General features: G+C 61.1%; 4 protein-coding genes across 20 annotated transcripts in view; 2 read left to right on the top strand and 2 right to left on the bottom strand.

Annotated features, from left to right (window-relative positions):
• Positions 1-513, bottom strand: part of ARFGAP1 (ADP ribosylation factor GTPase activating protein 1) — a 12,252-nt gene extending 11,739 nt beyond the window's left edge. For all 8 annotated transcript variants that reach the window (XM_032461562.1, XM_032461563.1, XM_032461567.1 and 5 more), the window contains exon 1: positions 377-513. The gene's annotated coding sequence lies outside the window, so the exon portion shown is untranslated. The remainder of the gene's footprint in view (positions 1-376) is intronic.
• A 9,689-nt stretch (positions 514-10,202) lies between these two features.
• On the top strand, positions 10,203-24,468 carry NKAIN4 (sodium/potassium transporting ATPase interacting 4). Of its 5 annotated transcripts, none has more exons than XM_032461558.1 (9): positions 10,203-10,356; positions 15,035-15,169; positions 16,151-16,231; positions 17,215-17,409; positions 18,449-18,584; positions 18,668-18,867; positions 21,178-21,238; positions 22,449-22,533; positions 23,677-23,815. In XM_032461558.1, the coding sequence occupies exons 1-9, from the start codon at positions 10,303-10,305 to the stop codon at positions 23,684-23,686; spliced, it is 957 nt and encodes a 318-aa protein (XP_032317449.1). In that variant the 5' UTR covers positions 10,203-10,302; the 3' UTR covers positions 23,687-23,815. The 5 variants fall into 5 exon arrangements, with proteins under 5 accessions (XP_032317449.1, XP_032317448.1, XP_032317451.1 ...); XM_032461557.1 differs by having other exon boundaries at positions 15,035-15,172; XM_032461560.1 differs by lacking the exons at positions 18,449-18,584; positions 18,668-18,867 and having other exon boundaries at positions 15,035-15,172.
• A 189-nt stretch (positions 24,469-24,657) lies between these two features.
• Positions 24,658-33,418, bottom strand: BIRC7 (baculoviral IAP repeat containing 7). 4 transcript variants are annotated; one of them, XM_032461554.1, is made up of 11 exons: positions 33,265-33,343; positions 32,630-32,691; positions 31,903-31,994; positions 28,658-31,428; positions 27,754-27,853; positions 27,375-27,453; positions 27,241-27,286; positions 26,238-26,441; positions 25,882-25,953; positions 25,480-25,744; positions 24,658-24,792 (listed from the first exon to the last, which is right to left on the bottom strand). In XM_032461554.1, exons 4-10 carry the CDS (start codon positions 28,983-28,985, stop codon positions 25,485-25,487), a joined length of 1,089 nt encoding a protein of 362 aa, XP_032317445.1. In that variant the 5' UTR covers positions 28,986-31,428; positions 31,903-31,994; positions 32,630-32,691; positions 33,265-33,343; the 3' UTR covers positions 24,658-24,792; positions 25,480-25,484. The 4 variants fall into 4 exon arrangements, with proteins under 4 accessions (XP_032317445.1, XP_032317447.1, XP_032317446.1 ...); XM_032461556.1 differs by having other exon boundaries at positions 28,658-29,499; XM_032461555.1 differs by lacking the exon at positions 33,265-33,343 and adding an exon at positions 33,019-33,242.
• A 103-nt stretch (positions 33,419-33,521) lies between these two features.
• YTHDF1 (YTH N6-methyladenosine RNA binding protein 1) lies at positions 33,522-46,526 on the top strand. Of its 3 annotated transcripts, XM_032461552.1 has the most exons (6): positions 33,522-33,878; positions 34,080-34,104; positions 35,173-35,252; positions 41,004-41,043; positions 41,941-43,455; positions 45,576-46,526. In XM_032461552.1, exons 3-6 carry the CDS (start codon positions 35,179-35,181, stop codon positions 45,600-45,602), a joined length of 1,656 nt encoding a protein of 551 aa, XP_032317443.1. In that variant the 5' UTR covers positions 33,522-33,878; positions 34,080-34,104; positions 35,173-35,178; the 3' UTR covers positions 45,603-46,526. The 3 variants fall into 3 exon arrangements, with proteins under 3 accessions (XP_032317443.1, XP_032317441.1, XP_032317442.1); XM_032461550.1 differs by lacking the exon at positions 41,004-41,043 and having other exon boundaries at positions 34,077-34,104; XM_032461551.1 differs by lacking the exon at positions 41,004-41,043 and having other exon boundaries at positions 33,523-33,878.
• The last annotated feature ends 19,584 nt before the right edge of the window (positions 46,527-66,110 follow it).

Here is a 66,110-nt window from a genome sequence, read left to right as displayed (position 1 = left end):
GACCACCCGCGGCAGAGGGTGAGGAGGAATAGGGACTTAAGGCCGCGGAGGCTGTCGATTCTGCTTAGACTAGCCTCTAGGGCGCCGGCGGGCACAACCCTTCAATGGAAGCCCCCTGAGAACTCAGACCGGATCTGACTGAACCCTGTGTCCACACCAGGTCCTGGGACCGAAGGAGGGGACAGGCGTCAGGACCGGCTCTCCCCCTAGAGGAGGTGCGGGCGGGCGGGGGCCGGTAACAGCCTCAGAGGAGAGGAGGCTGGGGGCCAGGGGCGCTGCGCGGCGGGCGGGGGTCCGGGCGGGGGCGGCCGCCGGGCGGGGCGGTGGACTAGCCCCGGGGGGAGCCGGGGCCTCGGGGCCTCGGCGGCGCGCTTACCGGGCAGGTGGGCTCGCTCCTGCGCGCGGGGGTCCGGGCCGGGGTCGGCGGCGCCCCGAACTGCACCGAGGACGCGGGCCGACCGCCCACCTCGGCGCCACCCGCTTCCGGCTACGTAGCGCCTCGCAAGGCTTGACGGGAAGCCGGGGCGGGCCGGCGGGGGAGGGACTTCCGCCCGCCCGCCCGCCGGGCCGGAAGTGGGCCCCGCCCCCCCCGTTGCCACGGGGACGCGTCCTCCTCTGGGCTGCTGTGTCAGAGCTGGTTGTCTAGCGGGGACCGCGATGGTCTGGGCACCGCCAGCCATGCTCACTGGGGTGCACCGTCAGGATCCGGACGGGAGACTGACGGCCTGCTCCGATTAGGACGATTCATGGGGGGTCATTTACAAGGGCGCTGATTAGGAGGGTGTGGGCGGGTTTAGACACGTCACAGGAATTCTGCGAGAGCCCAGGGCTGGAGCAGCAGAGCTGTGACGTCAACACGCTCCAAAGAAAAGGGGGAGGCGAGGTTCCCGGACTCTGGAAGGAAAGAGTCCTCAGGGCCGCCACCCAGAGGAGCTGTCATCTTTGGTTGAGGGCATGGCCAGCCCAAGGTGACCTAGCAGAGGAAGCCACAGGGGTAAATGCCGGTCTCTGTGGCCTCTCAGACTCTCATCTCCCTATTTTTCTCCCATTGGCCAAGCCCATCGGTGCAGTCCGAGGTGGAGAAGGGTGGGGAGTGGACACGGAGGGTGGCTGGACGGGTGGAGCGAGGGCATCACGTAATGCAGACGATGCAAGCAGGCTGCAAAGCAGGGCGAGCGCCAGAATCCCTGATATATGGAATACAGCTGTAGAAAGAGAACTGCCGAGAGCAGTGACCTCTGGGGATATAATTGCAAGTGATTTGGGTTTTGTTTTTACTTCGGGCTTTTCCACGTATTTCACATGTTCTGCACTGATCTGTGTAACTTTTGGAGTGATCCAGTATAACCATGTTTCCTGAGGTATCATTTACATTCAGTAATTTTCACTCAATGAATTTTGACAAATGCCTGCCCCAAGGTAACCTCCACCATGATGGAGTATAGAATACGTCCATCAGAGGCAACTACTGTTCTGATTTTTATCCCCATATCTCAGTTTGCCTGTTCTAGAACTGCATATAAATAGATTTATGCAATAAGTAATGTTTCAAAGGACTTCTTTCACTTCTCATAATATTTTCAAGGTTCATCCATCCACATTCATCAAGCGTGTACCAGCATTTCGTTCTTTCTTATTGCTGAATAGTATTCCATTAAGTGAGTATAGGGCTTTGTTTCTACAGTCACATGCTAGACACTGGAGTCGTTTCTGAATCTCAGCCATTGTGCATAAAACTGCCCTGAAATTCACTTGCAAGTCTTTTTATGAGCATACTTTTTATTTCTCTTGCATAATTGCCTAGAAGTAATCGCTGGGTGATGGGGTATGTGTTGAACTAAGAAATTGCCAAACAATCTTCATAATGATTGTACCATTTTATATCCACCAGCAGTGTGGGAGTTCCAATTGCTCCAAGTCTTTGTCAACACTTGGCATTGTCAGTCTTTTTGTTGCAGCCAGTCTAGCAGGAACAACACAGTATCTCATTGCAGTTTCATTGGCATTTCCCTTCATTGTCGGTTGAAAGCTGCCCTGGGTGCTCATCTTAGTTTCCCAGCACTTCCAGTCTGCCCTGTGCCCAGCTCACCATGTGCACCCTCCTGCAGCCTGGGGAAACCCTCAGGAAGGAGTCAGCAGTTCTTGCAGCCAGAAGCCTCTGGCGTTCCCAGAAATGAGAGGGCACCAACAGGGTCCACCCAGGGGCAACGTGAGACAGTGTCGTTTCAGCACAAGATCCTGTGGTTGGGACTGTGTAGGCTCCACAAGTTCAGAGAGTGAGAGCCCTGTGCTGGGTTCCTTCCAGTAGGCTCCCTGGAGGAGGTGGGCTGTGAAGGATGAGATGTTGAAAGGGCAGGTCAGAGCGGTAGCCAACATTTGGCACTAGCTAGAGCAAGCAACAAGTCGAGGCTGAATTTTCAGTTTTCTGATCATAAAGCTAAAAGGTCAACCCCCACTCCACCCCTGGCTCTGGGAGGCATGGGGCTAGGTTCACCTCCAGAGTGAGGCCCAGGTCCCCAAAGACAAGAGCAGGGGGGTGGCCCTTCCAAGGACAGGGCAAGCTGCCACCTCACAGCCTCTGCAGCACCCCTGCCTCCCTCTGACATCTCAAGGCTCGTACAGTGAGCAAACAGCAGAGGATAAAATGCTCACTGACAGCAGCAGAATCTGGGCAATGAAGTGGTGGGTGAATGGCAGAACATGTAGCTGCAAATTGAAAACGTTTTATTACCCCATCTAAAATATTTACATAATTTGTTTCTCTTTTAGAACCACCAGCAGTCCATTAATTTCCAGTTACAGTAATGTGATCATCTTCGTGGTTACCTCCCTGGGGCTCCTGCAGTTCTCCATGTGAATAAAACCAAAGAGACTATGAGGACAGCAAAATGAAAACCTGAGTCAATGACTCTGAGGGGCTGGGTGGCTCCTGGTGCCGGCCCAGGCCACACGAGCTCACCTGCAGGGTAGCCATAGGCCTGTTTCCTGGACTCAGTTTCCCCATCTGTGAAAGGAGGGCTCTGATCCCCCTTTGCAGGCCAGGGACCTCGCCTCGCGGACCTCGCCTCCTGCCCCCTGGGAGAAGTCAGGCCCTGGGCCCAATCAGGAAGATCTTGTCTAAGCTGCACAACAAAGCACGGTCTTTCTGATATGAACCCATCATTCGGATGAAGAAACAAAGGCCCAGAACAGTTAAGTAATTTTCCCAAGGTCAGAAAGGCAGTGAGTATGGAGCTGAGGTTTGCACCCAGCTTCTGTACCGTCCTCTTCAGAGTAGGAGGGTGTAGGGAGCTGGGGGTGTGAAGGCCGGGGACGGGCAATGGTGTCTCTGATCTGACCCAGCCCCAGTCTCAGAGGTCAGGTTCATTCCCAACATGTGGAAGTAATGGACAAATTGGGTAAGTCTGTGAGCACCGGTCATCAGTGGTCCTGTCTGGGCCTCACAGCCCGGTCAGCTGGGTCCCAGGGTTCAGCCAGCTGCCAGCAGGGGTGGCAGAGCCTAAAGAAGCAGCTGAAGCTACACAGGGCAGGTGAGGGCCATGTGTGTGCACTTGTGTAAGTGTTCACCTCTGTGTGTGGGTTCTGGTCCGGGCTCTGCCCTGCCCCCACCCTGGCACTCAGGCCCTGCCAACCCGGTGTTCTCTGCTCTCCTTTCCTTGTGGAAATCCTGCTCATTCCTCAGGGTCTGCCTCCCTGCAGCCCACCCTGTGCTGCCCTGCCCTGTGGCCTGGGAGTTGCGGAAGGGCCTGCCCACGGCTTTGATCTCTCCAGTCACTGAGTGTGCCCCGCAGGGTCTCACACAGAGCAGCTCAGGGTAGATTCCTGTGGCCCAGCTGCCTGGTCCTGCTTTGCCACCAAGGCCTCAGCAGGCTCCAGCCAGGATGGGTGAGAACGGGCCGCGTGTGGACAGACATCCCCTGCAGGGCCTCACGCAGCCAGACGGACACAGCCTAATGCCCCAGGACATGGTGCGCGGCCCTCGGGTCCAGGGCAGGCCCCTCCAGAGGAGGCTGTGTCCAGCAGTTCGGGACGACCTGCCGAGACCAGCCTCCTCATCAGCACATTCCCTGGCCCTTGCTCGGCAGGCAGCCAGCTCCCTGGGCGCCTTCTCCTCACTTTATCGCGGACACTCTTCCCAGCTGCGGGGTCGTATAAGGGGTTCCCTGCCTGGCCGCCTGCTGTCACCGCTATCCTCATCATTGTCAGGATTTTGCTGCGCTGTCTCAGTCATACCGGACATCAGTATGTGTACAGCCAGCTCTCCGCGTTCACGTGAGCGTTTCCGTGGTGTAGACGTCTGGCAGTGGAGGTGCTGGGTAAACTCTGGCGGATTCTGTCAGGTTGTTTCCACAGCTTCTGGACCAGAGGCCCGGATGTGGGCGCCGCATTTCTCACGACCCCTCGGGGCTCAGTGTTACCAGCGGCTCCTTGGTGCCACGCTGTGAGCGTGTGTGTTGCCACTGCGACTGAGGTTTTCATTTCGTTAACGGTGGTGGAGCTGGGCATATGTGGACGTCCCCCCGTGTCGTTCCCTCCACGTTTCTGTTCTCCATTGACTACCTTCCACCACCAGTGCCTTCCTGAAGTGGCTCCATCCTGCGCCCAAGAAAAGGGCGTAGGGTTGGCTCAGGCCTGCCCAGGCTCTGGCATGTTGGGTGGGGGGATATGGCCCCATGGGGAGAAGGGCCTGGGCGGCCCTGCCCCATCTGACCCTGCTGCTGCCCCAGGTGATGCTCAGGAAGAACTGGGCCCTGGGATGAAGGAAATGGAAGAAATGTTGGAACATGGCCCCACCTTCTGTGGGCTGTGCATCGTGACAGAGCACAGCGGTTCAGGAATCCTGAGCCGTCGCTCCACCCTAAAACAACCCAGGAACTAGAAGCTGCGCTGAATGACACTTGCCCACACAGCTAGGGAGTCCCAGCCAAGAATGTGTTGAGACAGGGCCAGTTTTTCACACTGCAGGCCTGAGGGCTCAGATTCTGGGCTATGACAGTAAGACCCACACAGCCCCTGCCTTAGCCCTCCCACACCCATCTTAGTCAGGAATCTTTCCGGATTCTAGTCATTAGAGACAGAAAACCCAACCCCAACTGGCTTAAAAAAAAAAAAAGGAAATTATGGACTCTTGTGGTGAAAAGTCCAGAAGTCCAGGCTTTCAGGTGAAGCTTGATCCAGCGGCTCAGCGATGTTGCCGAGAACCAGGTTTCTCATCACGCCTTTGCTCTGCTGTTTCGTTTTCATGCTAACATCCCAACATGCAGCTCCAAGGCTGTATGCTCCCTGGTCTGCATGCAGCGGCAGGAAGTGGCTTTGCTTCAGCATCCCTGCCAAACGCCAGAAAGTCACCAGCCTGGGTCATGTGTCCACTTCTAGGCCAACAGGGGCAGGGGATGCACTGACCTGTGGCATCTCAGCCCTGGGCTCCAACCCTGGAGCTCAAGGGGGAGGTGGGTTCCCCCGGATGGGTCGCAATGGAGCCAGGATTTCAAGGGTCTGCGGTTCAGCAGGGCATGACTGCATCCACTCTGTCCACTCTGAGGGACCAGGAAACCAGAATCTCTGGTCCTGGGAAACGTGGAGGCACTGCCTCCGGGAAATCGTAGGCCAGGTGTCCTGGGCTCCCCAAGGTTCAGATGCACAAGCTCTTCCACACAAGAAAGGCGTCCTGAGGCTGTTGTTGAGGGGGACTGGCCTTTCAGGATGGAGGTGTGGGTGCTGGCTCCTCCACAAAGGGGCTCCTCCTCTTTGCTTTTCTGCTGTGCCCTGGAGACGGCCCGGTGCATTTTCTTTCAAGGGAAGAACAGAATTGGCAAGGCCTGCCGCTGGGCTGCCTCCTGGTCCGGAGGAAGGGCTCGGGCGGCCCCCTCTGTGTAGTTCCAGGGGTCAAGGCTTCTGTTTTTCCAGGAGTGTTTGTGGATAGTTGGAAACTTCTCTCAATCTCATCCGAAAGCATTTGTGCACATGGCAGTTCCTGTCGCTCCTGGTGAACAGGGATGTCAAGAGGTCTGGACGGAGCGGAGGTTCTTCCAGCCGCTGTGAGCTGACCCTGCACAGACCGGGGATCGGGGTCTTTACCTGTTGTTTTTGCCACAGGGAGGGTGGGTGGAGGTGGCGGCAGGGTGCCAGGAGCCCCCCAAAACTCAGCCTGGCCTCTCCAAGTGTAGTGTCGAGTGGTGGCCTCCAGAGGACATGTTCCTAATGCCTGGAATCTGTGAACGGGAACTTGTTTAGGACAAGGGTCTTCACAGTTGTGACTGGGTTAAGGGCCTCGAATGAGACTGTCCCGGATTACTTGGGTCAGCCCTAAAGGCCATCATCAGTGTCTTTACAAGAGACAGCAGAGGACAGATAGAGAAAAGGGCCACGTGAAGATGGAGGCAGAGATGGGCGTGATGTAGCCACAAGCCCAGGGACGCCTGGAGCCCCCAGAGCTGGAAGTCGAGGATGGGTCTGGAGCCTCTGGAAGGAGGTGACCCTGCCTGCAGACACCTTGATTTTGGACTCTGGCCTCCAGAACCTCAGAGAAAACATTTCTGTTGCTTTAAGCCCTCCCCCTGCCCCCAGTTTGTAGTGAACTGTTACGGCTGCCACAGCAAATGAATGACTGGGTGCATTAAGGAAGCACACACAGAGCCCTGCCCTGCAGCCCTGCCTGGAGGCCTTCCCTGGGAAAGACCCCTCCAACCCAGAGGGAAACAGTCCCATACTCGGAGTGCCTGTTTTTGCTGTCTGGAAACCAGGGACACTTTCCCCTGACTGCGCCGGTTCGGTCCGCAGACCCCAGAGCAGGGCTTCCTCCCTTCGTGCTGTCAGTGCTCAGACGCGGGTGGTGCGAGCACTCCTGACCTCGCCTTGCTGACTTGGCATTGTTGCCCGGTGTCAGGCTGCCATCCGTCCCCCAGCCCCTTGGGCGGTCTGCTGGGGGCCTGAAGAGAGCTCACCCCTGTTCTCTGGTCTTGACTCACAGCATTGCCGTTTCTGCTGTCCTGAATCCGGAGGCCGGTGTGGGTGCCTCTGATCAGTGACTTCCTGTCTGGGAGTCTACGTCAAATGCGGATCTGGCACCATTCAGCTCTCAGGAACCATTAACCCTCAGCAAGAAGGAATGTGAAATGAGGTGTTATGTAAAACCCCACAGCCCAGGGATGACCCAGTCATAGACTTGCTGCCCTCTGCACTCCGGGGCAGGAGTAGGGGGGAGCCCCTCGTCCCGTCCACAGCAGCTTGCCTGCCCTGGGTATATGGACACCATCGACCCCATGCAGAGCCCCACATGTGAGAGGTCAGTGTCTGAGCTGCTCTGATGGATCCCTGACCCCTCCACCAGGACGTGTACTTCTGGAACAGGTGACGCTCAGGAGGCCGCCAGGAGGTGCCAGAAGGGGAGGCTAGCAGGGCTCCCCCCTCCCCTGGCATCAGTTTTCAGGAATGGATGGCCCACGATGACTCCTTTCACTTGGCGTTTTCAATGTTCGGCCGAGGTACAGCGCATATCCGAAGCTTGATTCCTTCTTGGAGCCAAGGGACAGTCCCTCAGCGGCTGGACCACATTTTAGATGTATCCACCCAGTTAGGGACGCTTGGGTTGTTTCCGCTTGGGCTATTAGAAACGCTGGTGCTGAAACGCTGTGCACACGGTTTTATGAGGGTATTTCTGTTTCTTTCAGGAAAATACCCAGGAATAGAAATGCTGGGCCCTACAGTAACCTCACATTTAACCTCTGAGGGTCTGCCGGGCAGTTTTCCACCGCGGCTGCACTGTTTTGCGCCCTCTCTAGCAGGGTGTGAGGGTTCTGGTGTCTCTGAGTCCTGGCCAAGGCCTGCTGTGTCTGTCTGTGGGTTCCAGCCATCCCAGTGCGTGTGAAGTGGTCTCTCGCGGTTTTGAACGGCGCTCTTCTTTTCCGGCGCTTGTTGGAAACTACAACTATTTAGTCTGGCTTCGGTCTGCAGACAGCGCAGTGGCAGCCATTCCCCACGCGTCCCAGCACAGGTGGGCAAATGCGTGCAGGGGAGACGTTTACTCTGCTCCATTCCAGGACTGTCAGTTGGCGACGCGATCCCCGTCCCGCCCCCTTGATCTATGCCATTCGGAGCAGACGCAGGGCTTTCTATAAAATCGAGGCCACCTGGACAAGAGTGAGGGCGGTCCCAAGGGACGTTTGTCCTTCTCTGGATACGTCTTTGACCTTCATGACTGGCAGGAGTGTCGCTGGCGTCTGGTGGGAGGAGCCCAGGGCTGCGGCCAGACCCCCTCCCCCACAGCAGTCACAGGCCCACACCTCACGATGCTGCCGTTGAAGAGATCCCCTTGCCACCTGCTCCTTCACTGAGTCATTTCTCATGAACACCCTCCTGGGGAGTCCTGCCACTCTCACTCAGCTCACTGTGAAGGTCAAGACGTGCAAGGAAGGTCAAAGACCTTGGGCAGTGAGTCCAAGTTTTTCCCAGGAGGGGGGTCTCTTCAGGCCTGCTGAGTCATCATGCCAGGGACTGGGTGTCACTCTGGGGGGCTTCAGAGGCCCCTCCTGCTCCCCTGGCCCAGCCCCACCGTGGCTGTACTGAGTGGTGTCCGGGGCCCTCCTTGTGCCCCACGGGCGTCCTGTTCCCTCCCATTGACAAACAGCCTGAGGACCCCCTCCCAGCTCACCAGACCTTTCCTCCCACCCCTTCTGTTTGCCGGGGTCTGGGAGCTGCCCCCCCAAGTAGAGCCTGGGTTAGGCATCTGGTGCGGCTTCATCCCCAATTCGCTGAAGACCTTAGGAGGACTTGACCTTGCTCCTCCATCAAATGTACCGATGAACTTGGCCTCTCCCGCTTCCAGGGACTGCAGGACAGTCAGCCAAAAACTCGCATGGGAAAACTCTGGCTAGTCTGTGAAATCACATGAGCGAGGTCAGGAACTGAGCTTGCCATGGGAAATTAGTCTCAGGTCCCTCCTGCGTGAAGGGGGTAGCTGATAACAGGGCAGCCAGATCTCCAAAGACCCGATGTCCAGTGCCCATCATCACTGCAGGGCTGGGACCTGGCCCTGGACCCCTGGAGCCAAGAACAATGGCCCAAAGCTGAAATGCAATGTGCTGTGCCCCCTCCCCCCACCCACTGCCACTCTGTTAGGTCCTGGCCAGGACCACCTCCTGCCTCCCAGCACAAGAGTCACTTGGTCACGGCCTACCCTGATCTAGACCCCAGTGGCTCCCTATGACCAACAGAATAAAGTCCAAGCTAGTCTGTGCCCAAACTGCTGGGCCCCACCCTACCTGCCTCCCCTCTCACCATCTGCCCCACACCTTGTCAGTCCCACCTCTGCACCTTTGCACATCGGGGTCCTGGCCCAGTCCTCCCCCCACTAAATGCAGGACCATTGCCCCAGGGCTGCCTGCAACCCAAGGTCTCCCAGGTCCCTCTCTTCCCCTCAGGCCTGACCCTGGCCTGGCCCCTCAAAGAGCAGACCTGGCCTGCAGGTCCCCCCACATTGCCTGGGCAGGTGAGCTCCTGGTAGGCCAGCTCACCCCTCCTCCTACTCCTGGGTCCTCACCCCCAGGAGGGGGACTTCTGAGCTGGTCCAGGATGCCTCAGGAATGCGGTGTGCCTGAGGCCTCACCAGGAAGGAGGCTGATTGGGTAGGTCACTCAAAGACCCAGGAGATGCCTGGCAGGAGAGTATCATGGGGTTTTCCTGGACTCTGCGGAGTGGCTTTGCAGCAGCTTTGGGTCTGTCTCTGGGCCACAGGCTGACCCTCACCGCTCCACACAGCCTGAGGAGTCGTGCCATCGCCCCTTTAAGAAAGGGTTCCTCGCCCCCTCCCCAGCTGGCGAGAAGCCCCTCAGAGGCTTCCAGTCCAGTCTGGGGCTGTGGGAGAAAGACGAGGCGCAGCTGTTATTCCGAGGGGCGGAGCTGGGCCGAGGGCAGCCCGAGGAGGGGGCGCGCAGGGACTGGCCCAGGGCCAAGGGCCGGCGAGGGGAGGGCGGGAGGACGGAGGGATGTGCCTGGTGCGACCTGGCCAGAGGCGGTCTCAAGTCTGTGGGGCGGGGTCAGGGGCCGCCAGGGACTGAAGGGACCAGGGATCTAGGGCAGAGCCGGCAGGGCCGGGAATGGGGGTGGTCTGCAGGGTGGGGCGGGGCCGAGGGGCCGGGGCGGGCAGGGCGCTGCGCGGCGGGGCGGGGCCGGAGGCGGGGCGGGGGGGCAGGAATGGGGGGAGCTGCGCTGCTGGGGCTGCGGGCCGAGGCGTTGGGCATCCCGCGCGCGGGTGGCTTCTGGTTCAGACTGGCAGAGGCGACGCCCGCGAGCCGGGCAGACATCATGGGCTGCTGCTCTGGCCGCTGCGCGCTCATCTTCCTCTGCACTTTCCAGCTGGTGAGCGGCGACCCCTCCTCGGGACCCGCAGTCCCTGCACAATGGGGGATCCGGGCGCCGTCCCCCGACCCCAGCCCTGCCCGCTGGGTCCGCGCCTGCCTCTGGAGGCTCCTGACTGGGCACAGCTCAGACCCGAGAGCTTCTGCGGCCGAAGTTCCCGGCAGCTGCCAGGGGCGTGGGAAGCCAGCGCCCTGTGCGCGACCCCGACGGCCCCTCGGTGCAACCCCGCGAGCCCCACAGCGTGTGTGCTCGCGCGCGGATCTCGGGGGCAGCCGCGGGGCCCCAAGCGGCTGGGCAGGTGCTGGGGAGCTGCTGGAATTGGCTGGCGAGGAACAAAAGCCTTCAGGCCCGGGCGCCTAGCCCGCGATCTCCAAGTCCTGTGCGCGCGGCGGGGAAGGGGCACCGGCGTCCACGCGTGACAGAAAGTGTGTGTGGCCCCAAGTGTGCACGCAAGGAGCGTGTACAGGGGTGTGTGTGTGTCTGTCTTGGGGTGTGGGGGGTGTGGGGTGTGTGAGGCCCACCCTGCCGGCCCCTGGCCCCTCCCAAGCCGGTGGAGGAGGTGGCCCCTCCCCTTTTGCCCTGGCCAGGGGAGATGGGGAGTGGAGAAGAGGCGGGTGCCTGGGGCTGCGTTTCTGTCTCTTGTGTCCAGGATTAGCTGGGCCCCCTGGGTACAAAGCTTTGTCAAAGAACTTGGACATCCCTTGGCCAAGTTTTCGCCTGCCCTTAGAGCTCCAGGGACTCCGAGTAGTTCTCACTCCTAGAGCCCTGGAGTAGAGGCCCAGGGCTGGGGAGAAGATGCTGATAGGTTCCTGGAACTCTGGTCTTAAAAGGGAAATGCTGCTTTGTGGAAGGGTGCTGGGTGTGCTCCTGGCTCAGCTGGCAGGGTGCTTCCTCCTGAGCTAGAGGGGGCTGATGGGGAGGAGGAAGGGCTTGCTTCAAAGATGTTGTGAGTAGGAAGTCCTCCTGCACCCATGGCTGTGCCAGGATTGGGGTCCTGTCCTTTGCCTGGGGGCAGGGCTGGCAGGGGGCTGAGATGCACAGGCTGGTATGTCCTGTTTGGAGGAAGGAAGGAGTACTGGAGCTGCCCTGTGAGCTGAGTGCTGCAGAAGCATGGGGGGCAGGCTGATGGGGAGCATGGAGGAAGGTGGGTGGTCTGCAGGGTTTTGCTGGACAGATAAGGTGGAGGGAGAGCCTGGGCTCTGCAGCAGGCTGTGAGGCCTGAGGACTGTTGCGCTGGCAATAGGGAGCTATTGCAAGCCTTGGAGCAGAGGTGTCACTCACTGTCTTTGGGTGGGAGGGCTCCTTCTGTGGCCAGAATCCGTCCTGGGGATGGGGCTAGGGGGCAGGGAAGGGAAGAAGGGATCATGGGTAGGAGGACAGGAGGAGCCCCGGCTGACGGGGAACTTTGCAGTCTGGAGGCTGGCAGCTGGCTGGCCGTGTCCGGGCATCAGGAAGCAGAGTTGCTTCGGCGGTGGCATGACTTTGGCTTCTGTGGGTTGAGTTTGGTGTGAGGGATGCACCTGAGGGCGACTGTGGGCTGAGATTCAGAGCAGCAGGAACAGCTGCAGTGGGTGAGGGAGGAGGCCCCAGGGCTCTGGGGATCAGGCTGGGCCATGTTGCCTGTCTGGCCAGCAGAGGACAGGGGATGGTGCACAGGTGGGCCTGGCACAGGCCGCTGGGACTCTGACTACAGCTGATGCGGGGTGGTTCTCTAGGCTGGAGGGCAGCAGGGTTTCCCTGGATGGGGCTTCTCGCAGACTCTTTGGTCTCAGCCAGGTGAGCCTGAGGGCAGAACAGAGCTGTGTCCCCGTGCTGCCAGTGGCCAGAGCTGAAAGGCAGCAGGGACTACGAAAAAGCCTTTTGTCCTGGCTGTCCACCCACCCCTGCTCTGCCCAGTGGAGGGGCCAGCGTAGTGGGAAGAGGTTTGACACCCTCTCCGCTCTGGTCACCGTGTGTGGGGCTGGGGAGCCGAGGGGGAGGCTGTGGGCGGGGTGGTCCTTGGCTTGCTTTTCTGTTTTTGACAAGTGTGCGAGTTTTCTCGTTACCCAGCTATGGGACAAAGGCCCGACCATCCCGGGGCCTTCTCCCTGAAGAATAGCTTGACCTTTGCCCACTCTTTCCCGGGCTGTGCCCCAGGCGTTGACAGGAGCCAGGGCTCAGCGAGGGGCTTGGGGTGGGCAGGCGGCCACTGAGGCATCTCAGGGTGCTGAGCCTTCCAGTGCTTTGGCTTCAGAATGAAAAGATGTCCCACAGGCCGCCACCTGTGCTGGCCAGCCTGCCAGCGCAGGGTCTGTCTTCTGTGAGCAGACCCTGGGAACCCCCTCAGACTTAGAGAGTGGTTAGCAGGGATGCACACCCTGTCCGGCCAGGAGCTTCGGTCATCCCAAAAGAATGCAGCCCCCTACCCAGGTCAGGAGGCTCAGGACAGACCCTGCTCAGTCCCTGCTGGCCCCTTGATTTACACCCTGGTGACACCCTGAGCTGAGAAGACAGCTAAGATGTGCCTGGACCCCTACACACGGACATCGTGAGGTAACACTGGGTGTGGCTTAGAGCCCTGAGTGTGGCAGCCTGTTCGCAGCCACAGCCAGCTCACACACACCCCCTCCCGGCCCTGGGCCCAGCCAGCTCACAGCCCCCAGCCCTGGGGCGCAGCCAGCTCCCAGCCCCTGGCCCTGGAGCCCAGACCAGACAGTGGCTGGAGCCCTTGCCTTGGCCCAGAGCTTGACTTGTCAAGGTCCTCCCTGCCGTGTGAATGTCTGGCCTGGTCTGTCCAGGGGCATGGAGGTTGTTGGGCAGCCCTCTGTCCTGTGCCTGCTGACTGGGGGGGAGCTCTGAGAATCAGCGCCAAGGACCCCTCTGAGGAGCCCCCAATCCTCCCCCTGCTTCCTGGCACATAATTACCACTCTCTTCTGTGCCATGTGTGGGGACTTTGTTGGGGCTGCAGTTAGGGATCGAGCTTAGCGGTGGGAACTTGGGCACGTGGGGGCCTGTAACCCACAGCTACGTCTCTGCTGTCACCCCCGGGTGTGTCTGCGGCCCTGAACTGGCCCCTCTTCGCCATCCCCAGCCTGTTAGCACCCTCCAACCTTTGTCCCTTTCCTAGAAAGCCACCGAGCAGGACTGTCGCTGAGGTTCGCAACCTTGGGGGTGAAGGACACAGGGCTGTGATCAGGGAGGCTGCAGCCTGACGGCGTCCACCTCAGCCATGGAGGGGAGGCGCTCTGCCCCGTGGCTGGGAGCCTCCTCCTCGTGACTCGCAGGGGGACGCTGTCCTGGTGGGAACACCAGGGCCATTTCCTGATGTGATGCACTGCTGTGCACTTGCTCCTGCCTCTCCACCCCAGCTGTCTCCTAGGACGGACCCCAGCCCTCCAAGGGGCATGCCTGGAATGTCCCCCTCCCTGAAACCTCTTGGAAATATATGCCCCCAGCTCGGGGCCGTCCATGGCAGCTGGGCAGTGCCCAGGACGCTCCCACAGCAGCTGCTTCTTGGGGGCTGGTCGGGGTCCGGAGAGGGCTCCAAGACACAGGCCAGGGTGGGGGATAGGGGTGCGGAGCTCCCTGGCTGTGGCCAGCAGGCCATGTGGGAGGGAGGCTGGCCCCTGCCACCCCGTCCTGCCCTCTCCCCTCTGCTCTTGGTCTCAGCCCAGCTAGTCCTGAGGAGGGGCATGCAGTGACCTAGCCTGCCTGGCTGTGGGAAGACTGGCGTCTCCCTCCCATGCCTGAGGCTACCTGCTGGGAGGGGCTCCCCACCCCACCCCCGGCCCTTCAGAGTCCTCCCCGCCCCAGGGCTCAGCTGACACCCTGTCTCCGCCTCTGCTGGCGCTGTGCTTCGGGATGGCTCTCGCCTGCCTCCGTAGTCTGTCCAGTGGCAATGAGTGCTGGGCGCGCAGTGGGCCTGTGGGGAAACCGTGGGAAGCAGCCATGGGCCCTGCTGGGTTGCTGTCCCTTCTCTGCCACCATCCTTCCAGGACGTGCTGGTCCTTTCTGCCCTTGCTGCGCCAGCTTTCCTTGTCCTCAACACGGGTGGGATGGTGTCTGGGGTGCAGCGGATTCAGCTGTACTTTCTCCTAGTGTGTCGTCGGCCCACAAACGTGATGAATGAGTGAATGAAGGAATGAATGACTGCTTCCTGAAGTCAACTGAGCTCAGAGCCAGTCTGTCTCCCTACGTATGAAACAGCAGTTTCCTTAGGTGTCTCTGATTCCCTCGAGTTGGTCCTCTGTTGGCCATGCCTGCAGGGCTGGCGTCCACAGAGCTGGGGTAAAGAAAGTCCTCGGAGGGGAGGAGTACCCCAAAATGGTGAGAGAGCCCCACAGACGAGGAGGGTGCTGATCTGGGGGGCCTAGGAGCCCAGCATCTGCTCACGGCCGAGAGCACCCTGGGACCCGTGTCCCAGGCCTTCACCTTCCACTGTTTGCTGTTGGCCCTACAGCCCCCTTAGGGCAGCCCCCTGTGAGCCCATTCTGCAGATGAGGAAACTGAGGACGGGGGCTCACTGGAGGAGGAACACCCCAGCAGTGATGCTCCCAGGCCCATCCAACTCATTTGGAGATTTTTGTTGGAAGAGCCAGGACCGCAGTGGGTGTTGGATGGTGATGATCAGGCAGGAGAGGGGGGCTGAGGCCTCCCCCAGGGGGTCCGCCGCCCCTCACAGGCCCGCTCTGCTCCTAGGTCACCGCCCTGGAGAGGCAGGTGTTTGACTTCCTGGGCTACCAGTGGGTGCCCATCCTGGCCACCTTCGTCCACATTGTAGTGGTCATCCTGGGGCTCTTCGGCACCATCCAGTACAGGCCTCGTTATATTGTGGTGGTGAGTCCGCTGTGCTCCGGCCCTTCCCCTGCAGGAAGGTGGGTGGGAGGTCTGGCAGGGGGGCTCCAGTGACAGTTCTGTCAGGAAACCCGGAAAGGCCAGGATTTCAGCCATACACCATCTTTCCAGAACCCCGGGCTCAAACCTTCCCAAAGCCTGGATAAGTTCCAGAGTTCAGACCTGGAAATTGTGGCTTTGGGGATGGTTCTGGGAAACTGGGGTGCAGAGCACCTGCTGGGGGTTCAAGGCAGGATTGGAACCCAGTGTACACCAGCCCCGCCCCTCCCCCCACTGCCATCCCGTCTCTGGAGATGCTCAAACAATGTCCAGAAAGTTCTGCTCCAAGCGGAGCAGCATTCTCGTTCAGTGCAGATCAAAATAATTGGTCTCGACCAGGGCTTGGAGCAGACACTTCTCTGTAAAAGCCCAGATGTGGGTCTCCCAAGCTTTGTGGGCCATGGTCTCCGTGGAGGGTACCTGGCTCTGCACTGGCACAGCCCGGGCGTGGCTGCATCTCAGTAAAACTTGACAAAAGCAGGTGCCAGCTGGCAGCCCTCCTTTCCCTGCAGCAGATCTCAGGGGCTCTTTGGGTGGATTTTGGGGGTTCAGACTGCTCATACCCTTGCTTATCATTGGTCCACCTGGGACGGGCCATGGGCACCTCTGGGCCAGGAGATTGGGTCCTTCCAGCTGGCTGTCCCGGCAGCCCCATCTCCTGGGCGCCCCTCTTCCCATGGGAGCAGGAGCCCAGCCACCCTCTTGGCACAGTGTATGAGGCTCCATGGCTGAGACCTGTCCCTAGGGGGCTCGGGATGGTCATCCTCCAAACAGAACACCCTGGCCTCCAGACTCAGGGAGCAGAGACCCCTCTACTGCTGCAGAGGCCTCGTCCTCCAAAGGCACTGTGCCAAAGCAAGTTGGGCTCCCTCCCCTCCAAGGTCTGGGCTCACCTCCCCCTACCCTCTCTTGTCTCCCTAGTACGCTGTGTGGGCAGCCGCCTGGATCACCTGGAACATCTTCATTATCTGCTTCTACTTGGAAGTGGGAGGCCTCTCCAAGGTGAGTAAAATGGGGGGAACTCACGAAAACGGAGGGGGTCTTGGCCAGGCCCCGTGGGCACTGGATGTGTTTGTCTGTCTGTCGCCTGCTTCCCCCGGCCAAGGCAGAGAACGTTCATGCCTCTGTCTCCAGCACTCAGAGCACTCCTGGCCCACAGCAGTGACTCAGTGAATGTCTGGGGAAAGTGATGTGATGGATGGATGAGGGGCTGTGGGCATTGCTGGGCAAGTGGTCACCAGCTGGAAGGAGATGCACCAAAAAAGGCTTCCTGGAAGAGGGGGCCTTGGAGCCTGGGCAGTGCCTGGAAGGAGAGTCAGGACTGGGGAAGGGGAGCAGAGGGCCCAGCCTTGGCAGAGGCATGCAGATGGAAACAGCACCGGTGTGGCCAGAGGGGACACTGTCCTCCTGCGGCTCTTTCAAATGCTGATAAAGCCCAGGGTCCCTCCTGTGGGGAGGGGGCACCACATCCAAGCCATGTGCTGCGGAAGCGCCCGTGTGAGTGAATCCTGCCTGAGCTGCTGATCTGGGCCCTTCACACAAAGCATTTCAGTTCATCCTTGCACAATGCTCAGGAGTGGGATGGCAGGTGTGCGGTGGGGCAGACGGCCCCTGCTCCCTGGGACCATACCTGGGGCGGCACTGAGAGAGACAGACCTTAGTTCAAATACACCTGAAACGGCAGCATTCGCTGGAGAGGTGAGGGAGGGGCCCAGGGCACTGTGAGAGCATGTCCTGGGGGTCCGACCTGGGCAGGGAGGCCTTCCTGGAGGAGGGGCTGTGAGCCGGGGGCTGTTGGCAAGAACAGCAAGGCCTTCCCTGCAGGAGAATGGCCGAGAGGGCCTTGGTGCCCCTGCCCCCCTCTGCAGGCAGGGGAAGTGGGAGGTCTGGGCACCCACGCTGGGCTGGGGGGCCCACGCTGGGCTGGGGTGGGTGGAGGCTGACCATGTCCCTGGCACTAACCTAGCTCCACCCCCTCACCCCAGGACAGCAAGCTCCTGACCTTCAACCTCTCCCGGCACCGCTCCTGGTGGCGTGAGCATGGTCCAGGTTGTCTGCGAGAGGAGCCAGCAGCTGGCCTGGGCCCTCTAGACAGCCAGGCCCCAGTGCCGGCCATCGGCTGCACCCTGGAGCATGGCTACGTGGAGGCCCTGCACAGCACCCTGCAGATCCTGGTGGCGGTGAGCTTGGGGGAGGGGAGGAAAGGAGGGGAAGGGTGGAGGGGGCTCATCCTGCTATGGGACCAGGTCCCAGGCCTTTCCTGCACAAGGCAGGACCACCGTCCTCTGCCAGGGCTGGGAGCCCCTTCCCACCCATCCCTGCCCAAGGGTTAAGGAACCACACCCCCTCTCCCATCTGTGTGGCCTGGGCCACCTCAGCCTCAGTGCCCCGCTCTGTAAAGTGGGCTCGGAACTGACTCCAACCCCAGGGTCGGAGTGAGGATGAAACGAGGGGACAGAACCGGAGGCTCTGGTGATGCTGTGGGGTGGGGGGGGCCAGGTGAGGGGGGGCCCTCTGTGGGAGGGATCAGGATGGAGGCTCCTGCAGCCCTCTCCCCACCCTGGAGGCAGCATGGGCAGGTGAGGAGCCCCGAGAGCTTCTCCACAGCCTCCTCCAAGTCAGAAGGACTGTTTCCATGTCCGCCCGACAGTGGGTCGTGGAAAGGGGGGCGGAGACCTAGCCAGCTGGCACACTGGCCGCTTTCAGCTCCTGCTACGTTGAGAGTTAGGGGTGTAGATTCAGTGAATAAAAATGCATGAAGCCCAGTTAAATTTAAATTTTAGATAAACAGCAAGTAAGTTTTACTGTAAGCGTGTTCCATGCCACTTTTTGGCTGTACTTACTAAAAATAGTTTCATCGTGTATCTGAAGTTCAAACTTCAGTAGACATCAGGCATTTTGTCTGCAGAGAAACGATTTGATGTGGAGGGAGGGCGGAGAGTGGGCTGAGCAAGTAAGTGCCTGGCAGCTGGCCGACTCCAGGGCTCTGGCACGCGCGGTGGGCCACCGCAGGGCACTGGTCAGATCTGGGGGCTCCTGACCCCCTGGGTCGATGCCAACATGTCCCAGTGGGTGTCGGGTTTACAGGACAAAGGTTCTGCGCTGGCAGCTGACATCGGAAACTGAATCCCAAGTTGAGGGCCTCCCCTGGCACGAGGCTCGAGACCGTGGGGGCAGCCGTGAGAGCTTGCTGGGCTGCCCGCTCCCCCACTCTTGCAGGTCCAACAGAAGCCAGACTTCGGGGCGCCTGGGCGCTGCCCCTCCTTCAGGTGCTGGGACCTCCTCTCTCCCACCACGGTTTACTCGCTGAGGCAAAAAGAGGGCTCCGGTTACCCCAAAACACGTGGGAACCAGGGTACGTTGCTCGAAAAGAGAAAGAACCACTTGCCAAGGATACAAGTCAGAACTTCTGAAGTCACTGACAGGGTTTGTGAACAGGCAACAGAAAGGAAACTGGAAAAGGACAAGTGACGATTCTCGCAGGGCGTTTCCATCGTGCTGTTGGTGCGCAAGCGCTGTGCACTGTTGGGGGAGACACCGCTGGGGATTTCTGCAGTGAAGTGCGAGTTTCTGAATACCTGTCAGCCTCTGCTGTTTGTCCTCGGGGGTCCAGGAGCAGCAGGCCCTTGGCTGCACAGGTGGGCTGGGGGAGCAGGTCCTGCGGGCCGTCTGAGAGCCTCACGGAAGAGCTGGGCCGAATCCGGAGGAGGAGGGGGAGGAGGAGGAGGAGGAGGAGGAGAGGAGGAGGGACTGGAGGGCACAGGAGAGGCAGTTGGGACGTCCTTCCCCGGCGCCCCGCCCCGCCGAGGAGGAGCAGGGCGGCTGTGGAGGTTTCAGCACCGCGGCCAGCGCCCAGGGCTGCGCCCCCCCCCCCCCCCCCCCCCCCCGTTCTCCCAAGAGGAGCTCCAGGCTCCTGTGGGCGGCCTCCCCCTGGGCCCACGGTGCCAGGAAAGGCTGCTTGGGAAGGTGTCTCAAGTTTGCTGTGCAACGGCAAAGAGACAGGCACAGAGGAGCCGTTGACCTGCCGCCTGGACAGACAGGCTTCCACCTCCTCCTTGGAGGCACACTGGGCCTGTTCTGTGGTGAAGAAACCAAGACACAAAGGTTAAGTGCACCCCCTGAGGTCTCGCTGACGGAGGGCCAGTCTCTCGCTCCCTCAGCCCTTTGCTCCTGTGCCAGTGGCTGCCTTCCTGTTCCCCTTCCTCCACCAGCCTCTTGTCCCCTCCCAGGCTGCAGTTTCCCCACCACCTCTCTCAGAAGACTGCTTAGCTTCTCCATGGCAGGAATCCCCATGAAACATCTTTTCTGTTTATTCCCCTGATCAGGCGAGGTCCCACCAAGACAAATGATGCATTCAGATTAGGTGAATTCCTGGGGGCTAGTGAAGGGTGGGTGCCCTGTTGGAGACCACATGGGATACCAGACTCCCTCGGGGCTGTGGCTGAGCCGTTGCCACGCTGGCCTGAAGGGACGCAGGGAGGAGTTATGGTACACCACAGAGATCTGCAGAGCTGTGGCCCCGGGGCTGGGAGGCAGTCCTGCGGACAAGGCATTGGGAGATATACGTCCTGCTTCTCCCCCAACCCCCTCCCTCCCCCTAGTCTCCTGCTGGGCTCCCCATTGGCCACCCCAAGCTGGAGGGAGCGGGAGCCCATGGGTGGACCATCCACACCATGCAGGGTGGGGAATGTTGGGGGAACGTCTGCCCGGGGCAGCTGGGGCACCTATGACCCACCACCATTGGGACCATCCTCTGTGCTATGTCCTGGAGGTCGAGATCACCACCTGGTGTGGGGGTGATCAGACAGTTGGTGATGCCCCAGAGCGTGGAGGTCTGACCTACTGGGCTTGGAGGTCAGAGGGCATGAGCTCACTGTCCTGGGCCACCTCTCAGGTTTCCAGCTTCTGTGGAAGAGGCTTCCCTCTGCAGAGCCTCCGGGATGAGCTGGGGTGGGGCAGCCCCTCCAAGGATCCTGGGAGCACAGGGAGCTGTGGGCCCCTCCTTAGCTGCCCCTGCAGTGTCGAGATGCACTTTGCTGTCTGCTCCAGGCCGCTGTGTGCTGAGGGCTGGAGCCGGGCCCCCTCGTTCTCATCAGAGAGGATGCAGTTCCATGAGGCCAGTAAACTCCACACTTGGGAGTAACTCACCCCATGGTTACTGTTGCCTGGGCTGTGCGAGATCGGAGGGGCCAGCCGTGGGCAGTGCCGGTCTTGCCCGTCTCAGTGGAAGCCCTTTCTCCTAGCAGCCCTGGGGCCCGGGCGTTCACCTGTCCTCTTTCCCCTGCAGTCTGAGCATCCTCTGAGGAGCCTGGCTGAAGAATCTCTGCCAGGTCAAGCCCTCGACTCCCGCAGGGCAGCAGCCAGCCCCATCCACTCTGCCCGCAGTCGCCTGCTGGGCAAAGGCCTCCGTCTCTCTCTCCGGCACTCTCTTCCAAACCATGCAGCTTGGTGGGCTCAAAACTTGTCCTCTGTGGCTGCCGCTAGATGCCCTCTCCCCCAGGAGGAGAAACCCAGTGGTTGTCTGCTTAAGGCCAGAGACCCCAGGGAGGACAGCCCGTCTGTAATGGGGGTGTCACGCTGGGGGCACAGTCGGCCTGGGGCCCATCCAGGCCGTGGCTACGGGTCTCCCAGGGCTTCTCTCTGCATCTCACCCCCTGTTCAAGCAGGGGCTTGGTCATCTTCCTGACTTGCTTGTCCACTGGCCCCCTCACCCTCATGTGTCCCCCTCACCTGCAGAGGTGCTCCCCCCACAGTGGGGACTCGACGCCGTTAGAACTCCAGAGCTTAGGAGGCCAAGGGATCTCTTTCCTTGTTGTGTTTTACAGGCGAGGACACAGAGGCCGAGAGGGCAGTGGCCTCATAGTTAGGATGCCCTGGGGCCCACTTCCCGTAATGATGCTTCTCCGGCTCCCGGGTCCTCGCCCTGAGAATCCTCTCATGTCTTTCAGCTCCTGGGCTTCATCTGTGCCTGTTATGTGGTCAGTGTTTTCACCGAGGAGGAGGACAGCTGTAAGTGTGCGGCCACCAGCCTCCTGCCAAAGCCCCTTAGTGAGCCGTCTGGCCCCACCAGGCAGTGGGGGAGGGAAAGGGAAGCTGAACATCGACTACAGAGGCCTGTCATGGCCCAGGCCTGAGACCTGGCCTCTTAAATGGATCCCTGTGCCACAGAGGTCCTGGCCTGTCCTGGCCCCCCTGGCCTGGGGGACGGTCCAGCCACCTGAGAAGAGATGAGGAGGGTCCCGGGCTGCGGCACCAGGGCGCAGTGCACCCCCGCTCCCCCGGGCTGGGGGCTCCTGTGCTGCGGGCTGGCCCCCAGTGATCCCCACAGCTGTTGCAGGCGGAAGGCTGAGTTCTGACCTACAGAGGAAAGTGCCCTGACTGCCCCGCTGCCCCGCCGAGTGCCTCCTTGCACCTGGGGCCGCTTCAGGCCCCAGCTCTGGCTGGGCCCGTCTGAGACCATTCGTACATCCCCCCACCCATGAGCCCCCTGGACTGTGCTTTAATTTGCAGCGTCAACGCTGGGGTGCTCTCGCTGGCCCTGACTGCCTCAGGCTCCAATAGGGTCTCCTGGGAAGAGGAAGACCTTGCAGAGGAGGACGAAGTCAGGGTGGGCGGGGCTGGGAGCACCCGGGGAGAGCGCCGTGGCTCCACAGGCAGCAGCTTCTCTGGGGTTGGGATCTGAATTCAGAGCCTGTTTCCAGAGGTCAGGCGGCCGTTGGGTAGGTGGTCCATACATCCTTCAGAGAGCAGGCTGACTCCTGGACCAGCCCCCAGATACCTTCAGTCCTTGTGTGGTGAGACCCCCAAACCGTCACTCAGCCCACAGCTGGCTGGGAAGAAACGGAAGGGGCTTCCTGTGTCGGTCGCACTAAAACGTTTTCGCATGGGAGCCAGCCCTGGGGTTCAGAATGTGTTAGCTTTGCTCAGCAAGCCCTGGCCAGGAATGCACTGTGCAGCCACCACCTCAAGGTGCTGTGACTGGGAGAGCCGGGCAGCCCCCGCAGCCTCCTGAGAGCGCCAGCATCCTCTGAAGCTTTTCCCCCAGCGGGAGTCCGCCCTTCATCCTCCGGGTGTGAGCCCGCCCGCCAGGGGCGCCACCTCAGGCCGCTGCCTCTCTGCCTCTGCATCCCTGCAGGGGTGTTTGTGCTTGGGGACGACCTCACTCTGCCATCTTGTCCATTGTTTGGGTTTGTTTTATTTGGGTCTTGGTTTCTTTCAGTTGATTTCATTGGTGGATTTGACCCATTTCCTCTCTACCATGTCAATGAAAAGTCTTCCAGCCTCTTGTTCCAGCAGGCGTACCTGTAAGTACGGCCGCAGAGCCTGCCCCGGCTGGCCTGGCCAGTGCGGTTAGCACAGCCACCTTGGGAAGCCTCACCAGGCAGCTGTCTTTCTGTCTGTCCATCCATCACCCATCCGTCCATCCATCTCCCACCTTCCCAAGGTCTCTTCACGCCGGCAGCAGGCCTGGACTGGGGGTGCAGAGCGCCGCACCCAGCAGGGTCTGTGGGAGTGGGAGCTGAGCTGGCTTTGTGCCGGGGACCCAGGAGGCGCTGAGAGGCCTCCTCCCGGGAGGTGACGTGGCGATTTTCCCAGTTCTCACCGTGGCAGGAAGTGTGAGGTGTTCCCTGCCATTGGAGGGTCACACTTCCCTCCTGAAAAGCAGTGTCCACGGCCCTGCACTCCCCAGGCCTCAGGTCGGGGCACCTGGGCTGCTGGCCCACCTCCTCTGAAGGGACCTTTGCCGCGGGCCCTGTCCCACGTGGAATCCTGAAAGCTGGGGTCAGAAGAGGCAGCTGGTGGTCCTTCTCCTGGGAGGGCTGTGCTTCCTCTGTCCCACCCTGGCCCTCAGGGACAAGCCTGCCCTTGGGGCCACACTGCAGCTACCCTCTGGGGACTCTGGCCCTCTTGGCAGCCTCCCAGCCTTTCTATCCTCTAAGTAACCCACGTCAGCCAAGGGCCGTCAGAGGTAGCAGGTGTCCAGCTCCCACAGTAGGGGACCTCGCTCGGGCGCCCAAGCCAGGGCAAGGTGTGTGGGAGTTGATGGCCTGGACACACAGGCTCTGGAAGAGCTTGCCAGGCTGGACAAGCTTCTGGGATTTCCCTCCAGCCATGGATCTGGGTGGCCAGAGGGACCCAAGGTGAGCCCCTCATTCTGCTCCCAGTCTCCTGGCCCAAACCCCACTGAGGTGCCTGCGGCCAAAGTCAGCTGTGTAGGGACAAGGCCCTGAGATTTCCGTGGCAAGCCGCAGTCCTGGCCAGGCCTGGCAGAAGTTCAGCCTCTTGCCCCTGGCCCTTTCCCAAAGGCCAGGAAGCCTTCCTTTTCTTGGATTTTGTCCCATTTGTTCTGGAAGGGAACAGGGTACAGCCGCCCTTGCTGACCGCTGACCCCTTGCACTTTCCTTCCGGGTTCTCTGACCCTGCTCACCCCCACCTCGCCCCCACAGGCCTGCGTAAGTGAAGGAGCGTCCACCCCCTCCTGTGACCCCACCAGCCTCAGTGACCCACTGCAGATGGTGAGCAGACGCCAGGCAGCGGGACGCACTGGGCCTTCCTGCCCCAGGGACCCTGCAGGGGCTGAGCACCTGCCCCAGGGTCGAGTGACTGGACCTGAGCTGGTGGAAGATGGATGCAACATCAAAAAGTTTGCTGTTTCCTTTTTCTTAAAAAAAAAAAAAGAAAGAAAAAGACACAGAAGGAAATGTCATACCTGGCCTCTGGCAGCACTAGGGTTGCTCTCTGTCCACAGCAGGCCTGGGGCTGCTGTCCAATGAGCCCCCTTCCCTGGGAGCCCTGTCCTGGGGCAGCCAGGCACCCAGACGCTGCACACACCCGTGCTGGGGAGAGGGGCTGGCCCCAGGACTGCGAGATGGGGAAGTGTGACCCCACCATGAAGGTCAGCATGAGTCCCTAGAGACCCCCACCCGAGTGCAGGTTCCTGACTCAACACTGTGCCCACCAGGCCCCACCTGCCCCAGGTGCTGTGGCTGGTGGAACCCTGGGGTGGGGGCTGGGCTTGCCCAGGAGCCACAGGACAAGAGCTGCCTGGAAATGTGCTGATGGGGGGCGGGTCCTGTTCAAGTCCCCCCCCCCCCCATGAAATAGTCCTAGGGCATCCCCCAAGGTGCCCACAAGTGGATTAAAAGGAACCTGCCCTCCAGACCATGTTTCTGAGATGCAGGGGCTTGTGGGGTATTCACAAGTTTAGTTTCAGGAGTGGCCCAAGGCCAAAGAGAAGAACCAGGGAAAGTGGGGAGCGAACGGGAGGGGCAAATAGCCTGGAATGGGACAGACCGTTTGGGGCAGGGTAGTGGGGAGGGGCTGGAGGTTCTGGAACAGAGGCTGCAGAGCACTGTCCAAGGAAAACCCACACTTTATTTCGACTCTTCCAAAGCTTCCACAGGTAGGCTCCCACCCCCTCCACCAAGCCGTCCACAGCTCCCTCTTCCTCGCTGGGCTGGTCAGTGCTGGACACCAGCTCAGCCATCCCCAACGGGCCGCCGAGTGGGCCAAGGGACAGGCTGAGCGAGTGGGGTGCCCTCCTGGAGCGGTACTCACAGCTCCTGGAGGGGAGGAGGTGGGAGCAGCAGCTCCAGTTGGCTTGTCCACCCGGCTGGGACCCCTCAGCCCTGAGAGGTTCCTTCCCTGCTACTTCCACCCCGGAAGATTCTTGGGGAGATCCTGGAGCACAGAGACCCTGAGAAGGCCGTGGCTCCTGCCCCCACCTCCGTGACGCCGAAGGGCCCCCCCCCCCACACCATGCATTTCCATCAGGACTCTGCTCCCAGGTTGGGATCCCTGTGGGGTCCACGCTCAGGCAGACCCCAGCCCCCTCCCCTTGACAAGGGCGGCATGTGCTCTCCATACACCCCCGAAGCTGAGCAACCCTCGGCCAGGGTGCCGCCCTCTATGCCCGGCTGGACGGGTGGCACCATCCCTCTGAGCACTAAGAAACCCGGGCAGAGATGTGCCCAGTGGGTGTGGCTTAACACGCCCAAGCAGGGTGGCAGTGGCCGCCTGGGATGCTGCGTTGAGAAGAATTCAGTGCAGGTACCCAAGCACCAGGGGGAGTGGACGGGCAACGTCTGTGGGGCCAGGGAGGTGGCGGGAGTAAGTAGTGCCATCTCCTGCCCCCCCCCCGGTCCCTGCGACGCTGGGCCACCATCAGGACCACAGGAGACGGCATGCTTGTGGTCACTGTCCAGGCCTGTTCCAAAATCTCAGGGGCAGCCTGGTGTCCAAACACTCACCTGGCCTAGGACAGGAAGGTGCGCACGCAGCTGCCAATGGGGGCCCTGCAGATGGGGCACAGCTGCAGGCTGGGTGCGCACTCGGCACAGGCCAGGTGGCCACAGGGCACGAAAACAACGGCCACGGTGCGGTCCAGGCACACGCGGCAGGTCCGCTCCTCCCGCAGGCGCTGCAGCTGTTCCTCTGCATCCCGCGCTCCTGGGGACTCTGGGGCCACCAGCACCCACTGGGCCTGGGCTCCACCCGCTTCTCCACAAGGGCGACCTGTGACACCATCCCCACACCCTGACCTCAGCCCTCTGTGTTGGCAGATGTGGGAGGCGGGCCAGACCAGGGGTGGCCGCCCCCACCGCAGGAGGCAGGAGGCCCGGCCCCACTCCCACCCTAGGCGCCCCCTCCACCTGGCTCCCTGGCTCCTTCCAACGGGGCCTCTCTTCTGGGCACGGGCAGCTCAGGCCCCAGGTGGACAGGAGCTGTGGGCAGTTAGAAGAGCCTTAAGGCCCAGGTCCCCGGGGAGGTAAGGCCTGGCCCAGAGACAGCTGGCTGCAGGCGAGGTCCAGTTCTGACTGGCAGTACAGCCCCTGCCCCCACATCTGCCCCCCGCCCCGCCCAGCGCGCCAGAATCCCAGCTCCCCCTCCACACCGGGGCGCTCTGCCTGTGCAGCACCTCACGTGGTGCCATGGACACTGTGTGCCGGGCACTGTGGGAGCAGTGAGGCAGGAAAGGTGGGGGCAGTGTCCAGAGAGGCGGAGGTACCTCTGGCCCCCACAGCCCGGCCCCTGTCCCCCTCCTGGAGCAGGTCGGCCACCAGCTGGGACGCGGATACGCTGGTCGGCACCGCCCGGCGGTACCTGCGCTGCAGCAGCTGCCACACTTGGCCCTGCCCGAAGCCCATCCCAAGCACGGCCTGCACGGCGGGGCACTGGCTCCACGCGGGCCACTCCTGGCTGTCCCCAGCATCTGCAAGGTAGTATGAGGGGTGCTGGACCCAGGGCAGGCAGGGCCCAGGGCCTCGGGGTCCTGGGAAAGAGGCAGTGGCCTGCCACTCTGATCCGTCACCAGGGCCACCTCCACGTGAGGGCCCCTGTGGCCATCATGGCTGCTCCAGCCATGCCCAAGTCAGGGCTGTGTTCCCAGTGCCTGGATCAGAGGTGCCCCCACACAGGGAAGGTGACAGGCCTGAGACCAAAGCGGCCACAGACAGTCCTGCGACACACCAGGTGCTGCTCCCGGGGCATCACTGGACCCCGTTCAATCCCAAATGAGGTTGGCTCCATCCCATTTCACAGCTCAGAGCACTGAGGCTCAGAGAGCAGAATCATGTGTTACAGGGCTGGGTGGAAGCACGGGACCTGAACCCTGGAGCCCCTCAGACCCTACCCCACTGGGTCCTGAGCACCACACGGGAAGCAGAGCTCAGCACGGCGGCTCCTCTGTGTGCTGGTGACTCTGGCCAAGTGAGCTCTTGAAGGGTGACTGGCAGACACACCGGCAAAGGCCGCCCCTCTCCACGCCCCCGTGGCCACCTTTGGGAATGGCCGTGCCCACGGTGGCCAGTTCTGTGGTCGTAGGGGATGGCTTTGGCTTCACTGGAGTCCTGGACGCACACATGGTGTCTGTGGAGCCCCCCCATGAGGCCAGCTCAGACCCCTTCACTCTCGGCTGTCCTGCGGAGGTTAGGGGGCACCCGACAGCCCCAGCCACAGTCAGGCTGGAGATGCCCAAGGGAGCAGGGCCCAGGCCGCGCACCCTGGCTCACCTGAGGGGGCAGCTGGACCCGTGTCTTCTGGTTCCTCTGATCGGTCCTGGAAGGACCAGAGAACATTTGTGGAGCAGGGTGGGAGGGACCCGTTCCGCCTGCCCCCCAAAGCCCTAAGAACAGGCAGAACTCACCCAGGAGCCTGGCGGGCAACAAGACTCCTGGACGCTGCAGACAAAGTCCCTTCCTTTTGTCCGGAGCAGGAATTCACACCTGAGGGAGCAGGTCAGGAGCCCCGTGGCCAGTGGGCCTGCCCTGTCAGAGAGCCACCCCCACCAGGTCCAGGGCAAGCCCTGCAGACCGCCTGGCAGGGATGGCGCCATCATCTACCGCTCCCCCAGACTCCCCGCAGGAGACACTTGGGGCTGCTGCGTCGGGGTCTGTTGAGCATCAAGGAAGAAACAGCACAAGTGCCATCTGGATGGGGCCCCGTCCCTGAGACCCTACACCCCGGGACACGGCAGGGGAGGCTGGTGCACGCCCAGCCCCAGGACCCCCCCACAGAGCCAGTACCTGGGGAACCACCGGGCGTGCTCCGTCCAGGGGTCATCTCCTCGTTCCCAGCTCTGCAGACCTCCGTAGCAGAAGAAGCAGCGAACCTTGTCCTGCTGGCCTGGGGCAGAGCAGAGATGCTGGCCCCTCACACGGCCAGGAGTGTCCCCCAAGGCTGGGGTTGGGGGTTCCCACTGGCCTCTGCCACCCCCTTGCCCTGCATTCTCCTTGGAATTCACTCGTGCCTGTTTTATTGCAGGGGGAACGGGGGTAACAGTGGCTGGAGCACTTGCCAGAATCGAGGCAAATGTTTGGTGAATGTTCGGGAAGGGAATGCAACTGCTGGGTGTCTGTGCTGTTCACAGAGAGGCTGAGGGACGGGCCGCCCAGCCAGAACATCCCGTGTCACTGCAGAGCTTTGGAGACAGAAGTGCCCCCAACACCTCCACCCTAGGCGTCACCTCCTCAGGATGGATTCCCAGTGACCACAAGAAGGGACTGTTTGCTGCCAGGCTTGGTTTTAGAGGCTGACACCACCCGGGGGTGGGGACCCCGCATCTCTGCCCCTGCAGCCCTCACCTCTGTCTCACCCCATGCTGTCAACAGACTCATCCTCTTAGAGCCTGTCCCTGGCCCCCAGGGGCCCTGCGGATGCCCCCCACCTCCTGCTTCTCCTTCGGCCCCCACTGTCCCACCACTGACCCCTGACACCAGGGTCCATCTGTGCTGTTCTGGCCTCTCCCCGGGTGCACTTAATCTGAAGCACGAGCCCAGGAGAGACCCTAGGGCCGGGGACAGGTGTGGAAGGGCCCTGCGGCCCTCTGCATCAGGCCAGCACCTCCCTGCCATGGGGGAGGGGCTCCGTGGAGAAGGTGGAGCCCCAGCCCGGGAGGGTCCTGGATGGCCCCAGGCCCTCAGGACTCACCCGTGTGGAAGAAGCCGGCGGCAGCCAGCAGCTCGGGCTGTACCGCGCTGGTCAGCGGCCAGTCATAGAAGGAGGCCAGCCGCAGCTCCTCGGAGCCCATCCCGGGGAAGGCGGGCCTGGCAGACAAGGCCCCAGGCCCCTCTTCCTCCTCCTCCTCTGCCAGGGGGCGCAGCTGGCTCAGGATCTGCCCATCCGTGTGGTCCTGGCGCTGGGTGTGGCCACACCGAAAGTGGGGCTCACGGTGTCCCTCATTAGGGCTGCCGCCAGCTACCCAGTGGCTCGGCTCCGGGCCACAGTACTGACTTTTGCCCCTGTTCTCCAGCCCCATAGAGAAAACAGCAGTCCTGACCAGTTCTGCAGCCGCGACGGGGCCCCTGGACGGCCAGCCCTGGAATGTGCCCAGCCAGCCCGCCTCGGGGCTCTTGGTCCCTGGGCCCTGCCCGTAAACAGCCGTGGCCTTCGCTTCCAACAGCTGGGCAACGGGGCAGGAACAGTCCTGTCCACCAGATGCCCCCAGGGGCTGGGAGGGGCCCTGGGGCCTACCACCTTCTGGAAGGGTCCAGTGTGACAGCCCGTGTCACATGCTCCCTGCAGTGGGAGGTGTCATGGGGCTCCTGGGCAGGGGCCTCAGCGGGTGGGGCCGCCGTTGGGGCTGCAGCCCTCACTCCACGCTTCAGGGGAAGGTGGTGTCTTGGTACAAGGGGAGGGGCCAGAGCACAAAGACCCCTCCCGAGGCAGCAGAGGGCTGGTCCTGGCTCTGGGACCTCCGGGGAGGGGAGGGGAGAAAGGGTGGGCTTTGCTGTCGGTTGGCTCTGAGTTCCTGGGCCAGGCGCCAGGGGGCTCTGAAAGCAGAAGGTTCCAGGTCACCTGAGCCAGGCAGGCAGTGCCGCCCAGGAGGGGAGGGCAGCCTCCTCTACAGGGACGACACGGGGCAGCCAAGGCAGTCACGTGGGCGGTGGGAGCCATGTCTGCTGTGGTTCTCTGTGGGGTCACGAGAGCCTGGGCCAGAGTGTCATAACGTTTGGTGGAAATCGAGCGAAAGGGGTGGAGGGAGGGGGAAGGATGGGTTTTATTTCACTCCCCCTTAGAGAAGGATGCTCTGCACTGCCTCATCTCCACTCTGAGTAGAGCTCTCCAGAGCAGACCCTGAAACCAAGGCCAGGGTGTAAGAACTTTATTTGGGGGTCACTGCAGGAAGCAGCAGGAGGCAGTGGGCAACATGCCAATGCTGGGTGTATGCCAGAGGGGTCCTTGCCGTGGGTTCCCCTCCTGGGGGCCTCAGAGCCTGTGCACCCCTAGCCGCTGGGCCCAGTTCCCTGGCTCTGGGCAAGTGGCCAGCGGGCAGAGCCACAAGGGGCCAGCAGAGGCCGCCTGGGGAGAGCGAGAGCCAGGGCAGACCCAATCCTGGGCTCCTCCCACCCAAGGGCTGAGGCTGGACCTCCAGACCTTAACCCAGCTATGGGCCCGCGTGCAGCCATCTGGACCACAGCTTCAGGGCTGTCTTCCCAGCCCAGTCCACATCACTGGGGCTTATTAAATCAGACGATTTCATGGGCATGTGTGGCCACAGGCCTGGGCAGGAAGATCGGCCTGTCCCTGCAGATGATTCAGCACAGCTGAGCCTGGCTCCTTCCTGCCCTTCTCCAAGCCCAGGTGCCCCTTGAGGCAGAGCTGGGAGGCTGGGGGTGGGTGGAAGACATGACATGGGGCTTGACATGGGAGGAGGGAAGGCTGAACGGTGGCCTTCTTGTCTCAGTCCTGCAGACCCTGAAATGTTCACTGACGGGACAGACCACCTCATCTGGAGACGTAAGAGGTCCCATCTCCAGCCCCAGATCCCAGCCCAGGGCTCCAGAGGATTGCTGGGTTCCGCTTCAGGAAGGGCTGGATCAGGGAGCTTGCTAACCATAACCATGGTCAGCAGGTAGCAGGCCTCCAGGGAAAGCTGAACTGATAGGCTGCAAGGGTAAACGGGTACTGCCTATCCCAACTCCATGTGGGCTGAGTTCGGGGGTGGGGGTGGTGAACAGATTACAGGGGCTCAAAACCTCTGTCTTTCTGCCTCTCCCTCTCTCCTTCACACTCTGTAGATTTTCAAGCTCACAAGGAGGCCCTTTTTGGGGCAGGGCGTCTCAGGCATGGGTCGAGCAGAGCTCTTGCAGACAACTGATGACCTGGCTGGGCCCCAAGTGGCCCCAGGGTGAGCATGAGGTGCAGAGGAGCCGTGGAAGGGTAGGGCAGACCACTCTCACGGGAGAAGAAAGGAAGAAGCAGCTGAGCGTGCTGTGCAGAGGGCAGGGAAGGGTGCCACAAGCAGAGGGAACAGCTGCAGTGGAGGCTTGTCTGGTTGGTCCTCAAGGGCACTAGAGGCACAGGGAGGTGCAAGGCTGTCTAGGGCAGGTCAGGGGGACCCTGGAGCCAGTCAGGAGGTGCTAGCTGAGGTGCGAGGTGGAAGGCTGTCTTCATCTGCAGGCCCCTAGAAGCCAGCCATTGAGGGACCCATGGCCAGGGCCACCGCCCCTTAGGCCCCACCCCCAGCTCCCTGCTGGGGAATCGGCACAGCCTCTCTTGGGGGCAACCTGCCAGATCTGACAACATGCAGGTGGCCAATGTGAGTGCCTTCTGACCCAGGGACCCCCCTGCAGGAACCTCCCTCCAGGGGTCCTTACACAGCTGTACAATGGAACCTGAACAGGCTGCGAGAGACCTTCCGTCTTCCACCCTGTACTTTCGAGTACGAAGACGAGGGTTTTAACCACGTGCCCATATGCCTTTGAAATAAGTAGAAAATCAAATCTCTTTAAATCAATGCTGGCAATGTATACACAATCCCATACCAGCTGGGTCCGGCAGAGAGGGGGTGCCTGAAGGTAGAGGGTCCAGGATGGGGTGGGTTCTCTCTGCCATTGGACCTGCAGGGGAGGAGACCTCTGTACCCCGTGCCTGCATGGACTCAGCTGCTCCTGGAAGCTGGAGGATGGCCAAGGGTCAGGTGGGGAGGGCAGGAGCAGAGGGTTCTGGACAGTGGGAGAGCCCATGGGTCCCAGCACAGACCCTGGGGCTGGGCCATCTTTGCCCCAGAGGTTCTTGTGCTGTTCCAAAGCCTGAGCTGGTCAGTGTCATTTGAGGCCCCTACCACACCTACTTGTGCCAGGAACTACTCTGTCCCCAGCTTGCTGGACCCGGGCCTCCCTGTCCCAGAGAAGCTGGGCTGGAAAGGTGAGACTGGAGCAGTTTTCTCTCACCTTCTTCACAGCTGGACCATGGTAGTGGTGCTCTGCAGTTACAGGAAGCTCGCTCTAGACTCCTTGACACCAACCTTCCTGTGTCCTCATGCCTGGCAGAGGAAAAGGCTTCCCCTGAGGCTGATCTGAGGGCTTCAGCCACCAGTGCTGGGCCCACATAGTCCCTTCATAGGGCTTTTGGGGTCCCATGTTTCCTGCCAGCTGGGACCACGCTGCCCCCTGCCCTGGACGACCCTCGCTCTCCCCCTTCACTGAGATCAGTGAGGGACACTGCCAGATTTCCCAGCTGGCAGGGTGGCAGCCTGGAGGGTAGTGGGGAGGTGGTGGCTACCAGATCCTGTCTGCCCCTTCCCCGGTCAGCAGGCTGGTCTGACCACACCTCCTCAGGCCTCAGTTTTGGGGGCTACTCCTTTCACTGCTCAGTCCTATAGCTCATCTCCAACTTTTTCAGTGGACATCACCTGTGATCCTTGTACTGGCTGAATAGTGTCTCTCTGTTACCTGGAAATGTGATCTTATTTGAAAACAGGGTCGCTGCAGATAGAATGAAGTTAAGATGAGCTCATACTGGAGTAGGGTGGCCCTAAATCCAATGATGTATGTCCTTATAAGAAGAGGAAGAGTCAAGACACAACACACTGAGAAGACCATGTGATGATGGAGACAGAGCACCAAGGACACCTGGGGCCACCAGAAATGGAGAGAGCCAACATTCCAGGCCTCTTACCTTCAGCAGGACAAGGACAGGACCCAGACCTGGGCCTTGTGAGGGTGGTACACCTGCCAGAGCTGGAAAAGAAGAAAAGACCCACTTGGAAGCCATGCTGGGAAGTAGTCACAGGGGCCCAAGAGCCAGGAGGGACATCCAGGCTGGAACCTTCCGTGGGTTAAGGCATGGAAGTGAGTAGGAAGTGGGAACTGGGCTCCCTTCAGGAAGCTGGAGCCAAGAAGGGGCTGTCCACCCCTGAACAGAGACCAAAAGGCCCAAAAGGGCGCCATGCAGAGCTGACCTCTCTTTTCCTTCCCGTGGTGAAACCCGGAGTCAAGAATCTAACATGCAAACTGGTTATAAACTGGGGAGCCCCTTGTAGATCCAAGAGTGCTTGCAAAGCCGACCTTCAGGGAGGCCCGAGCCCAGGGCTCTACCGGGACAGCTGCTGCAGAAACCAAGGAGCCGCCCCGAGGACAGCAAAGCTCGGCGCCTGGGCGCCCCTCCGAGGGATGCCGGCGGGGCGTTTGGGGCGAGCAGCAGGGTACAGTGGACTGCAGCCTGCTGTAAGTGGCTTTCGGAGTGGCTGCACTTGCTGGCTTCGCTTCTCCCCGTCCCGGGGACCAGCGCAGGGGTGTCATCGGGCCCACTACCTGAGCCAGCCAGCGGCTGCAGGCGCCGAGACTCTGCAGCACCACTGCCCACGCTGCGGCTGCGCGCTCGAGGCCCAGTAGGTGACCCCCTGAGTCGCGGCCCCCGCAGCGCCATTGGACACGCCCACGTGACTTCCGGGGCTCGCCCCGCCCCTGAGCCGCCGCGCGAGACTGGGCCCTCGGGCGCGAGATCCGTCCCCCCGGAAGGCGCTGCGCAGGCGCGGCGCGTGGCAGCAGGTCGGCCTCCCAGCCTGCCCCGCGCGCGCTGACGTCGCGCAGCCTCGTTCCGGTCGCCGCCGCTGCTGCCGCTGTCGCCGTCGCCGTCGCTGCTGCCGCCGCCGCCGCCGCCGCCGCCGCCATTGGAATCAGCACCTGGTCAGTGCGTCCGGTCCTGCTCGCCGCCCTGCGCCCGGCCCGCTCGCGGCCTGCGCGCCCAGCAGCCGCCGCCGCCGCCGCCGCCCGGCCGGCCGGCGCCCGGGAAGGAGGCGGCGGGCCCGGGGCCGCGAGAGCGCGGGTGACAGACCCGACCTCGCGGGGAGGCCCGAGCCGGCGGGCGCCCGGGCCCCGCGCCGCGCTGTTCATGAAGCATGTCGGCCACCAGCGTGGACCCCCAGGTAGCGGCCGGGGTCGCGGGCCCGGGGGCCGGAAGCCGGGAGCCGGGGTCGCGGGGCCAGGGACCGGGCCGGCGTCGCCTGTGACCGCGGGCCCTTCGTGCCGGAGCGCGCCGCCTGCCTGGGAGGGGTTCTCGTGAATAACTTTGTGTTTCCTTTTCCTGGCTTTTGTCCACTCGCACGTCCGGGCCTGCGGGGAAGCAGCGAACAAAAGGACAAGATAATAAAGGTGAGCGGAGCCGGGACGGGCCGTGCGGGCCCCGGGGCGGAGCGGGAAGCGGGGCTTGTTGGGAATCGGGCGCTCCGTGCGGAGTAAGAGCAGGGCTCCGGAGAGGCGCCTGGAACCGCCAAGTTTTCCACGCGCAGGTTCAGGGAGATGCAACTTTAGGTTGGGATACTTGGGGAGATTTAACGGGCTTAAAATAGACTTTTCAAGAGATGAATAAACAGGTGGTTAGAGAATTCCATCTTCCTTTCCTACCGCGAGATGCTTGATTTGAATGGGGGAGGGGACCCTGGCCAGGGCCTTGCCTGTCTGTGCCCCAGGTGTGGGGCTGACTCTGGGTGACTTGCCAGCCCTTGGCCCTGTAAGCTAGCTCTTACTCTGATAGCTGGAACCCTTGTGATCTGTCTTGAGGCAGACCCCCAGGACTCATTCTTGTGAGAACTAGTGACTCTGCTTTATGTTTACTCAGAAGATTGTTTTTAACACGTGTGTGTGTGTGTGAGAGAGAGACTCGGGTGTAAGCAGATACGGTTCATCGTGTTTTAAGATTGGAGAAGGCCCAGCACTTCCTTACCTCCCCCTTCCTTTCCTGGCTGGGCACGGTGACAGAGGAAAATGAGAACAGGGCAGATAACAGCACGTTCACCAACGCCTTGTTCTGTCCCACTCTCTTCCCAGCCACGCTGCCCTGCGTTTCCTGGTCTCCTCTCCTCACGTGAACAGCTAGGCTTTGGGAAGCGCCATTCTCTGTGTGGTACACGTGGGTCTCAGACCACATCATCTTTACCAAAACCTGGCTACGAGTGCCTCACATTATTTTGTCTGCACCTCTGTTTTGTCAGCATTTACCAAATTGCAGTTAATTTTTATCAGAAAGGTAGCTTAAGTTATTGAAAGTTGTGCATCATCTTTGTAATTAGTTGTGTAAGTACCAGTTTTGTAATGACTGTTTTTAAGTAGAAGCAACGACTACTAGGAATTGATGGAGATAAGCCTTATTACCTTTAATTTTCATGCTTAAAAGTAACTTTTTGAAATTTAAATGTAGTATTTTGCAATTTCTCGTTTTAGTACAAAATGGTTCTTTGCATCAGAAGGACACAGTTCATGACAATGACTTTGAGCCCTACCTTTCTGGACAGTCAAACCAGGTGAGTTTATCTTTCTTAACATGTATTTTTCCATTAGTTTTGTAACACAAGTTTACTACCGTAAATCCGACTTTTATTATCCTAAACAACAAAGAAGTGGACTATAAAATGTTGTAAATGACGTCCTACTGGGGCTGGCGTTTGACCAGAGTTCTAGTTGGCCTCAGCATTGGCGGGCAGTGATACACTGCGTTTGACAGAGTGGAGGTGTGCATGGTTCTCTGAGGTTGTCTGGTGACTTTGTGTTAGCTCTGGACAATTGGAATTGTGGACTGGGAGAGCAGCTAGGAGCAGGACTCTGGAGTGAGACTCTGGCCCTGGGTTCTTCACTCCAATGATGACTGTGTGACACTGCCTCAGTGGCTTGCCCTCTCTGTGCCTGCTTCCTTTTCTGTAGGACAGTTCACAGTAGCTCCTGATAGAACTGGGGAGGCTAAGACTAGACAGTTTGTGTAGAGCTCAGGGTGGTACCTGGGTAAGTCAGTGCCACTTGGTTTTCTTAGGTATTTCAAGGTCTCTCAGCATTGGCACTGAGGATGTTTTGGACTGAAACAGGCTTTGTTCTGGGGGCTGTGCTGTGCATTGTCGGATATTTGGCAGCCTCCCTGGCCTTCGTTCATGAGATGCCACTAGTACCCCCTCCCCTGCCCCCTAATCACATGGTTTGGTTTTGGGACAACCAAAGATGTCTTGGCAGATGTCTCTGGGAGGCTGAATAGCCCTGGTTAAGACCACTTAGCTAGTTGGATTTAGGTTTAAGCCTAGTGTGTACTGCTTTTAAAATGTACTGTGCATGTTTGCTTTAGTATAAAACCAGGTTCTGCCTCTTCCTGTGGTGTAAACCTACTCAGCCTCTTTTCTTGCTAGTCTGCCCCTCTCTGAAGTGTCTTAGAACTTTTCTTCACCCTCCTCTTTCTTGCTGCACTTGGCAAGTCAGCAGCTGAGGGACCTGAGAGACCCTGTACAGAGGGGCCCCGAGAACCCACCCTCCTGGGCAGGATGAGGGCTGCACAGTAGAACTGGCTGCTCAGTGATGGGCGGTCAGCTGGAGGTAGTGACCAGGCAGTTTAGTGGACTTACTTTGTTGACCATCTTATTTCTCTTATGTAATTGGATCTAGAAGTGTTACGTGTTTAGTCTTATGTTTACAAGGCAGGAGCTTTCGTCACTCCGGAGGAGTTCCTTCCAGACAGAGTGGGTGATTTTCTGATATCAGAAGAGGGCCGGCTGTCCCCCGGGAGCCGTGTGGAAAGACCCCACAGGTTGGTGCTGTCAGTGAACAGCCTGAAAATGGCCCCTTCCTCCCGGATGTTAGATGTGCAGTTTTCAGCAAGATCAGTTCGCACAGTGAACCTGCTGAGAAGGCTCTTGATTGAGAACAGACTGTCCAGAAATGCCCGACTGCTGGAGGGCACAGGAAGCCTGTGACCGCCGGGGCTCTTGGATCCTCGTCGTCTCGTGGATGAGGAACCTGAGGGCCAGTGCCTCGTGCCAGGCGTGCAGCCGGGTTCTCTGGGTCCTGTGTCTGCCTCTCCTTTCTTCGCGTGAGCTGTGATGCAGTCAGGAGTCACTGGGGATGGTTGCTGCCTCTCCACGTGGACTCTGCCGGTGGAGGTTTAGGAAGGTGCTCAGACTGAGGATGTGCCGTGATGTCCAGCCTGACTGCTGGTGCGTGAGCCGGAGCAGTGGTGGCGTGGCCAGCAGAGGGAAGCGTGCAGCCCTGTTTGCGCCAGGTTCTGCTGAGGTGGTGCTGCTGCCAGGTGGACTGTGGCGAGAGGGCCCACTTGTGTACGCAATCCTCCCTCATGGAGCCAGCACCTCCGTCAGCTCTGCGATGCTCACCTGTCAGAACTCAGGTGTGGTTTCTAGTAGCCTCTTGGAGACACTGTGGCTTTCTGATTTGTGAAGCCTTCGTATTGAAGATGACTTGGAAAACATTTAGAAGCAGGCCGTCTAAGTTCAGTTGGTTAATGGTAATGCTCTGTAACGGGACTGTTGCGCTCTGGTGGCTGGTCCTTCCCTCAGGAAGGCTGGGGCCACTGCTCCCGGTGTGCATGTCCCTTCCTGGGGCTCCCGGGGCAGCACACGTTGGTCAGCTTTCCTGAAGCAGCGGGGTCCGGGTGGGGGCCCGGGGTGAAGGCGTTGGGTGGGGCTCTGCCGCTGCTGAGTCCTCCTGACTTTGTCCTCAGGGCCTGCCTCCTTTCCAGTCCTGTTTTGTTTTGTTTTTTCCCCCCGAAAGGACCCAGAAAAGTTCCTCTTCTGAGTTGTTGCAGGTGTGCCAGCCAACTGCCAGGCCGGGAGGGAACCGACGGGGCGCCTGCATCTACACTGGAGGCACTTGGCTGTCGATGGACTTGTCAGTGTGCCCGGTCACACCTGCCCGGTACAGAAGGGATAAAAGCGAACTTTTTATTCCTCCTTAACAATTCTGTTGTGCTTGGAGTGTAACGAGAAACACCGTACGAGAGCGCTCTGTGAAGGTACTTGTTTCGGGTCCCGGTGCCGGCCGGCCGTCTGTAACCAGAGGAAGCTGTACTGTTAGTCAAGTCTTGACCTATTGTGTGCAGAACCACCTGAAGTGCTGGGCATGTGTTTTACCACTTGAGGGCGCCGCGTGGCATCTCTTGGAGACCTGGTGTACAGTGTCTCTCAGATGCTATCTTGTGTGCGCTGGAGTTTGTGCCTCTGTACTCTCTTTGCAAGAAGCTTCTGCCTGGCATCCCTGACAGCGCCCTCCTTGACACCTGTGCTGTGTGCAGGGACCCTAGCCCACCTGTATTGTGAAAGCTGTCAGCAGGGTTTCTGTCAGGTTTTGGGTGGCAAGCACAAAGCTGGGCTAAATCGATACCTTTTCTTGGCGTTGGGGCCACTGTGAAGAGTCTGGGAGGAAGCTGGCATGTGACTCGCCGCTGGTGGGCCAGTGAGCCCGGGCAGCGAGGAGTGCCTGGTCAAGTGGGCACTGGCTGAGCATCCGTTTCCTGTAGCTGCATCTGAGAGCCAGGGACGTCCTAAAACACAAGGATGGTGCACACAGTAGGGGCTTCCGTCTGAAATGCAGCTAACGGTGCCTGAAGAGCGGTGACAGACCTCTTTGTGAGGTCACTCAGAACTGCTCGCCGAGGCAGGAAGCAGATGCAGGACTCCGAGGGGGGAACCAGCCGCACCCCCAGGCCTCTCCCCGGAGCCTGTGTCACTCGCTTTGTCACTGCTCCTCACTGCCCTAGGTGCTTTTCCTCTTTTACATAATTTATGATAGTCACTCCCCTCCCCCAAGTAAATGCTGCTCTGCAGACTCCAGAGGTGTTCTCTTTGCCTTGAGGTTCTGAAGGGGCCTTTCTGTTTTTCCTTCCATTTGCCTCCTCTTGGTCACCTTAATGGCTGCGTCGCTTTACTGTTTGTGAAACTTAAAGCATTTGAGTAATTCTGGAATTATTCCTCCTAAGACAGCTGGGTTTAGGAAGCAGACATTTCCAGTTTAAAATAGATGGTTCTGGTTGTTGAGGCTGAAAGGTTTTTTTTTTTAACGTGGGTGAGTGTTGGTAAGTATAACAAACACTTAATGATAGGACAGGCTTATGGCTTTATTGTCTTTTACTGTTCGTTCTTCAAAGAAAGTGACCTGGGAGTAACTGTCACGACTGCTTGAGCTTACTTTGGAGGGCACGTTTTGTCTGTCACTTCTGCCTTGGCCTAGGGGTGCAACGCTTGGGGCTGTGTTCCCTGCAGTCAGCAGACATTTTGCCGTGAAGACCTGCCGCCTCCCTTCTCTGAGGCCCTAAGTTGTGCAAAGGCTGTAACTAGAAGCCTCGTGCAGTCAGGGCGATGGCTTTATTGTTTTACCTGCTTTGTCCTCGAAAGAATTTTTTCCTGTGCTGCTCCTTTCACAAGACCCATGACCTGCCTGCTCAGAGGCATGAAGGCGTGGAATTTGTTTCCATCCCTTTGGCTTCTGCACCCGCGTCCCTAGCAGGTGAACCCACGCACTCTAGCTGGGCCTTGCGGCTGTCGCAGGAGCCAGGCCGGACAGCGTTTGAGCTACCGTGCTGAGTGTTTTGAGAGCCTGAGGCCAGGGCCAGTGGCTTCCGAGGGGCTGCCTGTGATCACGAGCGGCCCAACTCTGCAGTGCCGTTGGCGGGCTCACGTAGAGTTCATGTTTGAAACAAGTGTAGTTTTAGCTTTGCTGTAAGTTGAGGCCAGAACAGTCACCGCCACCTCCACCCCCCCACCCTGTGCTGCAGATGGCCTGGAACCACCTGGAACCACGCCCTCAAGGCAGCGAGGAGGGGAGGTGGTGCGGTGCAGACCACAGTGCTCGGGGAACACCTCCAAGTTCTCCTGCTGCAGAAGGAGCTCTGCCGGATCACTTGCTGCCTTGCTTTCAGAGTTTTGCAGGAAATGTGGCAGAGGTGGTGGGAAGTGTGCTGCCAGCAGGGTGGGGATGCAGGTGGGCTAAGGTCCCTGCACAAAGCCTGCTGTGTGCTGGTGGCCTGGCGGGGCCAGACAGCGTGGGCCGGGCTGGTATGGAGCCCAGCCCTCCAGGTAGCCCTCACCACCAGCCTGCTTGGCCACTCCTCTCCCAGATGCCACCCTGCCTGGCCTTACCCCAGGGCTGGACGCAGGTTCCCGGTGATGCTGGCTGGCTTGTCTCCTCTTTCCCTTGGACAGTCCTGGCTGGAGGCGGCCGAGAGCCACCTATCCACACAGTGGTGCTGGGGTGACCGGGATGGTGGACTTGTCCATAAGTGGCTGGACTTGGGACGGACGTGAGGGGAGTTCAGGGCTGAGCATGACACACGAGAGCTCGCGTCCTGGGTTGCGTCCTGTCGTGGCTCAGGCTTACGTGTAGGTCAGAGTGAGGCGCTGGGTCTTTCGGGGAGCACAGTGCCGTGGCCCCGCTGCTGCCGCTCTGGTTTGTCCAGGTGGTTCGAATGCCGTGAAGCCCCTGGTCCTCTCTTCTCCCCAGGGCCTTCCTTGCGTGCGAGGGAAGTGCACTGATGCCAGGAGGGCCAGGCTGGCAGGAGGAGGGCTCCGAGTCAGAGGCCTGAGCCCCTGGGCCCGCCCCTCCTAACACATCCCCCAGTGGTCCCCTCTCCTCTGCCGCCTCTCCAGCGGGCCCAGGTTGGGCTGAGGCAGGCTGACCGAGAGGTTACGGTAAAGGGGCCAGAATCACTGAGGTCCTTTCCCCTGCATGTCCGTCCTGTTTCTTGTATCCCGGAGAATCTCAAGGGCACGTGTTAACAGGCAAACCGTTACCATTGCATTTGAAAAGGTGATTCTAGAATAATCTGCTGTCAAGTGGAGCAGCTGATGGGGAGGAGATCTGAGTCCTGAGGCCTCGAGAGCCCCAGGATGGGCAGGGAGGCAGGAGGTGGCTGTGCAGACCAGCAATGTCAGCGCTGTCTCATGCTGGGCTGGGACATGCCTGGGGACTGGCCTGACCTCCGCAGGGTCTTCTGGGGGATCCGGAGAGTGCCTGCCCGTTCTCATTCCCCATAAGCAGAGCTGCTTTCCTCTTGGTGTCCTGGATCCTCCCTGGCTGCCTTCGCCCGGCTCCCTGCCTGGACACCAGCCACCCTCTGCAGACGAGGTGGCAGGTGCTCTCTCCCGAACATGGGCGCGGGGTTAGGGAAAGAGTTTAAAGCCGCTGCTCTCCACGTAGAACTCTGGCTGCTCGGGGGACGTGGGGAGGGGCTGGGAGCGGCGTCACAGGCTGGAGGGCTCCACGTCTGCCCTGCTTTGTTTCCCTCACAGCCCTCCCGCTCCCAGGCCCCGGTCTGACCAGCAACCGCGGGTGAGTCTCCTTGAGCAGCCACCCTCCCAGAACTGGCTGCAGCTCTAAATCCGGCAGAAGTGAGGGATGCGCTGCGGCCTCAGGGTCCAGCGCTAAGAAACTCCTCCTGGAGGTTCCAGCTGCTGCACGGAGGCGGCTTCTCAGTGAGGGGCCCGGGCGAGGCAGGGGCTCCTGTGGTCCAGAGAACAGAGCGGGACACTCACTGGGCAAAGGGGCTGGACCAGCCGGGGCCTCCTCCGTCACCCGGCCTGCTCCGAGAGCCCCAGGCCATGCCCAGGAGACGGTGGGGACTAAGGAGGTGAGACCCTGGAACTCAGAGGCGGGCTGTCAGGAAAGGCCCGTGGAAGGGGCCTCGGGAATGGCCCTGGGTGGGTGGCAGGGGTCCTGTGGGTGGAGAGTGGGAAGGGGTGTCTAGATGCATAACTGTTGAACTTGAAGTCAGTCTGCAGGGTAAACGCCTGCAGTGCTGAACGTCCTGACTGCTGTGAGGAGTCTGCGGCTCTTCTAAAGCCTCCCCCCGTCCTCCTGGGCTGCCCGTGGCGGCCCGTGCTCCTCACAAGCTTTGCTGCCAGTGGGGCAGAGGGTAGCTCCTCACTCTAGGTCCCTTTAAACGGGCCTCTTCTTGAAGGTAAAGTGGGGACGTGGGGTGCTGAGTAGATTGTTGTCACCTGACTTGAATCCATGTCATTGCAAGTGATATTCTGTGTTTGGAGGTGACCAGCTGGACTGTCCCTGACCTCACCCTCACCTGTCCTTGGTGGGCTCCTGTTGGAGGTGGGGCTCGTGCAGGACAGGCCTGGTTTCCCATCAGCCTGCACTTAGGCAGGAGCAGTTGGCATTCTGGTGTCTCCTCGGTGTCGGGACAGCATCTAACGCGGCTCATGCTTGTTTCCGCAGAGTAACAGTTACCCCTCCATGGCCGATCCCTACCTGTCCAGCTATTACCCGCCGTCCATCGGATTTCCCTACTCCCTCAACGAGGCGCCCTGGTCTAGCGGAGGGGACCCTCCCATCCCGTACCTCACCACCTATGGACAGCTCAGTAATGGAGACCATCACTTTATGCACGATGCTGTTTTTGGGCAGCCTGGGGGCCTGGGGAACAATATCTATCAGCACAGGTTTAATTTTTTCCCTGAAAACCCTGCCTTCTCAGCCTGGGGGACGAGCGGGTCTCAGGGGCAGCAGGCTCAGAGTTCTGCTTACGGAAACAGCTACACCTACCCGCCAAGCTCCCTGGGCGGCACGATTGTGGACGGACAGACAGGCTTTCACAGTGACACCCTCAACAAGGCCCCTGGAATGAACAGCCTGGAGCAAGGCATGGTGGGCCTGAAGATTGGGGACGTCACCACCTCTGCGGTCAAGACAGTGGGGTCGGTGGTCAGCAGCGTGGCGATGACGGGCATCCTTTCTGGCAGTGGTGGGACGAACGTAAGCCTGCCGGTGTCGAAGCCGGCCTCGTGGGCTGCTATCGCCAGCAAGCCCGCGAAGCCACAGCCGAAAGCGAAGGCCAAGGGCGGCCCTGCGGTGGGGGGTGCACTGCCCCCTCCTCCCATAAAGCATAACATGGACATTGGCACCTGGGATAACAAGGGGCCTGGGCCCAAGGCCCCGGCTGCCCAGCAGGTGCCGGTCCCCCAGGTGGCCCCCCAGCCGACTGGGCAGCCTCTTCCCGCTCAGCACCCCCCTCTGGCCCAGCCGCAGTACCAGAGCCCCCAGCAGCCTCCCCAAACCCGCTGGGTCGCCCCTCGCAACAGGAACGCTGTGTTCGGGCCGAGTGGAGGGACAGGCGGTGACAGTAACTCCCTCGGGAACACGCAGCCCAGCTCTTCCCCAGGCGCGGAGTCCCACCCCATCCTGGAGAAGCTGAAAGCGGCCCACAGCTACAACCCCCGGGAGTTCGACTGGAACCTGCGGAGCGGCCGCGTGTTCATCATCAAGAGCTACTCGGAGGACGACGTGCACCGCTCCATCAAGTACTCTATCTGGTGCAGCACCGAGCATGGCAACAAGCGCCTGGACAGCGCCTTCCGCGCCCTGGGCAGCCGGGGGCCTGTCTACCTGCTGTTCAGCGTCAACGGCAGTGGGCACTTCTGCGGGGTGGCCGAGATGAAGTCACCCGTGGACTACGGCACGAGCGCCGGGGTTTGGTCCCAGGACAAGTGGAAGGGCAAGTTCGACGTGAAGTGGATCTTTGTCAAGGACGTGCCCAACAGCCAGCTCCGGCACATCCGGCTGGAGAACAACGACCACAAGCCGGTCACCAACTCCCGCGACACCCAGGAGGTGCCCCTGGAGAAGGCGAGGCAGGTGCTGAAGATCATCGCCGCCTACAGGCACACCACCTCCATCTTCGACGACTTCTCGCACTACGAGAAGCGCCAGGAGGAGGAGGAGGTGGTGCGCAAGGTGGGTCTGGGTCTCGGGAGGGCGTGCGCGGCCTCGGCAGCGATGGGCAGGCCCGCTTGGATGTCACCACATAATTTGGGATCCCTTGCCACGCTCACAGAACTCGATGGGGCCCACTCATTTTTGTGGGGAAAAGACAAGTTTGTCATTTATTGCCAGTTACTGCGATTCTCTGTTTTAGCTCTTGGGTATGAAATGAAACTGAACTACTGAATTTACAGGGACAGAACAGAGAGCGTCGCTAGTGAAACTTGAGGTCCCCAGCCGCAAGGAGCGGGCTCGCTGTGTGTGGTTTGTCATAAATGCTGTGACCTCTGGGTTGTGAAGCTGTGATGTGCTGAGGGATGATTTTCTGCCCCTAACCAGGTTGGTGTTTTGAGGAGCTAGTGTCCTGAAACGTGCATCGTGGCGTTTGGAGCCTTCGGTGCCCACGCTGGTGTGTCCGGGATCGGGAGTGAGGGAGGTGGCTATGGTCACGGGAGCCATGGTGCTTCTGGCTTTGAACTGCCCCTCCAGTGGGCTGGAGGGAGATGGGCCGTGCCACCAAGATGTTCCAGTTGACAAGCAGGGTTGTCCTCTGTCGCTTTGCTGTGAGGCTTCACTGGGCGCTGCTCCTCCCCCCTTGTGGCGGGGACGCTGTGGAAGCAGGTGAGTGGCCAGGGGCAGGATGCCTTTGTCCGCAGCTGACAGTGTTCGATTAAGTCCTGTTCCTGAGAGTGGCAGAGAAGAGCCCGCCCTGTTGCTGCCCTGGTGGAGCCTCAGAGATCCCAGGAGTCTGGTTTCCAGAGAGGGCTAGGGTGTGTCTTCACTCTGATGGGCACGGACGCCCTTACGACCCCGAGCGTGTCTGTCCTGGAGACTCTCAGGTCACCCTTTTGTTCATCATCTGGAGTTTGACTCCATTGTTTTCAAATGATTGGAAGTGCTTAAAATTGGGTCTTGTTGAGAGGTCAGGTGTGCTTGCCGCTTTGCAGGCGCGCTGGCCGTCCTGTACCTGGGCTGCCCGTCTGAAGGCGCGCTGCTGCTTTGGGGAAGCACCAGGTCTTGTGGCAGCTGGGTCAGACCAAGCCCCAGAAGCCTGTGGCTTTCAAGTCTAGAAACAGTCACTCCTTAGGGCGCTTAAAATAGTGCAGGTTTCCAGTGACAGTTGGAGTGAGCTGAGAGTTCCTCGGACAACTCGACTGGCCACGGCCCAGGGTCACTCCGTGAAAAGCCAGGTGAAGACAGAGGGTTAGGGGTGAGCCCTTGCTGGAGTGTTTGTTGTTGAGTGTCCCTCTCAGGAAGGAACTCTGCTTCCCATGAGGTTCAACTGTTTTGAGAAGAGCACGTCTCACAGTTGGAGGAGTGGAGGTGGTTTAGCAGTCAGGGTGCTCAGCCCGGGAGGCTGCCTGTCTGAGCTTGAAGGAGAGGTTGCCATCTGCTCTCCGGGGATAGAGGGCAGTGCCTGTGACTTTTTTTTTTTTTAGGAGAATGTAAAATACAGAGTTCTTAATTTTTCCAGTGTTTGGAGTTCAGGGTAGGGAGGAAATGTTAGTTGTTAGAGGAGTGACCATAGGTGCCCCTGTGGCAAGCCATGTCCTGGGTGATGACGCGGAGGGTGGGGGTTGGTGTCGCATTTCCCTGAAGACACGTCTGGTCCGTTCGCAGCAGAGGAGAGGCTTTCACTTGCATTGTGCGTTACACGAGTGGCAGTCCTGAGTGTTGGGAGCTGAGTCATCACCAGCCCGCGAGTGGTGCCCCCATCCTGGAGGGGCCAGAGGGAGCCGGACTCGGTGTGTCTCCTGCGAGTCAGTTGCGGCTGCGGCCCGACTAACGAACGAGAAGGCTGGCGGGTGTGGGGAGGACTGAGCGCTGGTCACAGGCTGGTCCTGCACGCACTGGGATGGGTGGTCCTCCTGATGGAGGAACAGACTGGCCAGGGGAGCCTTCCTCGCACAGGTGGCCGCTGCGGGTAGGTGGTTATCAGAGGCCAGGTCCCGCGCCCGGACCCCAAGGCCTGGAGCTGCCGTGGCGTGGCGGTCCCAGCAGGGAGCTCGGGTCCAGACCTGTGGCCGCAGCCCTTGGGCTTTGGGGGAATTTGTGTGCACGGCATGTTCAACTCCTCTCCTTTCTTTTCACAGGAACGGCAGAACCGGAACCGACAGTGAGGCTCAGAGGGGTTCTCGCAGGTCTGCGGGGTGCGGCCCGGGTGGAGGGGCGTCTTGGTGCTGTCTCCGGCGGGGCTCCGGCCGGCCTCTCCTGCAGGCTCCACTGCTCATGTCTTACCTTCTTCGTAGTTTATTTTTGCCCAGATGGCTCTGCGTTTGTTTGTATTTTTTCTATGTATTAGAATGTTGGAAACTCACTCGGCAAAGGAGTGTTTCTGTCATCTTGTCAGTCAGACTGCCCTAATGTGAAATGTAAGTATCCTTGAAAACAAAATTCTAATACATCCCAAAGATTTATTATTATTATTTCCTTTCGGTGAAAATTATGTTCTTCTTCTTACACTCAGCCATTTCAGATTTCTGTATGAGACTCGGTTCTTGCCCCTTATACTTTACAGCGAGCGTGAGAAACCACGAGCCGTCTGCTGAGCTCCGCTGATGCGCTGCTCTCGAGATGCCAGGGTCAGCGGGCTGCGGCTCACCTTGTTTGGCTGGTTTGCCATCATTTTATCTTTGTTACCTATTATCAACCTAAAATGCCAGCCTGTCCGTTTGATTTCCACTAGGCAGAAGGACACATTTTAGTTGTTCAGATTTGGTGAACGTGCTGTTTCCTTGGGGCCCCCGCCTCCTACGGCCTTGCATGCCCAGAGGGGCTGCCGTGCTCCTGGGCGGGCAGTGGTGAAAGGCCCGGGCCTGGAGGGGCTCCTCGCTGTGTGCAGACTTTTACCTCCCCCTTTTCTCTGCGGAGCGTCCTGGCGCCATTTCATGTTTTTATACCAGTAATGCTGAGCTTTAAACGTCGGGTCTGGTAGGACAGACGGTGTGACAGGTGATGCCGCCGATTGTAAATTTCACCGTGTGTGTCTAATTTTTTTTCCTGAATGGATAAAAAAACAAAAAAAAAATCTTCTAGAAATTGAATTTGCCGGCATGTTTTGTGGACTAAGGGGCTGCTGAAGAGCTCGCCGCAGGAGCTGGAGTCGGAGTGTGAGAGCCGTGCACACGCCTGCCCCACACACGCCGCGCGCACGCGCCCGCGCGGAGGGCCACCCACCCAGCGTGCAGGTGCTGTCTGCGAGCTGCTCGCTCTGCGGGCCCTCGGGGCTGGGGTTTAAGCTGTTTCATTTAGACGTGTGTTCAGGGCGCTCGCTCTCGCTGAGCTGCTGCTGCCTGTGCGGGGTCCGGGCAGCGTCGGGGAGCCTCGCCTCTAGGAGAGCACAAGCCTGACAATCGCCTGTTCGGCACGTCTGGCGCCGTCTCACTCTTCCGCCCTGCCTTACGGGCTGGCGACGGTTTAACTGCAGAGCCGCTGAAGGGTCCCTTTGCAGAAGCGTGTGTGTCTGAGTCTCCCTGCCGTCGCCTCCCAAGTGCTTGATGGTCGGGCTGCCTTGAAGAGGCGGTGGCTCCCAGCTCGAGATGTGGTCGCCCGGCCGATGCCCTGACACATGTTACCACCTCTTCCCGCGAGTCAGGGCAGCAGAGAGGGTTGGGGCCAGTTACCGGAAGTAGAGGCTGTGGCGGGTCAGTTACTGGCCGGCCTGGGTTCCTGGTCCGTAAGTGTCGCCTGGTCTGCAGGCTCCCCTGCCCCGCCAGCTCGCTTGCTGTCCCGGTGCTCGGGGTGTCTGGGAAGGAAGGGCTGTTGGGGGTCACGGTGTGGGAGGGGAGCTGGACCTCACGCCACCTTCAGCGTGTGTCAGGTTTGGCTCATGAAGGGCTGCTGCCCGTCAGTTTTTCCCCCTCAAGCCAGCCAGTTGGCTACTTTTCTCCCTCTGCCCTGCTCCAAAGCACAGTACTTCCAGATTCTTAAACTCCACGGTAGGTTGGCAGCCCAGTGTTCTTGTGGGGTGGTCCCTCTGGCTCTAGAAGTTTCCTCAGAGGGTCTGACTGGGGGAGCACACAGCATCCTGACAGCTGCCCAGGGCGTCCCTGGGTGGTTCGCGGAGGGCTCCTCTGTACCGGCTGTTAAACTGTGGGCAAGCAGGAGGCCGGAGAGAGGCTGCTTGGCCTGCAGGGGCCCCTCCCTCGGTGAGGACCCTGCCCTTGGACTCTGAAGGGGGAGGCAGCCCAAGCCGAGGCCCGTGAGCGGGTGCCAGCCTTGTCTCTGGTCCCCGACGTCCTCCCAGGGGTGTCGCAGCCACTGGACGAGGCCCCAGGACCCCTGAGCTGCTGTGTGGAGCGCTCGCTGCTCCCCTCCACGGGCTCCCGCATGAGCCTCATACGCTTGTTTCTTCTGCATCCCTGGGTTGCTTTTGAGATTTGCACGTGCAATTTCTTTTTCGAAACCAGTGTGTCGTAAAAAGAATTTGAACAGCTGTCCACCATCTCTTCATGTAGTAACTGTTCCTGTGGATGAGTCACGTGGGGAAACGTCTTAAGCTAAAAGGTTACTCGGTGGACTATCTCTTCTCTGTTTATCTATATTTACCGGAAAGGACCTGCTGGGGAGGGTCCAAGTGAAGATGTGACGGGGAGAGGGGCCACACGCAGGGAGGCCACTTGAACCCTCCTTTCCTGGCAGTGCGCGCAGGTGGAGTGTCTGCCCGCAGCACCCACCGTGCTGCAGGGAGAGCCGGTCAGGGCCCAGGCTTCACGCCAACAAGAGGCCCTCCCAAAGGGCAGCCTGGGAGCCACAAGCCAGGTGCCCGACCTGCTGGCCCTGTGGTGGCGCAGGGCGCAGGGTCGCTGTGGCTGCAGAGCCGGGAGATGCAGGAACATCTCCAGGTGAAGACAGCTCGACCTTTGACCACTGGCAGCCCGGGGGTTGGTTTCTGATGTGGCCAGGCTGCCCTCTGCTCCCCAGGGGAGTCCGGGAGGGGAAGGGAGCTGAGGGGGTGGTGGGTGGCCCCTGTTGTGAAGGCAGGGGCATGTCACCTCAGACCTGCTGAACTGGCTCCTGCCTGGAAATGGAGGGCTTCTGAAGGCTGGCGGGGGAGGGGGGAGCAGCTGCTCTCCCAGGGAGGGGCCTGGTCAGGCCACGTCTTGGTCACACCGGGGGTCCAGGGTGAGCAGTGCCCCTCCTGCCCCCCCAGGTGTTGGTTCTGCTCCATCTCCACCCGGCAGGAGAACCCCCAAGCTGTCGCTCCTGTCAGGTTGGGTTGGTGGTAGCCACGGCCGACCCCGGGGCCAGGGGGACATGTTGGCAGGTGTGGCTGGTGTTTCTTGATCTAGGCGGTGGGGGGGGGGCGTCAGGAGGGCCAGCTCATCAAGGACATCTGGTCCCTGGGCGGGGCTGCTCCACAGGGTTGGGGAGAGCCTTCCTCCCCCTTGCTCTTTGGGGGGGCCTGCCATATCCCAGGGACAGGGTTTAGGCACCTGGAGATGGGGTAGGTACCCGGTGCCACGAGAGGGGACTTGTCCCAGATCCAGGAAAGGTGCTCACAGGTGTATTCTAGCTGGTTAGGACGGGGGTGGGGGCTGGCGAGGAATCCACATTCTCAACCTTTTTATTTGGAAATAATACCAAATTTACAGTAAAACTACAAGAATAAGAATAGTACAGGAGGGTACCTTTATCCAGATTGCTCATGGTTAACATTTTGCCCCATTTCCTTGGTCATTTGTTTGCTGTGTGTGCACGGGTGTGCGTGGAGCGTGGGGGCGTGAGGGTGTGCCCCTGTGACTTGTATGTGCGCCCGTGTGTGTGCACGGGTGTGTTGTGTTTAGGCGTGCTGTGCGTGTATGTTGTAGGGTTGCGTGTGAATGTGTACGTAGTTGCGCGTGGTGTGTGTGGGGGGCCGTGTGTACGTGTGCTGTGTGTGCTGAGGGCGTGTTTTCTGCACCGTGTGATGTCCGTGCATGTGTTTGGCTGCAGCACACCAGGCTCGTCTGCGAGCGTGTGGCTGTGGGCCCTGTGGTCAGCACCTCGGGGTGGCGAGGAGGCTTCTTGGCCTAGCTCCCCTGTGTCTGGAGGAAACCTCAAGGCCGTGCTGGGCCGGCCTCTCCTACCACAACTCCTCGCAGACCTGGGGAGGCCACAGGGTCAAGTCCACCCCTCCAGCTCCTTCCTGTGGGGTCCCCTGGAGATGGAGGATGTTGAGGACAGCTGGTGATTGCTGTCCCAGGGCCACTGTACTGGGAGCCCCAGCACTAGGTGCTTTGCAGCCGGGAGGCCCTGGAGAGTAGCCCATGGAAGCGGAAGTGGGTTTAGTCCCAGGGCTGGTGCAGAGGGAGGGGGTGCCCACTGGCAGACGTAGGGGCCAGGGGCCAAGGCTGGGCCAGCAGGTGCACAGCAGGGCCCGTCCCGCTGTGGAAATAAACCGGTGTCTCCTTGCTCACGTGAGACGAGCCACCGGCTCCGACGGAGGCGTGTCATCTGAGTGTGTTCTGAGCGATGACTGCCCTCTGCACCCCCACCGTGGGTGTCAGTGATGCAGTGTGGACCGCATGGCCTCTTCCTACCTGCACCCTGTGTTAAGACATCTGCTGGCGAAAGTTCTGACGTGGCCCTGGTAGGACCGGGTCTGTGCTTCATGCCTGAGCCCTGGGACAGCCCCACCCGAGGACAGTTACCAGGGAGTGACAGGTGCCTGTGGCTCACCCCCTTTTGGTTGGTGAAATGCTACCCTTTGCCCTGGTACCCCAAGCCCCGGGCTGATACTGGGATTCCTGCCCAGGTGCACTCCTGGTGCAGGCACCTGAATCCTTTCACTGCAGGAGTACATGTCCCTTAATGCAGGTCCCCGAGAGCCTCACTGTCCCCAAGCCCCAAAGTCACTGGAAGTTGGAGCTCAGCCAGCCTCTGGGGCTCTGGCTGCCTTCCTAGGGGCAGGGCTTGGTGACACAGTCCCTGCCACTGAGGGCCCCCCAGGGGTCGTAGAGCACACTCAGCAGGAGAGCTGACGGCGGCTTGCTGCTGCTGGAGCTGGGAGAGGAGGGGGAGGCTGGTGCGGACGGGCTGGGCGGGGAAGCCTTCACAGAGGCGAGGACGCCGGGGGGCTGGGAGTGGGCAGCGGGCCAGTTGGCTGTAGTCTCCCAGCAGGCACGGGTGGGGGTGTTGTGGAGCAGGGGCAGCCAGAGGGAGGCCCTGGGCACTAGGGCAGAGGGCAGGGTGGGTGGGCCCATACTGGGGGCTGGGCCGGGAGGGGCGTTTGTATGCAGGTGGTGGGAGAGTGGCAGGCAGCAGTGTCTGCTTCGCACGCAGGTCAGGAGTGGGTCGTGGTCTGAGAGGGGCTTGGTCAGGGCAGCACAGGAGGAGGCCGGAGGCCAGGGGCTGTGTCCGAGCCTCCCTCTGGGAGCTGGTCCTTCCCCCAGGCACAGCCCTGCCCCAAGCAGGCCCCGCTTCTGTCCCCACCTCTGAGAGCCAGGAGCGGGTTCCCAGCCTCCTGGGGGTCTAACTGCTTCTCAGGGTCCCAGCTGCACAGGAGGTGGGGGCACCGGGGGCGGAGTAAACGTGGATGCTGCCAGAGCACACACAGCCCACTCGCCTTCCTGGGACGTCCCCTGCCAGGGCCTTACTCCCGGGCACTGTAGGGGCAGCGAAGCTTAGAGCTGGGCTGACCCACCCCGCACCCGGCAGCCAGGGCCCAGGTGAGGGTGGCACAGAGCCGGCTTGCTCTTGCCTCTGTCCAATTTTTGGTCCGCTGGCTGTGGAGGGGCATGGCCTGGTGGATGCCAGAACGGGGTTGGGTGAGGCTGGGTGGAGGCCCCACCAGGCCTGGAGGGCAGAGCCTGGCTGGACAGGAAGGCAGACAGGCCTGCAGCCCTGGATGGTGGGGCAGGTCTGTGTCTGCACTCTGGCTGCCAATGAGGGACTCCAGGTTGGGGCAGCTTCAGTGGATGGCAGGAGTAAGGAGACAGCCCCCCAAGGAGAGACTGGCCTGGCATTCCTGCCCTTAGGTGGGTGGTCATGGGAGCCTCCAAAGGAGCTGAAGCCCGAAGGGCTATTTGGGGAGGATGGCAAGGGGCTTTCCAGTTGGAGCAACTGGGAGTCCACAGGGCTCTGCTTCTTTCCGACCCTCGAACTGCCCTCTGCGCACACGCACCAACACACATACAAACACAGACGAGAGCGTGAGCACACACACATGTCCTATTGTGTGCACACAGGTAACCGGTTACACACAGACATTACATGAACACATGCACATCCATACACCGCTCCTGCCCATGCACACACATGGGCCCTGGTAACACTGATGGTCAGTTGTGAAGATGATAATGGTTCAGGACAAGCAGGGGCCCCTGGGGGAATCCTGCCTGACCATCCATCTGGGTTCAGGGCAGACCACCACCTCAGATGCTCTGCAGGAGGAAAGTGGGATTTGGCTGGGAATGGGCCAAATGTGGGCTCTTGGGACACTATCTCCCATCTTTGGACAGTTGGGCTCTGAGAGTAGTGGCTACCATACCTTCTAAACCAGGAGGCAGGAATGCTTGCCCCAGGGGGTTCTGCACTTCTCTGGGTGTAGAGTGACTGGGGAGGTGTGATTTGGGTGCCAGGACAGGGATCTTCCCTGAAATTTTGAAAGACCATGGGGACAGGATGTTGGAGACTGCCCAAAGGTCAGCTGGGTCTGGGCTGCTTGGGCAGTGATGGCCAAGCACCTCTGTGGCCTGATGAGAGCTATCCTCTGTGGGGTTGGGGACCTGAGTGCCCCACACTTCACCACTCAATTCTCAGCTCTTTGCCTCACCCCATCTCTGCCTCTTCTGTGCCTTCAACACGTGATCACCCTGCTAGGAGCACATGGGTCTTTTGAGTGACCTGCTTCATCTTCATTCTGCTCACCCACCCCTGCTGCTTCAAAGGGCTGAAAACAGGACAAGCCAAAGGGAGTTTGGCCTCACCCTGTGAGGTCCGTGATGATAATGGTGGTGCTGCTGCTGATGGTGAGGATGGTGATGATAGTGGAGATGATGGTGGTGATGGAGGTGATGGTGTTGAGGATGGTGATGGTGAGGATGGTGATGATAGTGGAGATGATGATAGAGATGAGGATGGTGATGATAGTGGAGATGATGATAGAGGTGACAGTGGTGATGGTGGTGCTGATGCTGATGTGATGGTGATGGAGGTGTTGGTGATGGTGGGGATGGTGATGATAGTGGAGATGATGGTGGTGATGGTGATGGAGGTGATGGTGTTGAGGATGGTGATGGTGGTGATGGCGGTGCTGATGATGGTGTGATGGTGATGGAGGTGATGGTGTTGGTGGTGATGGAGGTGCTGCTGATGGTGAGGATGGTGGTGATGGTGGTGATAGTGATGGAGGTGATGGTGTTGGTGATCACATTTACTGAGTGAACATGTCTGAGCTCACTCTCTGGTCACAGAAGAGAAAACCAAGGCAGAGAGAGGTGAAAGAATTGGGTGAGGTCTGAGATTGCTCATGACCAATGGCTGAGGGGACCCACCTTTGTGCCTGCCATCATCAGGAGGCTCCTGCTTTGTCCCAGGCTCAGTTCCAGCCGGGTCCCCACTCTGCGCATCAAGGCCCCATCCCCTGCAGGCTGGCCCAGCCCTTGGCAGCACTTGTGGCCTGGTCCCCATGAGGGACTCAGAAATATTTGTTGAATGAATGAAGCAAGAACAGGTGTGCAGGGGCCTCACTTCTTGTGAGCCTGGGTGTCCCTCCTTACCTAGTCTGAAGTGAGGATGGGGTTGCCTCTGTCACGCTCACACAGATGGCCTTTGGGCCTGGCCTCTGCTGGCCAGTGTCCAGGAGCGGAATCCTGCAGCGGCTCCAGGCGCCCTCATGTGGTGAGCACCAGCACCTGCAGGGCACCCCCCAACCCAACCCAGGTGTGCTGGAGCAGAGCCTGCTGCCTGGCTGTGCTCTGAGACTGCTTGCTGTGTGTGCTTTGTAGAGCATCCCTCTGCAGAGTGTTGACCCTGTATGGTTTTTGAGCTGCAGCTGGGCACCGGCTGGGTCTGGGAGTGTCCTAAGTCTGGTCATGTTGGTCATTGTTCCTGTGGGGTGCAGACTCTGCTCACAGGGACGGGCCTGGGTCTCAGGAGGAGGGTCCAGAGCAGTCACACCCTAGAACAGCTTGGGTGCCCTCCCCGACTGTCTGGGGCTCCAGCACAAATGCCTTTGGAGGTGCAGCCCCAGGTCCAGGTGGGAGTGCCGAGTCCGCTGACTCTGGGACCAGGGTGGTGTCCCCACTGGGTGGTGACCCTGGGGTAAAAAGTCAGGGAAGAGGGGATGCAGGGAGTCCACAGTCATCTCGGGGCAGCCTGAAAGGGCCTGCTGAACGTGGCCGAGGACTTGAGATGGGGCCCGGAGGCCCTGTGAGCAGAGCCCTGTTACCTGCCAGAGGGGCAGTGCCTTTCCGTCTTCCTCAGTTTCCCACCCCTGGCCATGGGGATGGGGCTCAGCTGCCCTTGCCCCCATCAGAGAATCTGCAGGAATCGTTTCTGGCTCCCATTCCCCAGCACAGGGGTGATTCCTGCCTGTGCCTTCTGGCTGCGCACCCCCTGGGTGCTGAGTGTGTGTGGACCAGCCTGCCTGCTGCAGAGGGAGTAGACCTGGGAAGGGCAGGTGTGTGCCCATCTCTTGTCTGGCTGCTGACCCCAACAAGGGAGCCGGGCAGTCTGTGCATGTCCCTTTATGGGGATAAACAGCTGCAGGAATGTTGGTGGGAGGGGAGGTGACTGGCTGGGCTCCTCCTGAAATGCACTCTCCTCACCTTTGGGCTGGGGCGTCAGCCCCGGTCTTGGCTTCCCCAGAGAAGCCTCTCATCCACCTGGGGGTTGTGTGGGTTCTCTTCGCTTTGTGCCAAGGAGACCACAAGGTACACAGGGAATGTGACGCTGAGGGGCGTGGAGGCCTGCGTGGGGGTGGAGTGCACAGTGCAGCCCCTGGCCCACGTGTGGGGACTGTGAGAGGACGCCATTGCCTCCTCAGTCCCTCTGGAATGGGGTCACCACACGGAACAGACCCTCGCCACCCTCTCTCCTGCCTGACCGGCCAGGGGAGCAGTGCTTCACCAATTGACTTTCACTGCCTCCGCACATCATCACCCTTCACCCTACCCCACTGGTTGTGGGAGCCCAGAGGTGAAGTCTGGGCTGCCTGTGATCTGCTCTCTCTGGGATCACCCCCACCAGTGTCCAGGCTTACGGTCTGGGGCAGACAGGCTGGAGAGTTCAGCTTCTAATCTCTGCATTGACCAGAGGCCTGCCTGGGGCCTGGACTTGAGGGTGCCCTGCCTAAAAGGCAAGGTCAGGGCAGGGCGGAGGGGACCGGGAGTGTGGAGGTGGTGGCCGCTCTGGCCCAGGCTGACCGCTGCCTGGCCCTGCAGTGCCTCTCTCTTCTGCTGCTGAATTGGAGTGGGCAGTGCTGGGGGGGCCAGAGGGGACTCTACGGGGTTTGGAGGAGGCTGTGGACTGGCAGCACCAGCCTTGGAGCTTATTAAGTTTTATTCAGAGCAGAGGGCTGGTTCCTTGGGCAGGCCAAGTTGGTGGGGGGGCCTCTTGCCATCTCCTCGTGTCCCCATCACTGGTCCCACACTGGGGGTGGCTCCCTGCTGGAGAGCCCTGGGCTGGAGAGTCCAGCTCGGTACCCAGCCCAGTCTCGGGACATTCTGAGCACGTGCCCAAGCTTGCTGCCCCCAGGATGACTCCCTAGCACCTCTGTAGGGAGTGTCCTGTGGGCCAGACCCTGGCCAGGAGCTTGGGGGCGGTTAGCACTGGGCAGGGGGCTCAAGCTCTTCCCCTGGAGTGGGGTCAGTGGTCTGTGTGTGGGTGCGCGAGTGTGAGGAGGGACACTGAGCATGGACACGCAGGACTCTGCTGGGTGCAGAGTGCAGGTTTTGGGCTCTGTCCTGTGGCACGTGGCCTGCCCTGCACTGTGGCTACTGCCCAGTTGTAGCCCGGCCCGGGCCAGGCCGGTTCAGTGCCGGCCCCGAGGACCTGCAGAACCGTGGTTGGGACTGGGACGTAGGTGGACTATGACTTCAGGCCTCCTTGAGGGGAGGGTTCTGGGAAGGCAGAGCCCCCACCCTCTTCCCCTGGGACTTGCACCAGACTGACTAGCCCAGGGAAATTGCTGAGGACTATCCCTCCCCTCGCCTGGAAGGTCCATTCTGGTCAGGAGCCAGGTCCCCAGGAAGGGAGGTGGGTGAGCCCAGAGCCAGGGGAGCAAGGGTCCATGCCGCTGGTCCAGGGAGGTTCTGAGCAGCCCTCAGAGAAAGCTGAGACTCGATAAGGCCACACTCCTTCCACACCCAGCAGGGACACCCAGACCCAGGGCTGCCCAGGAGTGACCCGGGGGCCCCTCAGGGGCTCCTCCTGCCCCCTTGACCAGAGGCGCCCTGGGGGTGCTGTCTGAACCCCTCACAGAGGAAGAAAGGACAAGGGGTCACCAAGCCAGAGCAGCCAGCCTTGCTGCACCATGGTCAGGCCAGGCTCTCTGGCCTTTCCTGCCCTCCAGGGGGCAGGAGATCAGAAGACTCTGTCTTCAGGCTCTGCAGGGACCCTGACTTGAGGTGGGGTGACAGACTGAGGGCCCTGGCTTCGGCCTGTGCCTGCAGCCCACGTCTCAGGGAGGGGCTGGAGGGCTGAGCTGAGAAAGGGAGTAGGGAGGCAGGTGCCCTGCCCTGCAGCTGCAGGAGTGGGTGGGCATTGAGGGGCACAGCCGGAAACCCAAGTGGCTCCTTTTGTGCTTGTTTTCTGCTCCCTGCCTAGGGCCCAGGGGCGGGAGGATTTGAGGGAGACCCGGGCCCATGTGCAGGCTTGAAGCCTGGCCAGAGGAGCTCATCTTCACCCCGGTTAAGAGGAAAGACTGCAGCTGCGAGCCGGGGATGGGGGCTTGGAGGGGAAGCAGGGCTCACTGACCTGCCCCGAGGGTGACCCAAGTTGCTGTCGCAATGGGGGAGCCTGGCGGCTGAGGGGGAGGCAGGAGGAGCCAGGGTGAGCGCGGGCCAGGGCGCCAGCAGGTGGCGCTGGCTCAGAGGACAGAAAAAAAAAATGCCTGCAGCAAACCTGAGTGGGTGTCACTGCGGCTGCAGATGGTGGGGGAGGGATTCGCCTTCTCTCCGGGGGCTGCGGAACCTCACGTGCCTCAGTCCTACACAGTCCGGAGGAGGCTTGGGGCACGATGCGGTCAGGTGCACCCACCTGCCTTTGTTCGGACCCTGGACTCAGGTGTAAACGTGTCCTCCCACCCCATTTTGAGCCTTGTCCTCGAGGTGCGAGGGGACAGTTCCAGGAGCTCAAAGAGGGCCACCCCTACCCAGCGGCCCAGTGGACTGAGGAAGGACAGACTTTGCAGTAATCTCAGGCCCTATCCCACCGCCTCCCTCGTAGCCATGGCAACTACCGAGCGCGCCGCGGTTGGGGCGGGTGGCCCTTGGGACACTGTTGGTCTTGCGCCCGTGGCGCTGCTGTCCCACGGGGCCGCCCACCGCCAGCACCGCGGACAGCGCTCCAACCTGCCCGCGGTGCTGCCGGACGTCCCCGGACCGAGCCCGTGCGGCCGCGGACTCCCTGGTGCACGGCGTCCCCCACCCACGCTGGCGCCCACACCCCACTCCGCCGCCCCCTGCGGACCCTCCCTTTGTCTCCCGGTCTCCGCCGTCCTTTGGGCGCTCCGTGCTGCGGACACACGTGGCCGCAGCCTCGTCCGGGCCACAGGCTTCCGCCTCCATCGCCCCCACCCGCCCCGCGACGCCCGCGGCGTGCGGGTCCCTTTGTGTCCCCGCGGCCAGGTCCCGGGCCCGGCAGCTGGGCCGCCCTCTGGGCGGGCGCATTGTTCATCGGATCTGTCCGCGGAGCGAGGGGCCGCCGGGGGCCGGGCTCGCCGTCCTCCCGCGGGAGGGGCACCGCGCCGGGCGGGCTCGCGGGCCATTTCCATGAGAAAGGAGCGGCAGAGGCGCCTCTCTTGGCATTCACCGCGTGCCTTAATTGTGTAGACACTAAATCAAGGTCCGCTGTGAACACGCAGAGGGGCCCTCAGGGCTGCGGCGGGCGGCGAGCGGCCAGGCTGCGGTCGGGGCCGCGGCTTCGGCTCGCTTGGGGTCCTCGCCCGAAGGGCGCGAACACTCCGGCGTCTTCTCTGCGGGCGGGCGGGGCGGGGGCGCTGCGCCACGCCGACTGTGCTTCCTCGGACTCCAGCCCGGATCCGCCCCCAACTCTGAAGAGCCCACTCTTCTTCCCCTTCCGCAGCAGGGAGGGGGCCCAAGTAAGCCCCTCGGGTGTCCCCGGAGCCTGACGCCCCACGGAATCGCGGCAAGGAGGCGCCGGAGGCGAGGGGGTGAGCGAGCGTGTGCGCGCCCGGCCGCCTGCCGCGGGCCGCGAAGAGGCGCGGAGCCCGCTCCGGCAGGGCAGCTGCCCTCCTGCGGCTGTATCCCCTCCCCGGCCCGACCCGCTAGCGCGCTACGAAAGCGATCAAAAGAAAGAACCTGGATGCTCAGAAATGGAAACCAGTCTCTTTTTACAACCCAGCGAGCTCGCCCTCCCCGCGCCGCTGGGCCCGCGAGCTCTTGGTGGAGAGGAACACAGGAAGACCCGCAGAAGCCGCTCGCGGAACTCTCCCCCGGCACGGCCCTGAGCGCAGTTACCCGTCCGGGGCGGGAGCCGCCGCCGCCGCCGCCGCCGCCGCCGCCGCCGCCGCCTGCCGGTCTTCGCCCGCCGCTGCCGCCTCCTCGGGCCCCGCGCGCCCCGCTTGCCCCGCGGGCCCCACACGCCGCTGCCCGGGGCGGAGGAGGGCGCGGGGACTCCGCAAAAGGAGCCAGGTAAGTCCCCGAGCACCTCGGGCCAGCTGGGAGCCGACCGTCCGCGGGCTCAGAGCTGGGGGCGCCCAGCTCTTCCTCGCCCGGGCTGGCCCGGGAGCGACTGTCCCCCGCCCGCCGCCGCCGCCGCCGCCGCCGCCGCCGCCGCAGCTGCCTCCGCGCGTATCCGCGCTCGGCTCGGGCACCGGGCGATTATCACTGGGGCGCGCGGTGACGTCACCCGGACACCGGCTCCGCCGCCGCCTCCCCGAGGTGTCCTTGAGAACTGCGGGGCACGCGCGTCGCGCACACGCGCACACACGCACTGCGCGCCCAGTGCCTCCCGCGCACACTTGCCGCGTCGCGCCCCGTACGCTCTTCCGCTCGCACGGACGCCACCCTCAAGAACCTCCGACCCTCCCCAGTGCCCTGTGGCCACACGTTTGCCCACGGAAACGCCTCTCTCTGTCACACACCCGAACCCCTCCCGCACCCGTCCTGCACCCACGCGAACGCTCCTCCTGCAGCCCACCGGCCGCAGCCCCTCTGAACTCCCACTGACACCCACCAGCCACGCCTTGGCTGCACACAGCCTAGTTTCACCCCTAGACGCACCACCTCACTCAGGCCTTCACTGCGGGTTCCATCCTCCTGTTTTCTCCCGAATAACACACTCCCCAGCACCCCCACCCCCACCCCCAGCCCTGGGAGAAAGGCAAGGTACTTGCCGAGAGAGCTGCGCGCTAGTGAGTGGCCACAGGCCCGCTGCGGTCTGCCCTGCCGGGTGGTTATACCTCCGGGGGGGAGGGAGCCACCCGCCATCAAAGACTGCTCTTCCCACTGCCCTGACTGGCGTGGGAAGTTCTTGTCCCCCAGCCCACCGCCCACGGAAGCACAGGCGACACTTCATGGCCTGATTGCTGAGCCAGTGCCCTCTCCTTGGAGTCCTTCTGAGGGTTGAACCTGATTTGTCCCTCTAGGGCCAAAGACCAGTGGCTTCCCTAAGCCACACCAGCTCATGCCTCCTCCACAGGCCTTTGTTCCAGTGCAGACGGTGAGGGAGCCACAGGCCCAGTCCCAGCCAGCAGGACACTGTCCCATCTCCTTCCCTCCAGGCCCACCCAGCTCCTGCGCCATCTGCCCTCAGAGCAGAGCCCACTGACCCTCCCACCTTGGGCACACCGTCCTGTTCCTTCTGGGCCCTGTCCAGCACTGCCGGAGCCCTCGGGAAGCAAAGCCGACTAGGAAGGGGGCTGGCACTCTGAGTGACTCTGTCCTCAACACTCCCCCACCCCCACCCTCGGTCCTCAACCCACCAGGACGGCCCTCCCCCTTAGGACTCTTCCCAGCTGCTGCAGCTCGCCCTTTGCTGGTGTCAGGAGTGGCCCTTCTCCCTTGCATGGGGCACAAACCACCCCCCACTCCTCCACTCAGAAGCTGAACTTCACCTCTCCAAGCCCAATGCCCAGTAAGACCCCAAGCCTGCGGGGTTCACAGCCACAACCAGGCCCAGGCTGGATGCTTGCTGGTAGTGGTGGAGGGCGAGGGACACTGGGCAGCTGGCAATTTCAGCTTCATCAGAGACCATCATCCGGGGCCTCTAACGCCTCTGGGGCGGGTCCCCACAGCTACGGGTGGCGGTGGGGGGAGGAGGGGGCGCCGCTGTCCATGGTGTTGAAACAGAACCCTGAACCCCCTTCTCATCTTCTCCCATCTCACCTCTGGCTTCTCTCCCCCCACTTCTGTCCTCTCCTTCAGATGGTTGGAGCCCCCCGCCCCGCACCCCCACCTTGGCTTCCTGGACAGGTGCAGGCCGGCTCTGGCCTCCAGCTCCCTGGAGCTTGTCTGCATTCTGAGAGTGATGGATGGTGCCTCCGGTTTAAAGACCCCCAGCTCTTTCTTTGGATCCCCTTTCCTACAAGGCTGGCTCCAGCCAGGGCCAGGGAATGGTCACAGGGGCTGCCCCCTTTCCTGGCTGAGCACCTCCCTCCGTCTCCCCTCACCACCGGCAGGCAGATCTCTCCCCAGGCAGGTCAGGTGGGGGAGGGGGCTTGCCCCTCTTCCCTTGGGCCAGGCCCGCTTTTTGCGCATCCCCAGGACTGCCTACAGGCATTTGCTGTTACTATTTTGTCTCTTGGGATCCTGAGCACCCGTGAGGCCCAAGGATCACCCCTTCTTCCATTCCTAGCAACCAGTGACCCCCAGTCCTGGCATGTAGGACAAAGGGCTGCCCTGAGCATGGGGGCAGGTGCTGGGTAGGAAAAGGAGCCCGCCCTTCTGCGCCAGCCCTGTGGGGACCTTCTTGGTGGCCCTGAAGCCTCCAAAGCTTTAATAAAAGTCAACTTACTGCTGCCAGGCCCCTGCTCGGGTGTGTGCTCCCATCAGCTTCTTGGGCGCTGGTGCAGCCTCACCGCACCCCAGCCTGGCCGCACCCTGTGCGCCTTCTCTCGCCGCTGCCCACGCTGCCAATTCTGCCCAGCACACTGAGAATTTGTGTTTGTGGATTTATTTATTTGCCAGCTCCCCAGATGGGGGCAGGGGCTCCCCGGCTCCAAGCGAACGGTACGGGAAGGCAGCGCGGCCGGTGGCTCAGGGCTCCGGGTTCCAGGCAGACTCCTCCGTTGCGCACAAAGACCCCCTCGCAAGCCAGGGCCAACAACTTGGAGATGGGTCAGGTGGCTTCTCAGGCAGAGGCAGGGGGAGGGAGGGACGCGGCTGAGACCCCCTTCCCCCTCCCCTCCCCTCTGTCGCCTTGAAAGCCTGCGAATAGCGTGGGATTAAATCCACAGAAACCAGCAAAGAACCCCCGCCCTTTCCGCTCCTGCCTGCTCGTCACACGCCCGCCCCCTCCTGGGTGCGAGGCCTGTCATTCCTCTAGAAAGGGGAGGTGCTGTGGCCGCATCTGGAAACCACTGGCTCTTGGCCGTTTGACCCTTGACCCAGCCCTCGTTCCAAGGTGGGGGAGGAATAGGGACAGAGTCTTGCGACCTGAAGGAAGTAGGGAGAGGCTGGAAGCCGGTGGCAGGGGTCTGAGTGCAGATGTAGCCTGGGGCGGGGGAGGGGGGTGAGGGCTTCCAGCCAAAGGGAGGAAGAGTTTGCTGTCAGCGCCACGGGATTCCGGGCCCAACCCCTGCTCTGTGCCCCCTGTAGCCTTAAAATGACCTACAACTTCCAAGCTCCCCCTTGGGTGGTCCAGGACCTCAGAGGCCCTCACACACAGCCTGCTCCTGCGGCAAGGCCCAAATTCCCTTCCCCCAGGCACCAGTGACTCCCAACATCCCCGAGGTGCCCATTCCCCCGTTCCTCCCACCACTCCTAAAGACTGACAGAGCAGGTGCTTGAGGCCGAGAAGGGTGGGGCCCCAGGGGTGGGGCCTGAGGCCCCACCCTACACAGCTGGGCCTTGCTTCAAGGACACCAATCTGCCAAACTCGCTGCTTCTGTTTCTCTGGGGTGGGAGGTGGAGGGGTCGGGGGGAGGATGTAAACACAGCACAACCCCCCCCCCCCACCAAAATCCCTTGGCAGTGTAGGAGCTCAGGTCTCCACCTGGACCCTCCACCCCTCGGCTTAGGTCTGGAGGAGGCCAGGACAGGGGGGGCAGAGGGGGAATTCCTCCCGCTGCCCTTTGAAGTGGGTGGGGGGCCAGGACGCCTCCATGCTTGAGTGCGGAGGGCGGAGGGCGGGAGCACCACCACCACAAAGGCAGCGATTGTGAGCCGCCGGCCTGGGCGCACAATGGGGCGGGGGCACGGGGCCCAGCATGGAAATGAGGCTGCATCCCCTCTCCTGCAGCTCCCGCCCCCTGCCCCTCCTCCCTGGCCCCAGCTAGCCCAGCCCCACCAGGAGGGACAGACAGGCTAGGGCCCACCAGCCCCAGGGATGCAACTCTCTAGCTGGGTCACTGGGCTGTGGACGCCGGCGGGTGCTCTCCAGGAAGCCAGGTAAGTGGCACACCTGGGCAGTCAGGGAGCGTGGAGGTCAGCGCAGAGTCCCAGGCAGGGCCTGGAGTGAGGGGCACTGGTTGGATGCCTGGTCAGTGGTGGGAACGGGCCTTTTGTTCCCTGCACGTCCCTGCCCTACCTTCCTGAGGTTCCAGGAGGCTCCTCTGCCCCCCAGCCGCCCTCCCCCAACATCAGGGCCGGCCCACTCCTTGGGTGGGTCCTGGTGTTGGAGCAGCCCCATTGCCCCCAGGCCCAGCCTGGGTCCCAGAGGATGTGTTGAGGGGACGTGACCCAGGCTGGCCCCCACTGGCCCCACCTAGGGGTCCAGTGTCAGCAGACCCCCCCTGAGAAGGCAAGGGCAAGGGCTTACCCCCACTGCTGCCCTCCAGAAAGCACAGAGGCCGGAGCAGGAGCGGGCTCTGGAGTCTCGTTGCCCTGGGAGCCCTCCAGGGCCTGCAGAGCACCCCTCGCCAGCCCCGAGCCCCTCCTGAGTGGTTGCGGGCCCCAGCCCACCCTGGTGTGCAGGACCCCATGGGGTAGGGTGCCCACTTAGAGGCACTTTCCTTCTGGAATCTGGGCCTTGCAGAGCCGAGGGCAGGGACCCCCTTGGCCTTGGGATCTCCTCCAGGAGACCCTTGCCCCACCTGCCTATTTGTCTCCCCAGCCTGGCCCCAAGACCAAGACTTTGTCCCAAGTCTACACTGGTGAGGGCACTGCCTCATCCCTGCTTCCTCCCCGTACAGCCTGGGCCACAGCCCTGCTCCAGGCGAGAGGAGGGATGGTGGCCTCCGGGGAAGGAGGGGTTCTAGGCAGCCCCCCAGGTCCCCAGGCCCTCCAGTAGTGCCCCCCACTGCAGGGTGTTGCCTCTGGGAACCTCTCCCGTCTGGGTTTTCCTGTCATTCCCTCACCACCGTCCCTCCTTCCACCCAGTTGACCTTCCCTCTCTGCCTCCGTCCTCCTGCCATCCCCGCCCCCCACCTCCCTTCATCTCTGACAGCCTCCAGCTCCCTTTTCCTCCCTAATCCGCACCTTTCTCCAGCCCCCCAGCCCCCACCTCTACTCCTCCTGAGTGACCCCAGCAGGAAAGGGGGGCCTCGGAGGGGCTTCTCCGACTTGTTTGCTCTTAGGGACAGGAACAGTTTCCTGCCGTCCTCTTCAGGGCTGCCCCCCACCCGTCAAGGCAAATGTCACAGTGTCCCCTGCTGGGATGAACAAATGGAACCTCAGACCAGGCCTTGGGATGGGAGGATGGGGTGGGGGCTGGGGAGGACAAGCCTTGGTCCCCAGGAAAATCGACCCTCCTATGGGACCAGTGTGGAGCCTGGGAGGAGATGAGAGAGCCCAGGGTTTACGCAGGTGGCGGTGGGGCAGGGGGAGGCTGTGTGCTGTAGTCACTGGCGGCAGGGGACAGACACCGAGCCTGTGCTGGGTGCCCTGGGAGGAGGGCAGGGGGGTGCCAGTGGGAATGTGGGGCTGGGTGGACAGGCGCTGCCCAGACTGGGGGGCTGGGGGGCCACACTAAGGGGCCTGGGCTTGACTTGGTAGTGGCGTGGGGGGCCGGGGCGGGGGACCGCCCACCTCAGGGGCCCGTGTGTGGAGGAGGGGCCCCGGTGAAAATGCGAGGCTGCCTGGCTTTGTGTGCATCACTGGGCTGATGTTCATTCGGGGCGAGTGGGATTGGTTTCCCACGACTAGTAGAGACTCAGAGCTAAAACACAGGCTCTGAAAGAAGAGGACTGGACGGGCCAAAGGGGAGGTGGAGGCAGAGCCGCAGCGGGTCTTGGGGGCCCAGGGGGCAGGGACACTGAGGCTCGCGGACTGGCGGCCTCGGCGGCCTCCACGCCCAGGGTCTCACGGTTTCTGCCAAGGGGCTCGCTGAAGCATCGGGTTTCACTTCCTAACTTGGGATTGTTTCCACCCAGAGCTTGCTCGGAGGGTGGGAGGTCTGCCTAGAGCGGGGCCGTAGTGGTGACTGGGGGTGGAGTGGCACGAGCTGACCCTGGGGTTGCTGAGGACCTTTGTCTCTATTACTGGAGGTGTCTCAGGCTGGACAAGGGAGGGTGTGCCAGAATTCTGTGCCACCAAGGAGCGCACCTGGGGGTCTGTGAGGAGGGAGGTGGAGCTGAATGTCTGCCAGGCAGGAGCAGAGGCAAAGAGCGGACATGTCCACTTGGATATGCGCTGTGGTCACCATCGCCCTTTGCCATCCCTTGGACCACTTTGTGCAGCTCTGCTTTTCACCGTCTCTCCAAGCCTTCTTTCTCCCTGTACCTTCCTTTGGGGTTTCTTAGACACCAAGTCTCGCTAAGGTGTGAATGATTGCTAAGATTTGTGGTTTTCCCTGCAACGTGCACCTACCTCTTCCTCCTCCTTTTTGCTCTGTGCTCTGGGTGGCTGCCCAGGTGCTGCATCTGTGGGCTCCATGCCTCTGGCTTCCAGCTGGCTTTGACTGGGAGGCACCAGCAGATCTGAGGGGTGAGGGAGATTGAATTAGTGTTTATCCCACACCTTCCTTGCAGGGTGCCCCGTCCTTGACTGACAGCCACAGCTCCTTCCAGCAGCTTCTCCCCTGTGTTCCTCTAGCCTGGAGGGGCAACAGCCTCAACTCCATGAACCCCAGGACATTGTTCTGTCCCTGACTTTTCTGCTCCTGCCATGGCTCTGTAAGATGCCCCTTATGAAAGTCTCCTACATGCTCTTACACCGCCTCGCTGGATGGTGCCCTCTGTCTCTTGCTTGTTGGCCTTAGGTACGTCCCTGATCCCTCCGCACTGGACCCCGTCCCCTTCTTGGGGCAAGTAACCACTGATCTGTCGTGCAGAGTGGCAGGGAGGGCTGGACCAGAGGTGCAGTCCTGGGGGTCAGTGTGCACTCTCCCTGACACCAGCTCCGGTGAGCAGTGAGCTCTCCTCCAGCGACTTGGATTCCTGAGCTTTGCCTTAGAAAGGGGGAGGCCCTGCTGGCCCGCATCCTGTCCCCGGACACTGCCTCCTCCGGGGGCCAGTCCGATCTAGGATGACCATTTTCCCTTGCCTTTCGGCGCCGCCCAACCCCCACCCCAAGGCCAGGCTCCAGTGCCCCCCAGGCGCCGCCGCTCCAGAGCCTTACTTTACACCACTGGTTGCAGGGAGGGGGAATTCAGAGGGTCTCTGTGTCCCTGAAAATAGGTCAGAGCTGGAGAGCAGAGGGCGGGGAGGGTGCTGTGCTGCGCTCTCCATGCAGACGGAAGGGTTCGTCTGGGGCCTGGGTGGTTGCCCTCCTGGACAGGGCCCTCTGGGGTCTCACACAGCTCTCAACCACACTCCCTCTGTCCTTCTCTAAGAGGTGACTTGCAGCAGCTGCATGGACCCAGGTCCTGAGCCGTGGCTCTGGCAGAGTGGGCTGTACCACAGAGGCAGGGCACCCTGGGCATCCTCCCCTCGCTGCACCCAGACCCCCATCTCTGAGGGACTGTGGCTCTCAGGGGGATTGGGGCCTTCCTGGTACGCACCTTGGCTGGCTGGGTTTCTGCCCTCTGAGCCAAGCCAGGGCCCATCCTGCTGACAGGGCCGGGGCTAATGTTAATGAAACAGTCCATTCACATCACCGCCATCGCAGAGAGGATGAGGACACACGGAACTTGCTTTTGCAAAAATATTTTCTTGCAAATCATTCTTGAAAGTGGAAGGGTCCCATGGCATAACGGATGAGAGATCGTGCTGGCAGGTGAGGACACCGTGCATGTCCCCCATTTCAGCTGACCTACGTGGACCCTGCGGCCAGAGGCCCCCAGACCCACCCTGCCCTCCCTGCTCCCTCACTCCTCTCCCAGACAGGGGGGGCCCCTCTCTCCTTACCCGCCTGTCACCTCTCCTTCAGGACCCTTCCTGCAGGGGCCTGGCCTGCCCCACCAGGCCCCTGGATGCTCCTCAC

Source organism: Camelus ferus, chromosome 19 (genome assembly GCF_009834535.1).
Source record: "Camelus ferus isolate YT-003-E chromosome 19, BCGSAC_Cfer_1.0, whole genome shotgun sequence".
Taxonomy (NCBI): domain Eukaryota; kingdom Metazoa; phylum Chordata; class Mammalia; order Artiodactyla; family Camelidae; genus Camelus; species Camelus ferus.
The sequence above is the reverse complement of the archived record's forward strand: the minus strand, read 5'-3'. Positions and strand labels throughout refer to the sequence as shown.

What these genes read in the sequence shown, in the direction of transcription:
- YTHDF1 (XM_032461550.1), top strand. Translation starts at nt 33,852, where the DNA reads ATGTCGGCCACCAGCGTGGACCCCCAG. An exon ending in CCACCAGCGTGGACCCCCAG is followed by an intron (nt 33,879 to 34,076) that starts GTAGCGGCCGGG and finishes CCTGCGGGGAAG; the next exon opens with CAGCGAACAAAAGGACAAGA. An exon ending in TTTCTGGACAGTCAAACCAG is followed by an intron (nt 35,253 to 41,940) that starts GTGAGTTTATCT and finishes TTGTTTCCGCAG; the next exon opens with AGTAACAGTTACCCCTCCAT.
- BIRC7 (XM_032461553.1), bottom strand. Translation starts at nt 33,379, where the DNA reads ATGGCGCTGCGGGGGCCGCGACTCAGGGGGTCACCTACTGGGCCTCGA. An exon ending in GCAGCCGCTGGCTGGCTCAG is followed by an intron (nt 32,692 to 33,264) that starts GTAGTGGGCCCG and finishes CTTCTTTTCCAG; the next exon opens with CTCTGGCAGGTGTACCACCC. An exon ending in CGCCGGCTTCTTCCACACGG is followed by an intron (nt 27,854 to 28,657) that starts GTGAGTCCTGAG and finishes GCTCTGCCCCAG; the next exon opens with GCCAGCAGGACAAGGTTCGC.
- NKAIN4 (XM_032461557.1), top strand. Translation starts at nt 10,303, where the DNA reads ATGGGCTGCTGCTCTGGCCGCTGCGCGCTCATCTTCCTCTGCACTTTC. An exon ending in GGCCTCGTTATATTGTGGTG is followed by an intron (nt 15,173 to 16,150) that starts GTGAGTCCGCTG and finishes TTGTCTCCCTAG; the next exon opens with TACGCTGTGTGGGCAGCCGC. An exon ending in CACCGAGGAGGAGGACAGCT is followed by an intron (nt 21,239 to 22,448) that starts GTAAGTGTGCGG and finishes GGTTTCTTTCAG; the next exon opens with TTGATTTCATTGGTGGATTT.